The sequence below is a fragment of the Ovis aries genome, chromosome 6 (assembly GCF_016772045.2).
Source record: "Ovis aries strain OAR_USU_Benz2616 breed Rambouillet chromosome 6, ARS-UI_Ramb_v3.0, whole genome shotgun sequence".
Taxonomy (NCBI): domain Eukaryota; kingdom Metazoa; phylum Chordata; class Mammalia; order Artiodactyla; family Bovidae; genus Ovis; species Ovis aries.
The window spans coordinates 3,869,453-3,941,541 of NC_056059.1; the positions used below are offsets into that span (position 1 = coordinate 3,869,453).

The 72,089-nt window shown below is 42.1% G+C and overlaps 1 protein-coding gene across 1 annotated transcript; it reads left to right on the forward strand.

Annotated features, from left to right (window-relative positions):
- Positions 1–22,917: 22,917 nt before the first annotated feature.
- Positions 22,918–55,253, forward strand: ANXA5 (annexin A5). Its single transcript, XM_012179394.5, has 13 exons — positions 22,918–22,997; positions 23,168–23,215; positions 36,380–36,464; positions 37,808–37,902; positions 39,095–39,208; positions 41,090–41,180; positions 43,869–43,948; positions 44,359–44,415; positions 49,543–49,636; positions 50,468–50,563; positions 52,264–52,322; positions 52,520–52,642; positions 54,082–55,253. Exons 2-13 carry the CDS (start codon positions 23,207–23,209, stop codon positions 54,142–54,144), a joined length of 966 nt encoding a protein of 321 aa, XP_012034784.2. The 5' UTR covers positions 22,918–22,997; positions 23,168–23,206; the 3' UTR covers positions 54,145–55,253.
- The last annotated feature ends 16,836 nt before the right edge of the window (positions 55,254–72,089 follow it).

The window sequence follows — 72,089 nt, forward strand, 5'->3', positions numbered from 1 at the left end:
TTCTAGAGCTGTTTTTAGTTCACAGAAAAACTGAGAGGAAAGTACTAAGTTCCCATTTGCTTCTTGCCCTCACCATTGCATAGCCCCCTCCATTATCAACATCCCTCAACAGAATGGTACCTTTTAAAAATAATTTTTTTACTGAAGTACAGTTGACTTATATATTGTATTAATTTCTACTGTAGAGCAAAGTGATTTAGTTATATAGATATATATGCACGTATCAGTTCAGTTCAGCTCAGTTCAGTTGCTCAGTCGTGTCCGACTCTTTGCGACCCCATGAATCGCAGCACGCCAGGCCTCCCTGTCCATCACCAACTTCCGGAGTTCACTCAGACTTCGTGTCCATCGAGTCGGTGATGCCATCCAGCCATCTCATCCTCTGTTGTCCCCTTCTCCTCCTGCCCCTAATCCCTCCCAGCATCAGAGTCTTTTCCAGTGAGTCAACTCTTTACATGAGGTGGCCAAAGTACTGGAGTTTCAGCTTCAGCATCGTTCCCTCCAAAGAAATCCCAGCGTTGATCTCCTTCAGAATGGACTGGTTGGATCTCCTTACAGTCCAAGGGACTCTCAAGAGTCTTCTCCAACACCACAGTTCAAAAGCATCAATTCTTTGGCGCTCAGCTTTCTTCACAGTCCAACACTCACATCCATACATGACCACAGGAAAAACCATAGCCTTGACTAGACGGACTTTTGTTGGCAAAGTAATGTCTCTGCTTTTCAATATGTTATCTAGGTTGGTCATAAATTTCCTTCCAAGGAGTAAGTGTCTTTTAATTTCATGGCTGCAGTCACAATCTGCAGTGATGTGGCGCCCCCAAAAATAAAGACTGACACTGTTTCCACTGATTCCCCATCTATTTCCCATGAAGTCATGGGACCAGATGCCATGATCTTCGTCTTCTGAATGTTGAGCTTTAAGCCAACTTTTTCACTCTCCACTTTCACTTTCATCAAGAGGCTTTTGAGCTCCTCTTCACTTTCTGCCATTAGGGTGGTGTCATCTGCATATCTGAGGTTATTGATATTTCTCCCGGCAATCTTCATTCCAGCTTGAGCTTCATCCAGCCCAGCGTTTCTCATGATGTAATCTACATATAAGTTAAATAAGCAGGGTGAGAATATACAGCCTAGATGTACTCCTTTTTCTATTTGGAACCAGTCTGTTGTTTCATGTCCAGTTCTAACTGTTGCTTCCTGACCTGCATACAGATTTCTCAAGAGGCAGTCAGGAGATCTGGTATTCCCATCTCTTTCAGAATTTTCCACAGTTTGATTGTGATCCACACAGTCAAAGGCTTTGGCATAGTCAATAAAGTAGAAATAGATGTTTTTCTGAAACTCTCTTGCTTTTTCCATGATCCAGCGGATATTGGCAATTTGATCTCTGGTTCCCCTGCCTTTTCTAAAACCAGCTTGAACATCAGGAAGTTCACAGTTCACGTATTGCTGAAGTCTGGCTTGGAGAATTTTGAGCATTACTTTACTAGCGTGTGAGATGAGTGCAATTGTGTGGTAGTCTGAGCATTCTTTAGCATTGCCTTTCTTTGAAATTGAAATGAACTGACCTTTTCCAGTCCTGTGGCCACTGCTGAGTTTTCCAAATTTGTTGGCATATTGAGTGCAACACTTTCACAGCATCATCTTTCAGGATTTGAAATAGCTCAACTGGAATTCCATTACCTCCACTAGCTTTGTTTGTAGTGATGCTTTCTAAGGCCCACTTGACTTCACATTCCAGGATGTCCAGCTCTAGGTGAGTGATCACGCCATCGTGATTATCTTGGTGGTGAAGATCTTTTTTGCATAGTTCTCCTGTGTATTCTTGCCACCTCTTCTTAATATCTTCTGCTTCTGTCAGGTCCAGATCATTTCTGTCCTTTATCGAGCCCATCTTTGCATGAAATGTTCCCTTGGTATCTCTCATTTTCTTGAAGAGATCTCTAGTCTTTCCCATTCTGTTGTTTTCCTCTATTTCTTTGCATTGATCGCTGAATGTTTATGTATATATACATCCTTTTTCAAATTTTTTTCCATTATGATTTATCCCAGGATATTGAATATAGTTTCCTGTGCTATATAGTATGACCTTGTTGTTTATCCATTTGGTATATAATAGTTTGGATCTGCTAATCCCAGACTACCAATCCATCCCTCCCCTAGCTTGCCCCCTTGTCTGTAAGCCTGTTTCATAGATAAGTTCATTTTTGCCATATTTTAGATTTCGTATGGAAGTTGTATCATATGATATTTGCCTTTCTTTTTCATACTTCACTTACTATGATCATCTCTAGGTCCACTCACGTTGCTGCAAATGCCGTTATCTCATCTCTTTTCTTATGATTGAGTACATTCCATTGTATGTATGTACCACTTCTTTTTTATCCCAGAATGGGACTTTTTTAAACCAGGGATGACTCTCCATTGACACAGCTTTAATCGCAAACTCCACAGTTTACATTACGGTTCACTCTTGGTGTTGTACATTCTACAGACTTTAACAAATGTATAACAACATATATTCATCATTAGAGTGTCATACAGAGTAGTTTCACCGCCCTAAAAACATCCCTTTTGTTCCATCCATTCTTTCCTCCCTATCCCTAACCCATGGAAACTACTGATTTTTTTTTTTTTTTGTCTTTTTAGCTTTGCCTTTTCCAGAATGACATATAATGCATCATAGTTTTGTGAGGCTTTGTTCCATCTCTATAGTCCATGGGGGCGCAGAGAGTCAGAGGCAACTGAGCTGCTAAGCACAGTGATCACTTTGGAGCACCACGATTCCATCTCTGATCCATCTCTGTTCCCAGGCAGTAGCCCTCTGCGGCAGACTGGATGTTTACGTTCCCCTCAAAATCCATACATTCAGATATATTTTGTGTGTGTGTTAGTTGCTCATTCGTGTCCAGCTCTTTGCGACCCCATGGACTGTAGCCTGCCAGGCTCCTCTGTCCATGGGAGTCTCAGGCAAGAATACTTGAGCAGGTTGCCAAAGTCCCTTCTCCAGGGCATCTTCCCTACCCAAGGATTGAGCCCAGGCCTCCTGCCTGCAGGTGAATTCTTTACTGTCTGAGCCACCAGGGAAGCCCATTATGTTGAAATCCTAACCCCCAAATATGGTGGTATCAAGAGGTGCAGCCTTGAGAGGTGAGTGGGTCGTGACAGAGGAGCCCTCATGAATGTGATTAGTGCCCATATAAAATAGGCCCTGTGGAGCTCACCCCTCTAACATGTGAGGAAACAGCAAGAAGATGGTCGTCTGTGAACCAAGCAGTTGGCCCTGAACAGACACTGAATCTGCCAGATTCTTGATCTTGGACTTTCCACCCTCCAGAACTGTGAGAAATAAATGTTTAAATCACACAGCCATGGTGTTTTTGGTATACCCATCCTACCCAACTAAAACACCTCCTGGGGTTCCACCTGGGTACTTGGTTCTCACTGTGTCCCTGTCCCCCTGGAGGGAGTTTACCAATTCTCTGCTCTGCTTTACAGAGACCTTCTGCTTAGTTTAGCTTGATCCATGCAGCATTGGAACCTGGGAAAACAGGGTAAGTGTTATACTCGTTTTTCTACCTACCCTGCTCACTGGCATCCCCGCCTCAGAAAATCCCAATTTTTCTCTCTAGCTCCCCAGACTGCTAAGAATTCTGCTGCCTTCTCTGCCCTTGGTGACCTCCTGCCCAAATCTCTTGCCTGGATACCTGGCCTCTTGCCAGGTACTCAGAATTGGCAAGTGCCCCAAAGGAAAAATCAACTGAAGAATGTCAGCACTCCTCTCCAAGTCTTGTCCTTCTCCAGAATCTGATTGCTCAAGTCTGAGTTTCCCCTGCAGTTCTTCTTTGCCTTCAAACAGGCACTGTTTTGTGTGTTTTATCCAGCTTCTCTAGTCATTCTCAGTGGGAGCACTGGCCTTCATCTCAGCTGAAAGCAGCAGTCCTGACATACATTCCTGACGTATGTATCCATATTTTCTCATTTATTCTACTATTAGCAAATATATTATTTAAGAATTATATCTTGTTTTTAATAATATAAATTATTATGTAAATTATATAAATATATATAATTTGTTTATTCTACTATTTGCTATTATTAACAAATAATAGAAAGAGTTTAGCCAAGAAATCTACAATCTACCTACACACTTGATTTTATGGATGATTTGTCTTTCACAAGTATAAATCTGTACTTTAATTTAGAATGTCACTATATTAACATCTTTGATTATCTGTTATATAAGTACTTATGGATGTTTTCATGAATTTATATAAAAATGAATATTTAATGGTCATAATCACCATCTTTTATGTACTGTACATGAATTTTAACTTAGCAACACAATATACTGAGGAAATATAATTTTTTAAACTGAGTAGAGTACAATTCTGTGTTAGTTTCTGGTGTACAGATACTTTTTTTTTAATAACTCAAGTTAATTTCAATCTTGAGCTTCCATTTTACTTAGGTGGCATAAACTTAATCTCAGCCAATTTGAGGCTCTCCCTAGGGTTGTGTTTAAATAATGAGAGGCTTACATAGTGTCAAAGCCTCAGGGATGGGAGGGATCTCAGTGTCATCTGTCCATGAAGTATCTGCCCACATGGGCATCCCCTGTCCATGATGCCCTGATCCCAGAGTCCGTGATCTCTGACATGACACCATCCTGTCTCCCCATTCTTCCCCAGTGGGGAAGAAGTGATCCCCACTGCCTGGGCATACTATTTATTTTTTCTGTAGGGCTTTGGTGCCTCCCTAGAACTGGGCTCTGACTATCTTTTGGATCACTCTTTCAGTTTTAAAGGAGAGATAGAGGTATACTTCACAACTTTCTGCCCCAACATTTTGTTTATGCCATAAGCACTTTGAATTTTCCTAAAGACATAAATATTTGAAATTCAAAATCCAGGCAGAATTTTCTCTCTATTGTCCTATGCATTCCCTGAAGCTTAGATAACATATTGACCTAGCTGAAAAGGGGAAAATGAGATACTAGAGAGAAAAACAAAGCAAAACATTGGTTACTATTTCAAGAAAGTTACTGTGCTACATGAGTATTCACTCACTAGACCCTTACTTTCTTACTGGATTCCTACTTTACGTCAGGCAATAGGCCAGACTCCAGACTGTCATGATAAATGAGCTGCAGTCCTCAGCACACAAGAAGGAAGCAGTTTCAAGATTTCTGGTTAAAATATGGCAGAGTAAACACATGTTTTCTCCCTCCCCAAATTACATAAAAGTAACAGTAAAAAACTTTTTCTTAATTAATAAAAGCCATGAACTTATAAAGGCAAAAAATGAAATAGTTGTAAACAGAGGATATGACAGCAATGGAATGTTGCAAACTAAAGTAGGTAGACTAGTGGCAAAACTGACTTAACAACTGAACCAAAGCTGGCAGTAAGGAAAGCTAGGAAGAAGGCTGATCTGAACTACAGAATCTCAGAACTATTAGAATAAGGGTGCAGGAGGTGATGACAATCAGATGATTAGTTGCAGGCAGGTCTGTAAAAGAAATTAATTAGCAGTCAAACTTTTACTTTCTTGGTGAGAGTGTGGCTGAGTCCTCTGTGGGAAGCCAGATGAAAATAAAAGCAAAGAAACAATGAAAGGGTGGGATGTGGGAAAGAGGGTCAAGAGGGAAGGGACGCATATATACACCTATGATTGATTCATCTTGTTGTATGTCAGAAACCAACACAACATTGTAAAGAAATTGTCCTGCAATTAAAAATACATAATTTTTTAAAAATTAAAAAAGAAATAAATTAAAAGAAACAATGAAAAACCAAATCAGATTGATGTACATGTATGGATACTAGTCTATTCCAGGCAGTTTTAAAAAATTGCTTTATTTTTAAATATGAGCAGACAGCAGTGCTGCTCAAAATTCTCCAAGCCAGGCTTCAATAGTATGTGAACTATGAACTTCCAGCTGTTCAAGCTGGTTTTAGAAAAGGCAGAGGAACCAGTGATCAAATTGCTAACATCTGCTAGATTATTGAACAAGCGAGAGAGTTCCAGAAAAACTTCTACTTCTACTTTATTGACTATGCCAAAGCCTTTGACTGTGTGGATCACAACAAACTGGAAAATTCCTAAAGAGATGCGAATACCAGACCACCTGATCTACCTCTTGAGAAGTCTGTATGCAGGTCAGGAAGCAATAGTTAGAACTGGACATGGAACAAGAGACTGGTTCCAAATAGGAAAAGGAGTACATCAAGGCTGTATATTGTCACCCTACTTATTTAACTTATATGCAGAGTACATCATGAGAAACGCTGGGCTAGAGTACATCATGAAACGCTGATGAAGCACAAGCTGGAATGAAGATTGCTGGGAGAAATATCAATAACCTTAGATATGCAGATGATACCACCCTTATGGCAGAAAGTGAAGAATGCAAGAGCTTCTTGATGAAAGTGAAAGAGAGTGAAAAAGTTGGCTTAAAGCTCAACATTCAGAAAACTAAGATCGTGGCATCTGGTCCCATCATTTAATGGCAAATAGATGGGGAAACATTGGAAACAGCGGCTCATTTTATTTTGGGGGGGCTCCAAAATCAATGCAGATGGTGACTGCAGCCATGAAATTAAAAGACGATTGCTCCTTGGAAGAAAAGTTATGACCAACCTAGACAGCATATTGAAAAGCAGAGACATTACTTTGCCAACAAAGGTCTGTCTAGTCAAGCCTATGGTTTTCCCAGTAGTCATGTATGGATGTGAGAATTGGACTGTGAAGAAAGCTGAGAGCCGAAGGATTGATGCTTTGAATTGTGGTGTTGGAAAAGACTCTTGAGAGTCCCTTGGACTGCAAGGAGATCCAACCAATCCATCCTAAAGGAGATCAGTCCTGGGTGCTCGTTGGAAGGACTGATGCTGAAGCTTAAACTCCAATACTTTGGCCACCTGATGCAAAGAGCTGACTCATTGGAAAAGATCCTGATGCTGGGAAAGATTAAAGGTGGGAGGAGAAGGGGACAACAAAGCATAAGATAGTTGGATGGCATCACCAACTCGATGGGCATGTGTTTGAGTAAACTCTGGGAGTTGGTGATGGACAGGGAGGCCTGGTGTGCCTGCAGTCCATGGTGTCGCAAAGAGTTGGACACAACTGAGTGACTGAACTGAACTGAAGCAAGTTAGGGACATTTGTAGTACATGTGAAGGCTTCCCAGGTGGCGCTAATGGCAAAGAATCTGCCTACCAATGCAAGAGACATAAGAGACACCAGTTTAATCCATGGGTGGGGATGATCTCCTGGAGGAAGGCATGGGAATCCACTCCAGTCTTCTTGCCTGGAAAATCTCATGGACAGAGGAGCCTTGTGGATTACAGTTCTTGCGGTTGCAAAAGTCTAGAGAGACTTAGGGAGGAAACCACCACCACGACCACCACCAGATTCTTTACAAAGGGGTTTTCCCGTAATATGGTCCTTTTCTGCCTTGGCAAGCTTCCTGGTTTTGCCTTTTCCTGCCTTCCAGCACAGAGGGGACCAAGGTGCCCTTGTTCCTAATTGCTCCCTTGGAGGCCCAGCTCTCCCCAGTCTGGGCTCAGCATCCGGTGCTCAGTTCCTCTTCCATAGCCATCCCACCTGTCTCTCAGGCAGCCCCAGTCTGCAACTGTGAAGCCCTTGTCAATATATTTTCCTTCTTCATCTCTTTTCTGTGCTCGAAGCCCTCCTCCTCCATCCTTGTGGGATTCCTGCCTGCTGAGTCACACATGGCACCCTGCCCTCTACCCTAACTACTTTGCTCTGCCTCCAGTTTTTTTTCTTTTTCTGGGGTTTTCTGCTGCGTGGAACATCCCCATCTTGCAGAGTGCTATTAATATTTGGACACAGCCTGTCCAAAGTGAAGAGAGTTGAATGTTGATTTCCCTCCCAAACTCAGCTCAGAACCAGTGGGTATTTATTATGGCTCAGGGGCTGGGGTTTCCTTTCCTCAAATGTAGTATTTGGAAAATATTTGGAAATATTTACTTTGTTCCACTTGTGTGATGTGAAAGCTCTTCCTATTTGGTTTCTGAATTCCCAGTTTTCTTCTTCTGAAAGAGAGGTTATCCTTTCAAAAGAGAAACATGATTTTGTTTTGGTGTTATGCACTATTTTTTTTAATGTTGTCTTTTTAAGATTGAGCTTAAAATGACATAGAGTAAAATGAACATAAGTAACTTGTGATTTTTGATAAATATTTACACCCATGTAATTATAATCAAATCAAGATAGAGAAACTTTCAGTCCTTTCCAGAATTTTTTTTCCTCCTTCAGTTGTTAATAACTTCAATCCTACAAAAAACTACTCTTGATTTCTATCACCTTAGCTTAGTTTTCGGAGAAGGCAATGGCATCCCACTCCAGTACTCTTGCCTGGAAAATCCAATGGATGGAGGAGCCTGGTGGGCTGCAGTCCATGGGGTCGCACAGAGTCGGACACGACTGAGCGACTTCACTTTCACTTTTCACTTTCATGCACTGGAGAAGGAAATGGCAACCCACTCCAGTGTTCTTGCCTGGAGAATCCCGGGGACAGGGGAGCCTGGTGGGCTGCCATCTATGGGGTCACACAGAGTCAGACACGACTGAAGTGACTTAGCAGCAGCAGCAGCTTAGTTTTCATGTTCCCAAACTTCATATAAGTGGGATCAGATAGAATCTTTATTTTGTTCTGCCTCTTTTTCTTTTGTTCAACACATATTTGAGACTATTCCCTGTTGTGTTCTTTTTTTCACTGCTGAATACCATCCCATTAGATGACTATACCACAGTTTATTTATCTATTCTCATTTTGATGATCATTTCAGTTGTTCCTACACACTAATTTTTAAAATGCAAACTAATTGTATAGAAAGAGTGTTACAGCGGAGTGTGTTCTTCATGAAATCAAAGTTACATCCCTAACTAGGAACGGACTGGTGGTGACCAGTGATGAGAGGAAGTGGGGAGGAGCGAGCAGGGAGGGAATTAGAGGTGCAAGCTATTCTGTGGAAAATAAGCTATAAGGGTATATTATATAACATGCAGAATATAACTAATATGGTAATTATACATGGAATATAGCCTTTAAAAATTGCGAATCACTATATTGTACACCAATATTGTATGCCAGTATTATACTGTACAGCACTTACACATCAATTTTTAAAAATTACATCCCTAGCTGGTTATCTAAAATATGGGAACTAGATTCTATGTATCCTATAGAATCTGATTACTGAAAACAATAGATGCTTGAATGTCAAATAAGAATGTCCTGGGAATTCCCTGCTGGTCTACAGATTAGGACACTGCACTCCCACAGCCAATAGCCCGGGTTCAATCCCTCGTGGAAGAACTAAGATCCTGCAAGCCAAGTGGTGTGGCCAAAAAAGAAAAGAAAAATAAACTCTATTAATGTTCTCTCAATTTCCATCCTGAGTTTTTAGTTCAGTTCAGTTCAGTCGCTCAGTCGTGTCCGACTCTTTGCGACCCCATGAATCGCAGCACGCCAGGCCTCCCTGTCCATCACCATCTCCCAGAGTTCACTCAGACTCATGTCCATCGAGTCTGTGATGCCATCCAGCCATCTCATCCTCTGTCGTCCCCTTCTCCTCCTGCCCCTAATCCCTCCCAGCATCAGAATCTTTTCCAATGAGTCAATTCTTCGCATGAGGTGTCCGAAGTACTGGAGCTTCAGCTTTAGCATCATTCCTTCCAAAAGAAATCCCAGGGCTGATCTCCTTCAGAATGGACTGGTTGGATCTCCTTGCAGTCCAAGGGACTCTCAAGAGTCTTCTCCAACACCACAGTTCAAAAGCATCAATTCTTCAGCGCTCAGCCTTCTTCACAGTCCAACCCTCACATCCATACATGACCACAGGAAAACCATAGCCTTGACTAGACGGACTTTTGTTGGCAAAGTAATGTCTCTGCTTTTGAATACACTATCTAGGTTGGTCATAACTTTTCTTCCAAGGAGTAAGCGTCTTTTAATTTTATGGCTGCAGTCACCATCTGCAGTGATTTGGGAGCCCCCCAAAAATAAAGTCTGACACTGTTTCCACTGTTTCCCATCTATTTCCCATGAAGTCACGGGACCAGATGCCATGATCTTCATTTTCTGAATGTTGAGCTTTAAGCCAACTTTTTCACTCTCCTCTTTCACTTTCATCAAGAGGCTTTTTAGTTCCTCTTCACTTTCTGCCATTAGGGTGGTGTCATCTGCATATCTGAGGTTATTGATATTTCTCTCAGCAATCTTGATTCCAGCTTGTGTTTCTTCCAGTCCAGTGTTTCTCATGATGTACTCTGCATAGAAGTTAAATAAGCATGGTGACAATATACAGCCTTGATGTACTCCTTTTCCTATTTGGAACCAGTCTGTTGTTCCATGTCCATTTCTAACTGTTGCTTCCTGACCTGCATACAGATTTCTCAAGAGGCAGGTCAGGTGGTCTGGTATTCCCATCTCTTTCAGAATTTTCCGCAGTTTATTGTGATCCACACAGTCAAAGGCTTTGGCATAGTCAATAAAGCAGAAATTGATGTTTTTCTGGAACTCTCTTGCTTTTTCCATGATCCAGCGGATGTTGGCAATTTGATCACTGGTTCCTCTGCCTTTTCTAAAACCAGCTTGAACATCAGGGAGTTCACGGTTCACGTATTGCTGATGTCTGGCTTAGAGAATTTTGAGCATTACTTTACTAGCATGTGAGATGAGTGCAATTGTGCGGTAGTTTGAGCATTCTTTGGCATTGCCTTTCTTTGGCATTGCCTTTCTTTGGGATTGGAATGAAAACTGACCTTTTCCAGTCCTGTGGCCACTGCTGAGTTTCCCGAATTTGCTGGCATATTGAGTGCAGCACTTTCACAGCATCATCTTTCAGGATCTGAAATAGCTCAACTGGAATTCCATCACCTCCACTAGCTTTGTTTGTAGTGATGCTTTCTAAGGCCCACTTGACTTCCCATTCCAGAATGTCTGGCTCTAGATGAGTGATCACATCATCATGATTATCTGGGTTGTGAAGATCTTTTTTGTACAGTTCTTCCGTGTATTCTTGCCACCGCTTCTTAATATCTTCTGCTTCTGTTAGGTCCAGACCATTTCTGTCCTTTATCGAGCCCATCTTTGCATGAAATGTTCCCTTGGTATCTCTCATTTTCTTGAAGAGATCTCTAGTCTTTCCCATTCTGTTCTTTTCCTCTATTTCTTTGCACTGATCACTGAAGAAGGCTTTCTTATCTCTTCTTGCTATTCTTTGGAACTTTGCATTCAGATGCTTATATCTTTCCTTTTCTCCTTTGCTTTTTGCCTCTCTTCTTTTCACAGCTATTTGTAAGGCCTCCCCAGACAGCCATTTTTCTTTTTTTGCATTTCTTTTCCATGGGGATGGTCTTGATCCCTGTGTCCTGTACAATGTCACGAACCTCATTCCATTGTTCATCAGGCACTCTGTCTATCAGATCTAGACCCTTAAATCTATTTCTCACTTCCACTGTATAATCATAGGGGATTTGATTTGGGTCATACCTGAATGGTCTAGCGGTTTTCCCTACTTTCTTCAATTTAAGTCTTTAAGGCCATATTAAATAATAATAAGAGAATTTTGAACTCTTACTTTGCATATTACTGTATGAGCATTAAGTAGTTAATCCACTACTAACCCATAATTAGTTTTACTATGTTTCAAAAAGAAATTGGAGAAATAAAAGGCAGTTGGTTGGTACTGTTTAAAGACCCCTGAGGATTGAGTTAGGAAGACCGAGCCCTTGCACTTGAAACCTGGGTCTAGAATTTCATTCATGTTGACCTCTGCAAGTGAACTGTTTCAGTTGGTTTTCTATTGCTCTGTCGGAAAGTATCCAGAAACAACCTTGCTGGCTTACAGCAGTAAATACTTTTTATTTCCTCGTTTCTGTCAGTCGCGAATTCAGGAGCAGCTTAGCCAGGTGAGGCTACAAGTCTGTTGTGAGGTTGCCATCAAGGTGTTGGGACACAGGGCCAAAGAAGCCTTTTATTTGTTTGTGGCTATACTGGGTCTTCGTCGCTGTGCTCGGGCTTTCTCCAGCTGTGGCCCGTTGAGTTGCGCTCTAGTCGTGGTGCGCGGGCTTCTCACCGCGGTGGCTGCTCTTGCTGCCGAGCACAGACTCCAGGTGCATGGGTTTCAGTAGCTGCAGCGCGTGGGCTCAGCAGCTCCAGTTCCCAGCTCTGGAGCACAGGCTCAGTAGTTGTGGTCTAGAGGCTTAGTTGGGCTTCCCTGATAGCTCAGTTGGTAAAGAATCCACCTGCAATGCAAGAGATGCTGGTTCGATTCCTGGGTCGGGAAGATCTGCTTGAGAAGGGATAGGCTACCCATTCCAGTATTCTTGGGCTTCCCTTGTGGCTCAGCTGGTAAAGAATCCATCCACAATGCGGGAGATCTGGGTTCGATCCCTGGATTGGGAAGATCCCCTGGAGAAGAGAAAGGCTACCCATTCCAGTATTCTGGCCTGGAGAATTCCATGGACTGTATAGTCCATGGGGTCTCAAAGAGTCAGACTCGACTTTCACTTTCACAGGCTTAGTTGCTCCATGACGTGTGGCATCTTTCCCGATCAGAGATCGAACCCTTGTCTCCTGAATTGACAGGTGAATTCTTTACCACGGAATCACCAGGGAAGCCCCTAAGAAGAGTCTTAGGAGAAAAATTTGAGAAGATGCTTAACAGTGGGCCCTGAGGAGGAATAGGCACTCACCAGGAGAGCTAAGAGAATGCAAGGGAGTGTGTTTGAAGCAGACAGAGGAGGTAAACGCAAAAGATGGAGTTTTAAGTAGTTCATTAGCAAAAAAAATAGTGTCAGCAAAGTTGGAGAAAAATTTCTGGAAGGCCTTTGTACTTCTTGCTAGAGAATTCGGAATATTTCCCACAAGGAATTTGGATTTGCAAAGAATCTATTGATTTTAGGCATGGAGTAACACAATCAGATTTGCATTTAGAAGACAAATTAGAGAGAAGAGAAACTAAGAGGTCAGTAGAAAATGACTGCTGTAGCAAATGAGTAGAAGTGAGCCAGGATGAGACAGGAAGGGCATTATTAGAATCTACCACCTTATATGTGGTGGTGGCAGGGCTGGTAAGGGAAAGTGAAGAACCCAGAAGCATTGCCTGGATTCATCTCCAGTGACTGGTTAACAGGGATTCTTTAACCAGAACGGGGAATATGAAAAAATCTGGTCTTGAAGGAAAAATGATGAATTTGGTTTGGATGTGTTGGTTTTATCTATGGCCCATCCTGGCTGAAACAAGAGAAGCAAGCAGGTAGCTATGTGAGCCTAGAGCACAAGAGAGGTCTGAGCTGGAGATGAAGACGTGAAAGTGTACTTTGCTATGGCTAGTATTCCTGACAGAAGAGCCTGGCGGGCTACAATCCATGGGATCGCAGAGTGGCATGTAACTGTGCGACTGAGCAGGCTCTCTCTCTCTCTCACACACACACACACACACACACACACACATACACACACACACACACACGGAGCAAGTAAAGAGAACACCAGGGATCTCTCCCAACGCAGCGAAGCAGTGTTTCCTTGAACAGCAAGAGTGGGGAAATTTTAAGCTAGGGTTACATACATAGTCATGAAGGGGCTTGAGCAGAGGAGAATTCAGCATGGAATTGGGGCATAGGTCAACAGAGGCCAAGCTTTAGTAGATTGAAGTCAGCAAAGGTCAGGAGCCTTCTTCTATCCTCCTCTTGTGTGGGGCTTTATTTCCTGCAGATCTCAAAGATATGTAGTAAATTGTTGTGTGTTCCTTGAGGAGGATCTAGGGCTCTGTTTCATGCTGAACTAATTTCTTGTAGCCATATTTTGCCACAAGAACAAAGCTGGTCTCTGAGACAGGAAAAGGAAACCGAGAGAGAGCTAAGAATGTGTGATCAGTCATACTTTCCTTTTATTGACGTTTCTTCTTCATCTTTCTTTTTTTTTTTCCTGTTTTAAATTCTATGAAATTGATGTGGGAAGGAAGGAAGGATATTGCTTCCATAAAGTTGAAACTAGCACTCACTTCCCAAAACCTTGAAGTATGACTGATGACAAATTCTTAGCTCTCTGCCTTTTTACCTAAATAGCTTGAGTTGGATTTTTGTCAATTGCAACTAAGAGAGTCCTGATTTAAACAGCTTTGTTAATTTAGCCTGAGAAGAAGCTAGTGAAAGGAAAAGATTTAAATATAGGTGGGAATAAGACCACAATCCTGGAGAATGAACTTTAAATCTTAGAACAAATAGGAAGAGGGTCCTTTCACCCTCTGGGTGAGGAGGTAAGAATGGGTATGGGCCAAGATGCGTTTGTAGGTGTAGGGTGAGAATTCAGGGCAACTAGACTTGCTGAGTAGGAATTAAGATCATCTGCTGGGAGAAAGGGTGAGGGCTAGGGTGTAAAGGAGAGCAGTGAAGATCAAATATGAGGCGGGATGGTAAGAGGCCTGAATAGGGACATGTTAAAGCATCACTATGGGATGCTGAGGGCCCGGTTGAGGCTGATGACTCCAAACTGTGTTTTTCACTGATCTATCGTGTGATTTTGTTGTGTCTAACTGCTCAGCAGCATGCATATAGTGATACCCTGTGGGGCTCCTGGGCGGGGCCTTCATGTCTCCCACTACTTTGATTATAGGAAACAGCCTTTGTGCAGTCTTCAGGACCTTACTTGAGTTCTAATGGGCAGATTCAAGCAGTTGTTCATTAGGGAAGGGAGAGAATGGGAGGACATGGAGAAACAGTCAAGAGCAATGGGGGCAAGGTCCTGTTTCCCCATCAGTGGAGACACACAGTATCTCTGAGCTATTTTGCAGATATTGAAACCCCCTCCAGGTAGGAGAAGTTAATGATTCATGATGCTATGCTTCCACAAGCATGTGAAACCCCAGACTAGTTGGACCTGAAGATTGATGACATGGACTCCTACTTACCACCTCATTCTTCTGAAGAATGTTCACATGGGCTTCCCTTGTGCTCTAGTGGTTAAGAATCCACCTGCCAACTCAAGGGACATGGGTTCCATCCCTGATCCTGGAAGATCCCACATGCCACAGAGCGGCTAAGCCCCCGCTCCACAGCTAGTGAGCCCACGTGCCTAGAGCCTATGCCCTGCAATGGGAGAGGCAGCCGTAATGGGAAGATTGCCCTCTGCAACTAGATGGTAGTCCCTGCTCACTGCAACTAGAGAAGGCCCACAGGGAGCACTGAAGACCGAGCATAGCCGGATACCAATACAGTTAAGAAAATGCCCACGAGCTGATCACACCCTCTTTGAACAATTACCATAAAACCTGGCACTATTTTCCCCAAACATATGGTTTTGAGGGCATGAGCCTGCTGTGTCCCCCTTTGCCTCGGGAGGCAATAGATCTATCCTTTTCTACTTCACCCAAAGGTCCATCGCAGCACTGTTTAGAATAGCCAGGACATGGAAGCAACCTAGATGTCCATCAGCAGATGAATGGATAAGAAAGCTGTGGTACATATACACAATGGAGTATTACTCAGCCGTTAAAAAGAATACATTTGAGTCAGTTCTAATGAGGTGGATGAATCTGGAGCCTGTTATACAGAGTGAAGTAAGCCAGAAAGAAAAAACACCAATACAGTATACTAATGCATATATATGGAATTTAGAAAGATGGTAATGATAACCCTGTATGCGAGATAGCAAAAGAGACACAGATGTATAGAACAGTCTTTTGGACTCTGTGGGAAAGGGAGAGGGTGGGATGATTTGGGAGAATGGCATTGAAACATGTATAATATCATATATGAAATGGATTGCCAGTTCAGGCTTGATGCATGATACTGGATGCTTGGGGATGGTGCACTGGGATGACCTAGAGGGATGGTACGGGGAGGGAGGGGGGAGGGGGTTTCAGGATGGGGAACACGTGTATACCTATGGTGGATTCATGTTGATGTATGACAAAACCAATACAATATTGTAAAGTAATTAACCTCCAATTAAAATAAATAAATTTATATTTTAAAAAAGCTATGGTTTTACCAGTAGTCATGTATGGATGTGAGAGTTGGACCATAAAGAAGGCTGAGCACCAAAGAATTGATGCTTTTGAACTGTGGTGTTGGAGAAGACTCTTGACAGTCCCTTGGAAGAAGATCCAACCAGTTCATCCTAAAGGAAATCAGTCCTGAATAGTCATTGGAAAGACTGATCCTGAAGCTGAAACTCCAATACTTTGGCCACCTGATGCAAAGAACTGACTCATTGGAAAAGACCCTGATGCTGGGAAAGATTAAAGGTGGGAGGAGAAGGGGACAACAAAGGATGAGATGGTTGGATGGCATTACCAACTTGATGGACTTGGGTTTGGGTGGATTCTGGGAGTTGGTGATGGACAGCCTGGCGTGCTACAGTATTTGGGGTCGCAAAGAGTTGGACACGACTGAGCGGCTGAACTGAACTGAACTTCACCCAAAACTCTGTCTCTGAGATTTGATTTGGCACTGGTGTACAGAGAAGCTGAGCTTTCAGAGTTGATAAGGGCATATGATGGTGGGATAGTGGTCAGCGGGACGTGTGAAGAGAGTAGGCAGACTGAAGGAAAGTGACAAGATGGGGGGGGGGGTAGTCTACAGGCCATAGGTAGGATGGAGAAGGAACAAAGCAGGAGAAAGGATGGACGGCAGCCTGGGTGGAAAGAGGCTAGAGGTGGGAGAAGTCTGAGAACACTAGCAGATTTACGATTGGAAAGGTAAGAAAACGTGGAGGACAGGAGGGAGCCGCTGGGGGTGAGAAATAGTAAGTAAGGTATTAGAGGAGGAACTGTGGAGAGGATAGCAGTGTTCGGGGTGTGACGCAGTGAGCCCTCATGCCCATCGCATCCAAATAGTCAGACTGCATGAAGGGGAAAGAAGGGGCTCTGCTTCCATCCGTCACGTGCCTGGATATCTCTGTTAGGCTGACTTCTGGGAGGGACAACGCCCCCCACCCAGTCCCCCAATCACACAAACATACCCACCTTGCAAAGCTTTCCTTGTTTCAAGACTACTTCCTGCTCTTGCCTCCTACTCTAAAGTTAACAAGATTCTGCTGACATATCTCATTTAATGTTAAACCGAGCACTATAATTAGATTCTTTTTTTTTAAATTACTGTTTCCTTAGTGCCAATGACAAGATGTAACACACAATAAAGTCACTGAATGAATGAAGATAAAGTTCAGATAAAGAAACCAGTGCTGAGAGGACTTAACCCTGGCCCTGGAAGTGGGGGTGGGCTGGGTATGGGGGGCCAGTGCTGAGAAGCTGTCTGTTGATGGGTGAAGCCTGCCTCAGTGGAGCACTGGATTCATAGGGATTTAATTTGGGATTCTGAGGGAGACTGGTAGGGACTGACTCATCAGCATGGAATAGATGAGGGTGGGGTTTAGTGGTAAGAGGTTTTGGAAGGAAGAAGAGTAATGAGAAGTTGAAACCAGCCCTCTTGTTTATTTTTAAACTTTAAACAAGTTAGCGCATGCAATCCTAACCACCACTCCAAATTAGGAAAAATCAAATCATTGTCTGAAGCCACACATGAATAAAATCATGAAACAAAACTTCACCCACCCGGAGATGAGTCCTCTCCAGTATTCAGAATCCCAGTCTGACAATACATTTATTCCACTGGCAAAATTCTCACTTACAAGGTTTCCTTCTAACTTTTTCCCATGTCTTCCTCATCTTTCTGAATATCACCAGCTTGCAGTTAATAACCAACACCACAGTGGATTCATTCAGCCATTCACTCATTTATTTGAAACATCCACCAAACTGTTGCTCAGTAGGTACTAAGGGCTACTAAGGGCTCTGTGCTAGGTGCTGGGGATTTAGCAATGAGCAAGAGGGACAGGATGCTTGTCCATTTATAAATATGCTGAGTACTTCTGTGAGTCTTTCTACTAATTTCTATGAAGATTTAACCAGGCTTAATTAAACATTCTGCCTGAAAGATTCCTTTAAGAATCTTTTTTACATAGTTATTTACCTAAGACCTACATTCCAGTCTCCTGCTAGGGAAATTGACTTAGCTTTTACTGGATAAACAGAAATATTGTTTTGAATAAAAGCAGTGGAAGGACTTCTAAAGCTAAATATCTCCCAAGGGGTCTCTGCTTTTAGTGTCTGGTGAGCATGTGAATCTCAATAAGGGGGAAATGAAGTCTCCTAATAATTTCACACTGTTGGCTCAGGACGAGTTTGTCTGGACCTGTTTCCCCAGGGGACGTTACAACCACTTCAAATATAAAGGGCAAGGTTGGGGAGACACTAGAATGCTGGTTATGTTCAGTATCACGTCTGGGAGAGAGATGATCGTGAAAATGGATGGGGCAGAATCTGCAGAACAATGCGGCCTCCCCTCCGTCTCACCCAGAGGGTTCAGGGATGGACAAGACGAGGCCAGGCAGGGGGCTTGAGTTCAGGTTGAGATGTTTCTTCTGATGCCTTTGGCCCCAGCACATGGGGACCGTGGGGGCGTGCATATTGAAAGGAGAGTAGAGCGTGGGAGTCTCCTTTAGCTGTATGTGATGGAGGCCACTGATGGGTAACTCCAGTGTGGAAGCGTAGGAGGGAACCGGGAAGCATCAGCTTAGCCCTGGAGAGTTGGGGCTTGCCTGTCAGGTCTGAGGGATTGTCTGCCGATAGAATGGGTCATGCTGCAGGGGAGCAGTGGGAACATCAGAGATTCATTTGTTATAAATGTGAAGTGGGGGGGGGGGCGGCTGAATCATCTGAGAATTACCCGGTTTTTCATAAGAGGAACACCAATTCTTTTATCATTGCTAGGCATTTTTACAGATTCAGTTCAGTTCAGTTCAGTTCAGCCACTCAGTTGTGTCCAACTCTTTGCGACCCCATGACTCGCAGCATGCCAGGCCTCCCTGTCCATTACCAACTCCCAGAGCCTACTCAAACCCATGTCCATTGTGTCGGTGATGCCATCCAACCATCTCATCCTCTGTCGTCCCCTTCTTCTCCTGCCCTCAATTTTACCGAGCATCAGGGTCTTTTCAAATGAGTTGGCTCTTCCCATCAGGTGGCCAAAGTATTGGAGTTTCAGCTTCAACATCAGTCCTTCCAAACAACACCCAGGACTGATTTCCTTTAGAATGGACTGGTTGTATCTCCTTGCAGTCCAAGGGACTTTCAAGAGTCTTCTCTGACACCACAGTTCAAAAGCATCAATTCTTCAGCGCTCAACTTTATAGTCCAACTCTCACATCCATACATGACTACTGGAAAAACATAGGCTTGACTAGACGGACATTTGTTGGCAAAGTAATGTCTTTGCTTTTTAATGTGCTGTCTAGGTTGGTCATAACTTTTCTTCCAAGGAGTAAGCGTCTTTTAATTTCATGGCTGCAGTCACCATCTGCAGTGATTTTGGAGCCCCCCAAAAGAAAGTCAACCACTGTTTCCACCATTTCCCCATCTATTTGCCATTAAATGATGGGACCAGATGCCACTATCTTAGTTTGAATGTTGAGCTTTAAGCCAACTTTTTCACTCCTCTCTTTCACTTTCATCAAGAGGCTTTTAGTTCCTCCTCACTTTCTGCCATAAGGGTGGTGTCATCTGCATATTTGAGGTTATTGATATTTCTCCCAGAAATCTTGATTCCAGCTTGTACTTCTTCCAGCCCAGAGTTTCTCATGATGTACTCTGTATAGAAGTTAAATAAGCAGGGTGACAATATACAGCCTTGATGTACTCCTTTGCCTGTTTGGAACTAGTCTGTTGTTCTATGTCCAGTTCTAACTGTTGCTTCCTGACCTGCATATAGGTTTCTCAAGAGGCAGGTCAGGTGGTCTGATGTGGTATTCCCATCTCTTTCAGAATTTTCCATAGTTTGTAGTGATTCACACAGTCAAAGTCTTTGGCATAGTCAATAAAGCAGAAATAGATGTCCTTCTGGAAGTCTCTTGCTTTTTTGATAATAGAGCGGACGTTGGCAATTTGATCTCTGGTTCTTCTGCCTTTTCTAAAACCAGCTTGAACAGCTGGAAGTTCACGGTTCATATACTGTTTAAGCCTGGTTTGGAGAATTTTTAGCATTACTTTGCTAGCGTGTGAGATGAGTGCAAATGTGCAGTAGTTTGGGCATTACCGCACAAACAGTTGGACACGACTGAGCGATTGAACTGAACTTCTGACACCAACTGGATTTTGATTGTGTTTTATATATCTCTTAAAATTTAGGTTTTTGTCCCATTGTAGTATCTGTATTCATGCTCTGTCTATAATACTAAGGGCTAGACTCTTGTGTAGACCTTTTCCACAGGTACCTAGTAAATTGTTGTCAAATGTAATTAAATGATATCAATTCAAGTTTCTTGTCAAGTCTCTCAGAAACTCCTCAGACCACCTTTGCAAAACAACGCTCCCTTCAGCCTAATTCCCCAGCCCCACTTTATTTTCCTTATAGAAAACTTCATACTGGACGTAAGTATTATTATATTGTCTGTCTCCTGCACAGAATGTATGACCTGTGAGTGCAGGCACTTTGCTTCATTTATTGCATCATCCTACCCCCAGTGCCTAGGACTATGCCTGATCCAGAGTAGGAGTTGAATAGATCCAAGTGACTGAAAGTGAAAGAAATACCAACTGACTATGTATATCAAAATGCTGTTTAATAATTCATTAACTCTATCATTATTTAGCCGCAGGACACAGAGCAAATTGTTAACCTATAATAGGCATCATTCGCCTATAAAATCAACAACATTGTTAAGAACAGAATCGCTGAGATCTGGTGGCATTCCATCACTCTCAGAGTAGAAAGTGAGAAAGACCATAAAGAAAAGGACTTTAAATAAGTGGATGTGTAAGGAGAAGAGAATGCTGCAGACCTTGCTGAAGGAGCTCCTCTTGGTGAAGTTCCGTAAAATGAAAAGCATTACTGAGGAGAACTAGATGCAGCGCGCAGGGTTGCCTTCACACTCCTGCGCCTGTCTACAGCGCTCCGGGAGAGGTTCAAATTAGGCAGCGTGAGGCCACTGTAGAGACGCTGGGCCACCTGAGAAGAGGCTTTCAGGGAAGGCAAGCTGAAAAGGAGAGAGAGAGAGTGTGTGTGTTTGTGTGCCTTCCTGTGCGGCAAGCTCCACATACTTAGAAATTTTGCCTCCATTTCCAGCAAATAATCACTCTGTTGTGACTGTGTCAGGGCCTGATGAAGCATGTGGCTCATATGTGAATGAAAGAACTTTTATCCATACAAAGTACCACACTAGTTCTACATTTATTAATAATTTATGCGAAAAACCTCTTTATTCCCCAAAGCAGACTAGCTTATCTATCTTGTATCGCCACAGGACTTTGCTCTTCTGATCCTAGAATACATTACTGTGTCTAGAGTTGCAAGCTCTGTGCTCTTGCCTCCTGGAGCCCGCTCCAGTATCTCCCCTCCCCAGGCCTGCGAGTCTGAGAAGGGCACTGTCTTTCTGTCTGCCTTCTCTGTATCAGCCTACTACAGTATCCTTTTGTGTCTGTATCTCTGTCTCTGTCCAAACCCCCCTCCCCCGCCACAGATATTCATATATTTTACGTTTAATTACTAATAGGAAATGAGCCAAATTTAAGTTATTTGAAGGTTCTAGGCTGGTTCTTGGAGAAGGCAATGGCACCCTACTCCAGTACTCTTGCCTGGAGAATCCCAGGGATGATGGAGCCTGGTGGGCTGCCGTCTATGGGGTCGCAGAGTCGCGACTGAAGCAGCTTGGCAGCAGCAGACTGGTTCTAAGTATAGAAACTGACCCCAGGCGGAGGTTTTAGGTAGGTAGAATAGGGAAAAGGAGTCCAAGATGGCAGTGGCTAAAAGACAAGGAAGGGAAAAGCCCGTGAAAATAGAACAAAAGAAGGTCTGAGGACCGGAGTGAGGACCTCAGGTGAAACAAACAACACTCCTGGGTTGCCCAATTTACACAGGACAGGCCCAGGGAAAAATAAACATATAAATAGAGGAGCCAAAGCTAGCTCTCTCTCTCTCCCCCACGCGCTGGGGCGCTCTTCTCCTCGTCCCTTTGGATCGACGTGCTCTCATGCCTCAAAGATGGATTTTCCTGCTATCTTCTAAATAAAATAGAGCTGTAACACTGATTTGTCTAAGAGCTATAACATGGCCCATTCGAGACCTGAGAGCTGTGACACGCCGAGGGGGCTTTAATGTCTGTCATCCAAATCTTTGTTGTGAGGAGACAAAGAACCAAGGAACATACACTCACGTGACAGAGGTTTTGAAATTTTCCAAGTAAGAAACCAAAGAAAAGACATGGCTATCTAACAAGCAAGAAGTGACACTTTCTCTTTTTTTAAAACAAAAATAAACTTGGGAATTTGAGAGCGTGGTCAAAGACGCGCTCTCCTGGACGACAGTGACAGTCCCGGATTCCAAAAAGACGCGCATGCCCCGTGCCGCCCGAGCACTGGGGGAGGCCACGCTCCTGAGGCCACAGAGCGGAGGAACATCCCTCACGCCCACCTCGGAGTCCTGCGCCGGCCCGACGGCCTCCGCGCAGCACGAAGGCCAGACTCTGCCCGGTGCCCTGCGGAGCCGACCCCCTCTGGGTTCCTAAGCAGCAGCGGCCGGGCTCCACCCAGGCTGTGAGGACTGGGAGCAGCCGCGCCCAGCGCAGGCGCGCTGAGGCCTGAGGTGGTCGGGGGCGCGCAGGGGCGGTGCGGGGGGCGCGCAGGGGCGGTGCGGGGGGCGCGCAGGGGCGGCGCCGGGGGCGCGCAGGGGCGGTGCGGGGGGCGCGCAGGGGCGGTGCCGGGGGCGCGCAGGGGCGGTGCCGGGGGCGCGCAGGGGCGGTGCGGTGCGGGGAGCGCCGGGCAGGGCAGGGCCAGGCGGGCGGGGCCGGGCCGAGCCGCTGTGTTTCCGTTGCCTGGAGCAGCCAGTAAGCAGCTGCCGCGGCGTCCTCCGCGCACCCTTGCCGGGTCTGCCGCCCCGCCGCGTTCCCCGCAGTTTGGGTCTGGGTGAGTGAGCGCTCGCCGCGCCCGCAGAGGGAGCGGGGGCGCCGGGCGGGCGCGGCCGCTGGGCGGACAGCGGTCTCCGGTTGCGGGGAGGACGGGCGCCGGGGGTTTGTCTGGGCGCCTCGTGGAGGGGTCAGGTCCGCTGAAGCCGCGGTCTTTTTCTTCTGTTGCAGTCCCGTGTGGCTCACCTTCTCCTGACCTGGGCAGGCGCCATGGCACAGGTAAGGCGGTGCGCCCCCGCGCAGCACTCTTTACCAGCTTTGTAAACTGCTCAGGAGTTTCAGAATTTGTTGGAAAGTCAGAAAAGTTTAAGAGTAAACTGAATCTGCCTACGGGAAATATCCTATTCCTGTTTCGTTCCCCCTTTGCTCCCCTGCCTGGGGAAAGTCCACTGGAACCTGCACCCACCCGGCGCTGCAGCCCGCGGGCGCAGCCGCCGGTGACGTGGCCGGATTTTGTGCGCTTTTTTTTTCGTGAGTAAATGTGTGAAAGGGAGCCTTTCAGAAAGCCTAGAGTTGCTGAAGTTAGAACCAAAGCAAATGCAGCTCACTGGTCATCTGATGCGAACGCATTTCTTTTTTCTTTTGACTTTTTAATTTTCTGTAACTGTTTTGTACTTTAATACTAGGGGTGGGCGTTGGCTTTTTCTAGTAGAGTTGTAGTGGAGCTTTTTCCTATTGCTCAACCTAGCCTCACCCAAAGGAACTGATTCCACCCGGCCCCATGCCAAAAGATTAAACCAAAGAGCTGCTTTTCCTAAGTAACTCGTGCAACGAGTTCTGAATTGAATCTGCCTTGGGAATGTTTCAGAATTTGATTACCTAATAATATTGCTTTCTTTGCTGTGCATATATTTATCAAAAGTGTAGGGAAGAGAAAGTCGTCTAAATTCTGTCGAACTCTGTTAACAGTTGACTGTGTCATACAGTCTTCAACAGTGAATAAAAAAATCGGTACTTAAGACAGCTCCACCCCGAAACTAATTTCACAGAGCCCATCGATCTAACTGGCTTGTTAGAGTCCAGAAACTTTTATTTAAACAAGTGTTTAAACTGCTCAAACAATGCCCTCTTTCATGTATAGTTCACTTAAAAAAAAATCAGATCGACTTACCAAAGTTGAAAAAGGTTTTATAGTCTTCTCCAAGAGAAAATGGGAGGATTAAGAGAAGTTGGTAATTTTATTAAATTTATACAGTACTTCCATTCTTACTTCCTCTTTTGCAGTTACGAATTACAGCAAACCAATTCTCATATTACTTCAAGTGGAAACTTTGGTTTAGATTCTACCTTCATATGGGATTAACTTCGCTGAGAATTATTTTTCCTATCTTGATATGCTGGTGTTGATGTAAATGATGATTTCGAAAGCATCAGAGAATAATTCTCTTTATTCTAGCTCATTCGGCTGTTTCTCTTATCTCTTTTGTAAGTTTACCTCATGATTCCTGAAGTTTTCCAATCAATTCCTTTAATTATGTAGACTCCTTACCCAAAATAGCATAAATGAACACATTTTTTCCAAATGTGGATATTAATAATTTCAAAGAAAATTAATGTAATTACATTAATTAAAAATAATGTAAAAGCCTTTGTATATGCAAAACCTGGGAGATTGGTGACTTGTATTATAGAGTTTTGTATGTGATCTCTATTACGTATAACCAGGACTGTTTTCTAGCCAAGTCAGTTTTTAGTTATCATAAAAGTTACAAGTAATATTAAGAAATACAGTGTTGAATTTTACAGTGACTTTGTTATTATCCTTGGAAACCATGGAAGTGCAATGGTTTGTTAAAATATTTAATATTAAGATGGGAGTTTTGTTGGCTTTGTACTTAACATTTGATGGTGTGCAGAATGCGCACATTATGGAATTGCACTTTCTCCTTTGGGCCCTGAGGTAATTGTAGGAAAGCTGAAGCACTTCAGTGTTAGGTTTCAGACAGTTTCCATGGTAGTTCCATCTGTTGATGTGTGGTGTGGGAACCAAAGGCCTCCACACTGTGGCCATCTGTAGAGTAATAGAATCATGCCTGGCTTGAAGAGGTGCGCATTCTGGCAATTTAAAACGTATTGTTAAATGTGAGTGTCTCTTACTTACTGAAAAATGAAAACATGAACTAAATCTTCCATACCAATGGTTTTCTCTTTTCACTTAATATTGAGACCACCCTGCAGATAACAGCAGATACCCAGGAATCAGTTATCACATACCTAGATGAATGTCATGACTGTTTTATTAAGCAAAGCAGTATTGATAGATCTTTGACAGATAGTATTGCTGAATCTTTGACAGATACCCTGGAGTTTCTTTTTTTATGTAAACAATTACTAGGGATATTTTATACTCTTGTGCATATTTATGTTGATAACATTAATATAATTCATATCAATGCCCCCTTTTTAGTTAAATTTTACCCTAATGATGTCAGTGTAGGGGGACAGAGCTATAGCAAATGTTGGAAACTACTTAAAAGTGACATGATGTATACACAGTGGAATACTACTCAGCCATGAAAAGGAACACATTTGAGTCAGTTCTAATGAGGTGGATGAACCTAGAGCTTATTATACAGAGTGAAGTCAGTCAGAAAGAGAAAGATAAATATTGCATGCTAATGCATATATATGGAGTCTGGAAAGATGGCTGATGAGTTTATTTGCAGAGCAGCCGTGGAGACGCAGACATAGAGAACAGAGCTGTGGACACAGGGAGAGGGGAGGGGAGGGTGAGATTTGTGGAGAGGGTCATGGAAGCGTACATTACCGTGTGTACAATAGGCAGCCAATGGGAATTGCTGTATGGCTCTGTATCAACCTAGGGGGTGGGCTGATACAGAGCATATGTATACCTATGGCTGATTCATGTTGAGGTTTGACAGAAAACAACAAAAAGCAATTATCCTTCAATTAAAAAATAAATAAAATTTTTAAACAGTGACATGATGTTAAATGAATGCGTGTGGAGTTTAGAGGCATTTGTGGGGCAGCTACTACTGGAGCTCTGACCTCTTTCTGGTCCTAATCCTTGTCCGTTAAGTATTGAAATGTGTGAGATTCAGCCATTTAACTGTTATGGGAGAGAAGTGTTCTAACCTGAAGCTTCCCAGTTTTTCTTAAAGAGAGCACACTGGTTAACTGTAAACTACTCATGACATACAAGAAGAATATAAATTACAAATGTGCCTGTGTGTAAACAATACCTGGGTAATATTTACTTTTTCTTTTTTAGATTTGAAACTATTCATTTGGATGGTTTTATTTTTATATGGTTTGAAACCACAGCATTCATGTTATTTTCACGTAAAGTGCCAAATGAATAATAAATTATTATGATTATTGGATCAGTCACATAATCTACTATGTTAACTTTGGATATAAGCTGGTTGAAGATATTTACTAAGGAATAACCAAAGAGCTGTTAAAATTGCCTGAATTACTATATATAGTAAATATTTTTGAATCTTTTCTCACCTTTTTTCCTCTCAACAGTCAACTTCTGATTATAAAAGTGCATTTTTCATTATGTTTTAGGGTCATCTCTTTAATCTGATATGCAGTATTTTGGGTTGGATTTCTTAAATAGAGTCCTGACCTGTTTCTCTCCTCTGGCTTTACTTGCTTACACAGGTTTCTTAAAATCTCAGTATTTAGCTAGAACCAAATTACTTCATAGATAGTCTAATTTATTTAAGTGCTTAAAAATACATTGTGTACTTCTGTGTTCTTTGGTTTGGAAAATCAAGAGTTGGCTCTGTTTCATAGACACATGATCCATATAATACATCTTAATTCAACTTAAGGTTTTTATGTCATTTAGCTATCTTTTAAGATAATGAAACTTTAAAAAGTTAGATTTTTGACTGTCTAAACTTAGTTTTATTTATAGTGTTGTTTACAAGGAGTTAATATCTTCAGGGCATTAGGAATGTCATGAAGCAAAAGGAGGCTACATAATTTTTGGCTAGAAGCTTCATGAACATCATAGTTATCAGCCTGATTCATGTTTGAACTCTCCAAGATTTGAATAAGAAACTGTTTTGATTTGCTTGACATCTTTGCTCAATGACAGTTGACAAAGTCCTGTGCAGAGCAAGCAGTATCAATGGAAATGGAGAAATTTGAAATGACCTTCCTTCCAGAGGAGTTGGCTGGATTTTGAGTGCCTTTTTTCTTGCCATTCACTTTAAGGTCAAATCTCTCTGTAGTTTTTCCCTTCGTGGTTCTTAGGTTAGCTTACCTTTTACCCATAGCCTCTGCTGCTTTGGGTTAGTCTCTCTCAGTTCCTAATTCCTTCATTTTGGATGCTGAGAAAGAACTCGATCCCAAGCTGTTTGACAGCTTTGCAAGCCACTAAGCAATTCATTTTTGTTGTTCAGTTGCTAAGTTATGTCCAACTCTTTGTGACCCTATGGACTGCAGCATGCCAGGCCTCCTTGTCCTTCACTATTTACTGGAGTTTGGTCAAACTCATGTCCGTTGAGTTGGTGATGCCATCCAACCATCTCATTCTCTGTTGTCCCCTTCTCCTCCTGCCCTCAGCCTTTCCCAGCATCAAGGTCTTTTCCAATTGAGTCAGCTCTTCACATCAGGGGGCCCAAGTATTGGAGCTTCAGCTTCAACATCAGTCCTTCCAATGAGTATTCAGAGTTGATCTCCTTTAGGATGGACTGGTTTGATCTCCTTGCAGTCCAAGGGACTCTCAAGAGTCTTCTGCAGCACCTCAGTTCAAAAGCAGCACTTCTTCAGCGCTCAGCCTTCTTTATGGTCCAACTCTCACATCCATACATGACCACTGGAAAAATCATAGCTTGACTATATTGACCTTTGTTGGCAAAGCAATTTGTTGTTCAGTAAACCTAATTCTCTTATCTTGAACTAGTGTCCGTTTGACACAGGTAGCAAGTTAGAGGTCTAGTTCTGAAATAACATTTATTCATATAACCTATATACTATTCTAAAACTTCATAAATATATCAGTTGATTTTTTTTAAACAAAAATTAGTGCTCCTAACACCTTTGCTTTGTGTTTCATGGACACGTCTATTGGTTTGTAGAATATGTAAATCTGTAAGCAGTTGATTATTTGAAAGGAGTGCAGATTCCAGTCGGTGTCGTTTTCTTTGGACTCCAGTTCCTAACTGTTCTCTTTACTTTGCCATTCATGCATATATTTGTGAACGTTTGAAGCTTTTGAATTCCTCCTCTGTGCCAGGATTCTTAGAGGCGGGATATGAAGAGGAGAATGGAACTGAGATTTATTGATACAAAGTTGCCATTGTCCTCTGTGTTTGGTGCTTACTGTACAGTTTTGGAAATAAGTATTACTGTTTCTGTTTCACAGAAGAGGAAATGGAGGTTCCTTAGCTGGTGTTAGTCATAGGGGACAAAAGAGGAAAGGCATGATACCTTGAGGCAGTGAGAGCAAAAGCTCATGCTCAGGGCTGTAGAGGAGTTTGGGAGGCAGGGCCCAGCGCTTCAGGCAGTCTGGTTCTGCTGGATTGAAGGGGCAGGCAGGTGGGGTGATGGAGCCTGCCTTGGGAAAGGGTGCTGGAGAGGCTGTCCAGGAGCCAGAGTTAACACGGGCCATTCTGTAGGGAATGGGGGGCTACCGTATAGTCAGAGGCTGGGCTGTGCCACGGTCAGGTTGGCATTAACGAATATGGCCCCAGGGTCATGCCCGGATGGTGGTGTGGGAGTTGAGGAGGGAAGGGGAGGCTGGACGGCTACTTGGGAGTCTGTTGCTGTAACCACTGTGAAATTTTAAGATCTTAACCTAGGCAGTAGCTGGGACTTTGGGTAGGAGGGGACTGTAGGAGAGAGTGGGCAGATTGGATGCATGAATGAATGGGGGCTAGTGAAGGGCCACCACCCTTCAAGATGAGTGGCTTGCTTGATGAGTGGTAGATTGTGTTTTCCTTTTGAGAAAGGAATGCAGGTTTGAGGTGAGAGAAAAACAGTTCGTAGATTTGTTGACCTTGAGTTCTTTATAAAACATTTAGGTTGTGTAGCGGGTGTATATGGTTTTGCCCTCTTTCATCTCTATAGGTCATCCGTTTGTTTACGTATAAGGGCTTCCCTGATAGCTCAGCTGGTAAAGAATCTGCCTGCAGTGCAGGAGACCCTGGTTCGATTTCCTGAGTGAGGAAGATCCACTGGAGAACGGATAGGCTACCCACTCTACTATTTTTGGGCTTCCCTTGTGGCTCAGCTGGTAGAGAATCCCTCCTGCAATGTGGGAGACCTGGGTTGCGTCCCTGGGTTGGGAAGATCCCCTGGAGAAGAGAAAAACTACCCACTCAGTATTCTGGCCTGGAGAATTCCATGGACTATAATGTTTCATCTCTGTAGGTCATCCTTTTGTTATGTATTATTTATCTCTTCTTGAAACTAAAGATTTGAAGCTTATTTTCTACCTCTGTGTAGGACCAGCCATGTTCATTCTGTCTCATTTCAATGCAAAAGGAAGTTGTGAATCCATGTACACTCTTCTCTAATATGAGAAATCTATAAACTTATTTTCTGAGGCTTTGGTGAGAATGAATTGGTTAGTAAAATAGGTATTCATGTGCTGTGTGCAAAATGGCCCATTGAACAACTAGATACAATAGCCCCTTCATCAGAGGATAATGAATTTGCCCACTTAACTGATTCAAAACTATCACCATTATTCATAGACAGTTAAACTTTCCATTTTATTAGTATTTGCCAAGGGAAGGCATTCTTATAATTAGCAAGGTGGTAGCCATAGGTGCATTAAAGGAATACAACAGAAGTCTAACTTATATTGACAAAAATCTTTATTAAGTTACTAAACCTTTTCTTCTACTGTGTGTGCATGCGGGCCCAGTTGCTTCAGTCGTGCCTGACTCTTGGCAGTCCCATGGACTGTAGCCCGCCAGCTCTTCTGTCCATGGGCTTATCCAGGCAAGAATACTGGGGTGGGTTGTCATGCCCACCTCAGGGATCTTCCCAACCCAGGTATCAAACCTGCATCTCCTCAATTGCAGGAGTCTTTACCGCTGAGTGTAAACTGCTCTATAGAGATGCTTTTTTTACTTACACCTAACATTTAAAGGTCAAAGGTAGTTGAATAACTAGACAAAATAGAAGGAACCAGAAAGGAGCATGAAAGGGAAAGGAAGCTACGTGAAACTTAACAATAGCGATAGTTTGAATTTGAGACTTTGAATTGTAGTTTTTACCTGTTTTGATGGCATTGCGCAATGGGGAAGGTAAGTTACCTAGTTTCTGAGCCCTTGTGATAGATATTTGTCCTGTGTCTCTCACTACTCTTGGAGATTCTGCTTTTTTCTGATATTAATTTACTTTGTGTCTCAAATCATGATCATGCTGCCGTGGCTTTTCCCTTTTCTTGCTTATCTCATTTCCTTCCCAGTACAGTAGTTTTCAATTTTTTTTTCCTCTGCTGATCTCTGAGTCCCATTATCACAGGAAATATTAATGGGCCTGTACTTTGTCTGTTAGATGAGACCTAAGCTGCTCTGACTCGAGAAGAAGGCAGGACTGCCCTTGGCCTTCCCCCCTTGCCCCTTTCTTGGTGACCTCCAGAAGGCTTTCTGCAAAACCTGAGCCTCAGAAGAACCGTACTTAAAACCCACTGTACAGCTGCTCAGCTGCATGGCTTTGCTTAATGATTTCTGGCTCAATTAATACTATCTGGAATGACTGGTAGGTGTTTAGGTATTGATTTCATAGAACTAGATGACAGACCTGAGGAGAGTTTAGTTCTCTGTGCCTTCAGTTTAAAATGTTCCAGACCCAGCTGAATGTTTTCTCATCTTTAAATTTGAAGGGGTATTTCTGTATTATTTTCTTGTGTCTTAAATTCTAGAAAAGCAGCCCTCCACTTGTGTTTTGGTTTAATTTTATTCATTTTATTTTGCATACCTACTCTTGGAAGGTAAAGAACTTTTTCACTTAGAGCAAACAAACAAACAAACAAAGCCCACAAAATTATAGACCTAGAAGAATGGGTAATTTTGACGTTGAGAGTTAGCAGAGTGAATTACATGTTTTGGCCACCTATTGTCTAAGCATATATGATAATTCCCTTGGTTATGGCACTGGTGGCAGGGAATCAGGGTAAATGAGGTGAACTGAGGACAGGTACAGGGAACAGTGGCTGCTTACCCTGGAATTCATCTGGGGAAGGTGTGCGTGTGGAGCTTGAGGCTAGCAGTGATGCTAGGAAGCAGGGTAAGCCCTCTGTGAGTCACTCAGAGTCCCGTTGGCCCAACATAGACGGTTTGGTGTGGGCGAGGGCGGGGATGGAGCCGGAAACGGCTGTCCAAGCAAGGGTTCTGTCTGTGTGACTCATGTCCTGTGATTCACAGCTGGCCCCTTAATGCTGCTGCGTGGCTTTGCAAGCTTTCACGATGACTGATCACGTGGAATGTAGTAAGAGTGTTCCCCAGTTTCTAGAAAACTCTCAGCTGTTATTTCTTCTTCACAGTGCTAAGACGTGAGGAGACAGCCCTGTCTCTTTTTTCCATTCTTCACCTCATTTTCTTCAGGATCAGGGGTCAAATGTCTCTCTTTTCTAAGGCAAACCCCTCCTGTCTCCTGTTCTTAATCTCTTCCCTATTTTTAACTTCTGTTATTACTGGCAGCTTCTTCAGAGCCTGTAAACTGGATAAAGTGTTAAAAAAAAAAAATATATATATATATGTATAAAACCCCACCTGTTTGTAGGATGGGAGTTCACAGAGATGCTCTGCCTCTCAATTCAGTCGTCAGTGTCCTTCAGCCAGACTTTCACCACCACCAGAGACCTCCTGGTTGCCAGGCCCAGTGGCCCCTTTCCCACCTTTTCTCTCACGTGGCTCACGCCCTGTTTGCACACTGCCTTTTCTTCCTTTCCTTGCTTTGGCTTCTGTTCCATCACCTTCTTTGGATTTTATCTTTTTGCCTTTGGGAGGCTGAATAGCATCCTAGTCAAGAGCCCACAGTCCCGTGGCCTGTGTTCCGTCCCAGCTCTGCTGCTTGTTTGCTTGCCGGTCACTTGAGTGACCTGCCAAACCCTTCTAAGCCAGCGTGTTTCTTCATATGTGAAATGGGGTTTCACTGAGGACCCCGTGAAGCTCTGAGCTCATTGCTGCTCTCGCTGATATTATCTGCTCTTCTCATTGTCGATGACTTCCCCTTCTCTGGCTCTTCTTTCCATTCCATTAGTATTGTCTTTGGTGACAGACGCCACGCACAGCTCCGGTTACCACTGATGTGCCCCAGCAACTGACAAGCCTGCTGTTGGTTCAGTTTGTGGAGAAAGACAGAACCAGCCATCCTCTTCCCTTTCCAAAAAGCAAGTCATCCTGAATGGCTTCTTTCTGCCTTGGCCCCGGCCCTTTCCATTTCTCCTGCTCCTGACTTTGATCAGGTCTGTTTTAAGCTTCTTCTGTTTAGTCGTTTTTAAGCCAGTCCTTCTGTCTCCACTCATGCACAGTTCTGTCCTGTTCTCCCCGCTGCTGCCCTGCGGAGTCAGCTTTGTTCTTCCCTGTTGCTGAAATGCCCTCCAGGGGCTTCCCTTGCCATCCGGGGAAGTCTGGCTTTGTGGCTTCCAGCCTTCCTTTTCCCTCTGTGGTGACGACCTTTCCCTTCTTTGTGTTTCTCTCCAGTCTTCCTGCTTGTTCCAGGCTGTTGAAACGCTTAACCCCTTGTCCAAAATGCCACGTGGGTTCCTTCTCTCACATCTGTATGCCCCTTGAAATACCTGCCTGCCCTTCGCTGTTTTCCTGAGCTTGCCTGGCAAAATCACAGGCATCTCTTCAGACACTGGGGGGAAGTTTCTCTTTCTTTATTTTTGACACATTTCGAACTTTTTATTTTATATTGGTATATAGCCAATTAAGAATGTTGTGATAATTTCAGGTGAACAGTGAAGGGGCTCAGCCATACATATACATGTATCTATTCTCCCCCCAAAGTCGCCTCCCATCCAGGCTGCCACATAAAATTGAGCAGTTTGCTGTGCTATATAGTAGGTTGATCCGTTTTAAATATAGCAATGTGCACACGTCTATCCCAAACTCCTTAACTGTCCCTTGCTATGGGGAAGGTTTTCTGATTTCTTTTCTTCCCGCTTTTCCCATCTTAGTCCCTCCTTCGTGTGCTCACATCACCCTAATGGAACTTCCGTGTGAATATACTCTATTGCACTTGATTATTTACATGTCTGTCATTTTCTCTTAGGGGATCATGACTTTTCCTAGTGATGAGTGGCATGAGGAAGCCATTCAGAAAATGGTTTTGAATGAATAAATAAGCAGACAGGTGAACTGAGTCATTCAAGTTCTCACACTGAGAAATCCCATGGCATTTATTCGTTTTTGTGATGATGTTGATGGTATCTTTCTCACCGATTTGAAGTGGTCTTACTAAACAGAAATTGCAGTTGGACTTGAGAGAAATAAGTTTCCTAACCCATGCTAATTTTGAAGGGCCCGTTGCCTCAGATCTTAGTGGTTTTTCTCCCAACCTAATGTTCTTGTTTTAATCACGTTGAACCGTTTGAAGCCTCTGGTATCCAGCCATTTCAGATGCTAGTTGCAAGTCCCGATTGTCACCTGTGCTTCCGACTGACTGATTGGAGTTTCCAGTGGCTGCATCATTGGCTTATAGAACTCAAAAAAACACTTTACTTACTAGATCACTGGTTGATTATAAAAGGATACAACTCAGGAACAGCCAGATGGAGAGATACGTAGGGCAAGGTATTCGGGAAAGAAAGCATCCTGTGTCATTTATGGGGTCTGAAGAGCTCGGGTACCATAGTCCTTTATGTCTCAGTGCAGAAGAGAATTCAGTAAGAGGTAAAGTGATAGATAAGTGATTTCTTAGAATAGGACGCTTGTGAGGCTTACAAGTGGATGGGGGAGAAATGCCATGCCGAGAGTTTACTGGGCTGCAGTTTTATAATCAAAGGAAAAGTGGGGAGAGGGAGAAGACTTCTTTGTCTTCCTTGAGTAGACATCATGTTTCCGTCATCAGCTCCTCCTCCAGGGTGGGCAGGGGAGTTTTCTCATCCCTACGTGGTCAAGCCAGGTCCACAAATTATTGTTTTCCACGTGTGAGGAGAAGGTAGGGGTGGGGATGAAAGTTGCTGCCAGTCAGTAGTCTGGGTTGGGAGATCAAACTGAGAAACATCTCTTCCCTGGGATTTTGTACTTTTGGCCACATCTTTATAGCCCTAAGGTCTTCCTGTAGGTTCTCTCAAGGCTAACTGTTTAGAGGAAAGAAGAATCTTTCTTCTTTCTTTGAATGAGAGGAAACTACTGTTAAAAATTTATTCTCACAGTTGTTAAAATGTAAGGAAGAATTTCAAGACTATTGCAGTAAGGGTCATGACTATTTCAGTAGAAGAGATTGGGTTCAAGTGCAAATGGAGCAAAGGCAGCTGGGGATGTATAACCATTGAGCAGACTGAGGGTGCCCATAGGTGGGGAGTTACTGAGAGGAGACATCAAGGGCAGAGAGGTTCTTTTTGAACTGGCCTAATAGGATTAAATTAAAAGACGCTTACTCCTTGGAAGAGAAGTTATGACCAACCTAGATAGCATAGTCAAAAGCAGAGACATTACTTTGCCGACTAAGGTCCATCTAGTCAAGGCTATGGTTTTTCCAGTGGTCATGTATGGATGTGGGAGTTGGACTGTGAAGAAAGCTGAGCACTGAAGAATTGATGCTTTTGAACTGTGGTGTTGGAGAAGACTCTTGAGAGTCCCTTGGACTGCAAGGAGATGCAACCAGTCCATTCTAAAGGAGATCAGTCCTGAGTGTTCTTTGGAAGGAATGATGCTAAAGCTGAAACTCCAGTACGTTGGCCACCTCATGAGAAGAGTTGACTCATTGGAAAAGACTCTGATGCTGGGAGGGATTGGGGGCAGGAGGAGAAGGGGACGACCGAGGATGAGATGGCTGGATGGCATCACTGACTCGATGGACGTGACTTTGGGTGGACTCCGGGAGTTGGTGATGGACAGGGAGGCCTGGCGTGCTGCAATTCATGGGGTGGCATAGAGTTGGACATGACTGAGTGACTGAACTGAACTGAATAGGATTCGTGCTAAAGGCAGTCCACAGATTCATTTGTCAAAGATGGAAGAGGAGGAACTTGAATAGTTACTAAGTATTGGGGGGATTCTCTGTAAACTGACTCAGCAAGATTCTTGTGCAGCTGGGCTTGGCAGGCTGGACTTGTGCAGCTGGACTTGTCAAAAAGAAGGCTCTGAGGTTTCTGTCTAAAGTTTGGTCAAGGAGAAAATCTGTCTCCTGAATCTCAAGTGCTACTTCCGGAGGGGTAATTCAGTCCACTGAAGAGAGGTCACTGAGCTGACCTCTGGTGCTGTGTCCCATGGAAGTTCTTCCCCAAGGATAGTGCTCTTTTTTTTGTCATCTTTTTTTTGTTTGTTTCATTGGTTGGTGTTATGATATTGTTGGCAAATGCAGCAATTGGATGTTAAGGTAGAAGAGAATTTTTTTCCTTGTAGGAGATTGCGCTTCCATGCCTTCATCATAAAACACAAGTGATTATAAACCAGACAAGCATTCTCAACCTCCATTCCTTGTAACTGTTTATTTCTCAGTTTTACATGGAACCTTGCCAGGAGTTGTGAGGTACTTCAGGAACATTTATTAGTAAAAATAAATCCTGGGAGCCTCCTTTTATCACAAGATAAAAATTTATGGCTCGGGATTAGTAAAGCCTTTGGATTCTAAAGATCTATTGATATTATAAACATTTTTTAAAATATTAAAATACTTGGATGATTAAAGGTACTATATATGATAAAATAGGAAATCTTATAAGTAGAATATTCTGATAATTCTAATATATCTTTATACAACTCTAAATTCAGAAATTTGTATTCTTCGGGCACATGAGCAACTGAGTATCTTTTCAGGTTTTGCCGAACCTTCAAATCCCTGAGAGATAGGACTAGATGTATTAAAAGCATCGCTTAGAGTTGAGCGCTTAGGGTAAGGCATCAAATTCTAATACAGGCTGAGCATGCATGCAAATCAGAGTGATGAGAGACTGAATGGGAAACAAGCCTGTAAGGAGGCGCCCTCCATGAACCAGGACATGCTGGTGGGGCTTGCTCACTGGGGCGGTGCCTGCAGGCAGGACAGCAGCCTTCCCACTCCTGGGAGTGCAGGTGGGCCCAGAGAGCGCGTGTGCTGAATCCATGCACTGACTGAATCCATGCACTGCTGATCCACGTTGTAATGGTGTATTTCCCATTTCAAATGAAGCTATGTATCTTACTAAATTAATGTAAAGTCTGAACATGATATAGAGGAAACTTATGCTGTTTGTGGTCTTAGTCATGCTGTTAATAATAAAAAATGTTCCCGAGCCAGGTTCTCAGAGGCACCGTGACTGACTTCCCTGGATTCAATGAGCGGGCCGATGCAGAAACTCTCCGGAAGGCCATGAAAGGCCTGGGTAAATTCAGCTTTCTTTTTGTTCTAAAAAAAATGTGACACTTGTTTTTCTGAACAAAAAGTCTTGTTTTACAGTAAGACTAATTTTAGAATGTTTTGAGCTGAATGTACATAGAAGGAATAGGTAATTAAGATAACAAAAATAATGACTAACCATCAATATTCAGTCTGTAGAACTGGACAGGAGTTAAATTCAGCCTCTTTATGTTTTTAGCTTTTCAGCTTTACCTGCACAGTAGCTGATTGAGTAGACAAGCAGACATATCTGAGGGTGATGAGATGTGTAGCCTTTTGCTCTCAGTGTCTGATCAGATATCTGGTTCTGTAAGTGTCTTACATCTCACTGTCTTCTCTTTTGCTGTTTTTTTTTTTTTTTTCCTTTTTTTTTTTTTTTGCCCTTTTGGAAACCTCTCACCGTGGGAATTCCCGCAGATAACTGCTCCCCTCATCCTCAGGCTCCTCCTACACTAATGTCCATGTGACATCTTTCTCAGTCTTGATGCTCTGACCCCAGCGCTCCGCTTTCTGAACGTCTCATGAGGTCTCCTGCTGTAGCAGGGCCAAGTGCAGGCCTTCTGGCCTTGCACGGCCTTCCCTGGCGTTCCAGCCCACTTTCTCGCCAGCTCACATCACCGCCTGGTGTGTCCCCTGACCCAGCTGCTCTCTGGTGATGAGGAAAGACCTGCATCTTCCTACTGCTGAGCTTTTCCTGAATTCTAAAAGCCAGTTTCCCTTCTTTATATCACTGCCCAAAGCCTGTCAAAATCTTTTCATCCTGTAAGACTCTTTTGGGTGGGATTTACCTTTTCCAAGAAGCTTTTCCCAAAACTGTCTTCCACTACTTATCAGCTTAGAGAACCTCCTCTGAACCTCCGTGTAACTCCTGGACCTCTCCTAAGGTCCTTGTCACATTCTACCTTAGCTTGCGATCATTTGTATTTTTGTATTTTTTTTTTTTCCCTACATTGTTTGTAACTTGAAACCAGGGTCTTTATCTTTTCTCCTTTCTCAATATCCTGTAACTCCCAACACGTTATGCCTTGTGAAGAAGTGTTATTTGAATAACTTTTGTTTCAAGAAAAAATAGGTGCATTAGTTTTTAAAAAGTGAGAAGAATTTTTGCATCTACTTTATCATGTTTAGGGGAAATAGTTGGAATACTTCCAAAAATAGCATTGTTGGAAATAGTAACATTTTCATATTGTAAATTTCACATTTTAATAAATGGTTTAATAAAATATTTTTTGTGAGGCAAGGAATTGAAGTGACTGGGGATCTGGTTACAAAGGTTTTTGAGAGAGGGGGCATGGGAGCCATGGTGTAATGGTTCAAACGTAATTGCAGGCACGGATGAGGAGAGCATCCTGACTCTGTTGACATCCCGCAGTAATGCTCAGCGCCAGGAAATTGCTGTGGCTTTTAAAACTCTGTTTGGCAGGGTAAGACCGTACTTCATCCCAAGGTAGAACTGTGAGAGCAGCTTTATCTTTTAAGACTGGTTTGAAAATCTACTGATATTCGTTTGTAAATATCATTTATTTTATGATCCTGACATCCTGTTCCCCCTTTTCTCTTTTCTAGTTTCTTAGTTATGAGCTGTTGGTTAAGGTGCTCACCCAGCTTCCTTTGATGTGGTTGATTTTCCTTGCTTGACACCATGAATCGCTGAAAGATCTCATGGTGCTAACAGCCCTCTTCCCTTCTGTGTTCCATAGTCAGGATTGCTGTATTATCTCCCAGGTGTAAGCCTGTATTGCAGCGTGTTTTGTTACGGCGCAGTCATAGTCTGGTCCCATTGGAGGGATGTTTTAATAAATGAATTTTAATTCATTGGTTTAAATGTTCTTACTTGATTAACAACTCAAAACTAAATTTGTTACTAAGTGAATTAGTACAGACATGAAAAGCTGAATGTACTTTTGTCATTCTGACAATTTTTGTTCATTATTTCGAGAAACAAATAAAAAGGGGAAGAAAAGAATTTTAAACACAAGTTCTGTTTACCTGTGTCCTGAAACTGAAATGGGTGCGAAGTACTGCTTGTATCTTTGAAATTACACAGATAAGTTCTCCATAGTAGCAACTGTCCTGCAGTAGTCAGGGACATAGTAATGAACATAATCTGTTATGTTCTGAAATACATAATCCATTATGTTTTAGAACATATTCTGTATTAGAACATAGCATGTTGTATATTATAATATTATTAGATATAGAGAGAAGAGAAAACATTGTTTTGTTTAGATTCAATAGGCCAAATTGTATTCCTTGTAAAAATGCATTTATGATTTTTGGTGGGGGGGGGGGTATTTTTTTTGCAATAGACATGGTTCTCAGAACAGTATTTTAAAAATATTTTTAGCTTACTTTAAAAATAGTTTTTAAAATCTCTGAAAGTAAGAAAAACATCTTAAAAACAAATACCTTGACACATGAGTGTCTTTGCTCACATGGTAGGTCAGATATCAAAAGTACATCATGCAAGGCTGTAGGGTATTGTTTATCTCATTCATCTTACTTGGAGATAGCAATGTAAAGAATTCATTAGTGCAGAGGGCTGTTGTTCATGTATAAGAAGAGTCTCCTTAAAATTTCTGCCTGGTTCACAACTTTATATTTTCTGTGTCCTAGGACCTTCTGGATGACCTGAAATCAGAACTGACTGGAAAATTTGAAAAATTAATCGTGGCTCTGATGAAACCCTCTCGGCTTTATGATGCCTATGAACTGAAGCATGCTCTTAAGGTAAAAAGATGAGTGCAAGGAACATTCTTGTCATGAACAATATTATTTTGTGTTGGTAATTACTTGATGGTGTTTTTTATATTAAAACAAACTGATTTCACTGAGGGTTTCTTGAATGACAGAATTGTAGGAGGCAATAAGAAAAGGAGGGAAAAAATGACATGTATATTATTTGACCCTTTTGTATAGTTAACTCAATAATAGTGTTTTTTTTTTAATTTTTAATATATTTTACAGACCTCTATGTTTTATTTCATGCTTGTTTCCTAATTTTGAGATATGTTTTCAAAATGTTACAGATTAGTTATTCAGTCCTTTAGTTTGGAAAGTGAAAGTGAAGTCTCTCAGTCGTGTCTGACTCTTTGTGACCCCATGGGCTGTAGCTCACCAGGCTTCTCCATCCATGGGATTCTCCAGGCAAGAATACTGGAGTGGGTAGTTTGGAAAGTTACCTGATTAGGAAACAATATTGTGAATAGTTTTAGCTTAAAAGATGAAGTTTTTAAGTGAAGAGGACTTTGGGACTTTGAGATAAAGATTTTCTAGTACCCTTTTGTACTTTTCTGTACTTCTGAATACTAAAATAAAGCAGCTGGTAAGCTTGATATAATTTCATTGTAGCAAGTAACCTAAATGTGTATTTCCTTGCTTCCTGTTTGGAATGTTGTATAAAATATGGCTACATTGAATCATTTGTTTATGTTTACCGGAGTGGAAGTAGCTCAGCCCTTAGTATCTAGGTTTTGCATGAGCAAACAAATTAACAACTAGATCCTCATGTAGCTCAGGTGGAGGGAAGAGAGGGCTTGTCAAGTTAGAGCCTTTCTATGCTGCTTCATTTTCTTACAGTGATTCTCTGGAATAAAGAAAATCTTTCTTCAGCCTTCTGGAATGTTAGTGAAAGTGAAAGTGAAGTCGCTCAGTCTGACTCTTTGGGACCCTGTGGACTATAGCCCACCAGGCTCCTCAGTCCATGAGATTCTCCAGGCAAGAATACTGGAGTGGCTTGCCATTTCCTTCTCCAGGGGATCTTTCCAACCCAGGGGTCGAACCCAGGTCTCCTGCCTTGCAGGCAGACGCTTTAACCTCTGAGCTACCAGTAGCTAAAATTTTGCCAGAGCATAAACCTAGTTTTTTTCAGTGTTTCATTTTTGGTAAAGAAACAGAAATATAAGAAATCAAGTCTTCAGTATGTTATTGTTTAAAATTAAGTTCAGCTGCGTCATTGCTTGTATCTTCTAGTTTAGCAATGTAGTTAAGACTTTTACCAGGAAGGAGAACAAACTACAGTTACTCTTCAGAACTACAGATAGCAAGTGCCGGTTCCTTTATACTGATCCAATAACTGGTTGCTAATAGCTAAGCCATGGTACATTTATTGTTACCTTCATTATAGAATTTCCCTCTGATCCATAGAGCACTTAATTTGAGGGCAGAACTGCTTATGCTTTGAGGTATATGACTTAAGTGTCAGTGTTCATCTGTGTAAATTTATGTAAATTTTTCATTTTAATATTTTACTATTTTTATCATTTCCTGTTTCATAAAATGTTTCATTTTTAAACTATTTAGAATTAAACCGATAAAATTACAAATTTATGTGATCTGTTATATATTATATATACACATAACATACAATAAACATTTTTTATTAGACAAAAAATGATAAAATTGTCTTCAGAAAGAAAATTAATATGAAATTTTGTATTTCTATAACTAATAGAACCCATATACAAGAAGTGAATGTTATGTTGGATAATATTTCTGTATTTTTGCAATTTGAATAACAGCTATTCTGGGAAAATCACTTTCTTTTTAATCTTATTAGCATGGTTTTTTTTTTTTTTTTTTTAATTCTGTAAAAAATAAATCTCCAAACAGGGAGCTGGGACAGATGAAAAAGTCCTGACAGAAATCATTGCGTCAAGGACACCTGAAGAACTGAGAGCCATAAAACAAGTTTATGAAGAAGGTAAATGTTTTGAATCATATTTCCCTTTGTTTCTGTGGTCACTGTTTCATTTCTCCAAAGTAAGTGCAGTTCTTCAGAGTTCCAGGAGGTAGGCCGTACACAAGGCGATGAGTGAATGAATGAGTAAACAGATAAGCAACAATTCAAAGTAGTTTCTTTTTCAGGAGGAAAAGACTGCCTTTTTTCTGTACCTGTAACTATTTTAATATTTGTAGAAACCTTCTGATGAGGATGGAGCTTATTTTCACACAGGATTTACAGTCAGTGTAGGAATATACAGGTTGTCTCTTTTACACTAAATTTAAGATGTAAGTGTTCTTTCTTCCTTAAAAACATTGCTTTATGTTAGTAGAAGTTAAAAGTTACTGAAAAGGAAACCTCACCCAAATCAGAGGTGATAATGTCTGAGTACTTGTATGTTGTTTTAGCTAAGCACAGTACTTGACTGCTCTGCATTTTGACTTTTCTTTTTTTTAATAAATTTGTGTGTGTGTGTGTGTGTGTGTGTGTGTAAAAAAATCTTTGATTTGATCTGAAGCATATCCTGTTAATGGAACCAAAAGAATGTAATGAAAAGTAGAAGTAGAGTTCTTTTCTCATCATATTTTCCCTAGAGGACTCTGCCCTCTGCCTGGCTGAGGAGGATCAGACCATCCAGGTTGTCAACTCAGTCAGCAGGCCTCCAGGCCTAGCACCTGCAGCTTGGAAAACAGGTTCCTGTCTCGCCATTAGTTTGTTCATCTTAGAAATGACACTGGAACCCAGCTACTTAGAACTGTGAACTCGGTGGCAGCTAAATAATGACCTTTTGAATTGCTGGATTTTCCTTTCCTGCTCCTGTTTTTATTGTTGGATAGGGCCAAGCCACTAAAGCAAAGGGGATATATGTGTCTCAGGGGATATATGTATCACTGTTGATTCTTACCTGGTATAATATTCAGCTGTCTCTTTCCCGGGATGTTGACACTGATGAGTGAGCCTTTGTACCGCTGGATGGCAGATGTGGTGCCTAAGAGGATAGTACCTGTGTGTGGTCCGTCCATCCCTGTGTTCGTGTGTACCTGCTCTGTGTCCAGCAGTGGACTGGCTGTCATGAAGGATGCAAAAGGTGCTCCTGTCCTCAAGGAGTTTGCAGTCTGTTTCTGACGTGACTTAGAAAAACTTCAAGAGTTAAAGGCTAGTAAAGGTCAAAACGTGTTTAATGCAAGAATTCACTCAGAGAAGAGAAGTCATTGTGGCTTTGGGTGTTAAAGGGAGGCTTCACAGTGCAGTCGGACACTGAGCCAGGGTTTCCAGGCGGGATGGGCTTTGCGTGGGTGAAGTGGGCATTTTCAGCCCCATGTACCCGCTGAGTGCCGTGGTATGGAGACAGGGTTGAGGGACAGAGAGGACCTGACTGGTGGGGGGGATATGCACGTCCACAGTGGAGATAGGCTAAACGGAACAGCTGCAGTCAGCCTCTGTTACAGGTGGTCTCGTACGGCTAGAATAGAAGCTTGGGCATGCTTCAAAGGCACTGTAAGCTCCTGAATGGATGGTGGGGAGACAAAAGGGACAATTGAGGGAGGGGGAAGACTTGAGACTGATTAGGTAGCTGTATTGGGGGAGGTAAGCTGGCCAATTGTGGCTCAGCCTAGGTTGATGGGAGGTATGAGGCAAATACATCAGAAAGAGATGAAATATTTAAAAGCATTTGATGGTTGATTATATATGTATAGGTGTTGGAGTAAAGGAAGGAACAAAAAATTCCATCAAAGTTTTTGTATTTGAGCCACTGATTGAAATAGATATATATCTCTTTTGTACTTCTAGAAGGAGAAGTTTCAAGCTTTTCAAGTTTGTCTCCTTTCAAATAACGAAGTTTTTAAATGCCTTGGAGTAACACCTTCAGTGGGCTCAGTGGTAAAGCATCTGCCTGCCAGTGCAGGAGATGCAGGTGTGATCCCTGGGTTGGGAAGATCCCCCGGAGAAGGAAATGGCAACCTACTCCAGTATTCCTGCCTGGAGAATTCCGTGGACAGAGGAGCCTGGTGCAGTATCATCCATGAGATTGTGGAAGACGCCGTTAGCGACAGACTTTCACTTGCAGTACCTTCTGTAGCTGTTCCTTGAATAGTAGCTGGTAGAGAGACAGTGAAAGGTGCCTCTGGACTTGTGCAAATCCTCGTTCTCCCCTTTGCTGTGGTTTTATGTTGAACAGCTGGAAATAGAGGGGGGAAAGACATATTTAAAAATATCCCTGCTGTCTCAGAAATAACTCTGTTGCAGAGGAGAAATATCTTGTTAGGGAAAGGCTATTCCCAAAGGAAAAAAGTTCAGAATATTAGAGAATGGGAGACTTTAGGAAATGAATCATGTGAAATACTTGAAAGGAAAGCAAAGCAAAAATTTGAGGTTAAGATTGATTATATTTTAGAAGCTTTCCGGCATCATCCAGTATCTACATAACTGCATTTCTAAAAGACTAAGTCATGATTTAGGTTTGAACCAAATGCTTTTGGGAGACTGTTTTCATCCAGCCTCTCACTCAAAGCATTTACCCTTCAGTCTGTAGAGCACTCAGAGAAGGATAAACTATTATGCTAATCAAATATTTCTTCTTTCATGTCTCTTCCATTTGATTCATGCAGCAAGATACCCTTTTCTAGTTGACAGAAGCTGTAAATAAGTGACATTATTCTGTTGCAGAGTATGGCTCGAGCCTGGAAGATGATGTGGTGGGGGATACTTCAGGGTACTACCAGAGGATGTTGGTGGTCCTCCTTCAGGTATTGGCTAGAGACTATTTGTGGTTTGACTAAAAATCTAAAGCTGGACTAGTCTGAAATTGGTTAAGTAAGGTCACTTAAAATTCTTGCAATTATTTCTGGTACTTGCTTGATTCTGGCTCTGTGGTGCCAGTGTTTGTATTTCAGCATATCTGACCTGAATTCTTAATAGCTAACTCATAGTTGCTTCCTTTTTTTTTAATACCACTATCTTCTTTTATTCATAGATTTTAAAACCAAAAGGGTTAGGTTGGTTTTGAAGAGTGCTTGTTTGATAATCTAAAATAGTAAAAGCATATTATTCCTAAGAGAAAAAGCTCTATGTGCATAACCATCTGGTGGAGCTGTTGTTTTTTTTTTTTTGAATGAAAATGCTCATGTCATCCAATAATATGACATATCTCTTCTAGGCTAATAGAGACCCTGACGCTAGAATTGATGAAGCACAGGTTGAACAAGATGCTCAGGTAAGTGAGACTTAGGTGATGACTTTATTATGACATAAAAGAAAACCATGCTAATGGAAAACCATAACGTCTTATGCTACCTGCTAAGTCACTTCAGTCATGTCCGACTCTGTGTGACTCCATAGACGGCAGCCCCCGTCCCTGGGATTCTGCAGGCATGAACACTGGAGTGGGTTGCCATTACCTTCTCCAGTGCATGAAAGTGAAAAGTGAAAGGGAAGTGGCTCAGTGGAGTCTGACTCTTGCAATCCCGTGGACTGTAGCCTACCAGGCTCCTGTGTCCATGGGATTTCCCAGGCAAGAGTACTGGAGTGGGGTGCCATTGCCTTCTCCATAACGTCTTATAATAGCATCTAAAAGTAACCTAATTAGTTATTTACAAATCACAAGACACATGTAAGTTAGTGTCGCTCATTTTGATCTGGCCAACAAGATATTTTATCCCAAAGCTGAAACAGAAAAAATTAAATTGCATATAAATATTGAATTCCTCCTGGATGTATTACTTTTCTTTAGATTATGGAACACTCCCAAAATAGATAATTTTACAGGAAAACCAGGTGTTATGAATGCTACTGGCAATGTGGCAGTCAGTTTCTTGGCAGGAAAGGGCAAACAAGAAAAAATAAAGTATTTTAGTGATACATGGTGTTTTATTACATAAGAGATGACACGTTATTGTAGTATTTGAAGGTTCCATCTCCTTTTCCTTGATAGAATTGTAAATGGAATTGTCCTTTCATCAGTTGCTCTTTAGCTACTCCCTAATGAAATTTTTATACCTAAGTTGCTTTTAAATCCCATTGTAGTCTGAATGTGGTTTGTAAAGTAGTCAAATGTAGGAAATAAGTGTTGGGAAATTTGAAACACGAGACCTGAAAACTGGAAAATGTTAATAAAGGAATTACTTGGGTTCCTAGAAGCACATACCAGAGTCCTGTCTCTCCGGTCACGTTTCCCATGTAGGCTTACCTCGGAGATAGTGTGGGTTTGGTTCTGGACCACCACCCTAAAGTGACTATCAGAATAAAGCAAGTCACAGAAATTGTCCTGGTTTCTCAGTGCAAATAAAAGTTATGTTTACACAATGCTTCAGTAAGTGTGCAGTAGCATTTTATCTAAAAACTGTATCTCCCTTAAATGAACAGTGCTCGAGCTCAGCTGCAAAGTTGTGTTCAACTCATTTCGAACCAATGGACTGTAGCCTGCCAGGCTCCTCTGTCCATGGGATTCTCCAGACAAGGATACTGGAGTGGGTTGCCATTCCCTTCTCCAGGGGATCTTCTCAACCCAGGGATTGAACCTGTGTTTCCTGCGTTGGTAGGCAGATTCTGTACTACTGTGCCACCTGGAAAGCCCTAAATAAAAATACTTCATTGTTAAAAAAATGCCAAAACAACTACATAGTAACATCAAAGATCACTGATCACACATCACCATGACAAACATAATAATAATGAAACAGTTTTAAAATGTCGTGAGAATTACCAAAATGTGGCCCAGAGAGACAAAAGTGGGCAAATATTGTTGGAGAAATGGTTCTGGTAAACTTGCCCTGACTCAGGGTTGCTTACAAACCTTCAATTTGTGAAAAATGAAATATCTGTAAAGCATGCAATAAAGAGGTATGCCTGTAATAAAATATAAAATTTTGATTGTTAGATATTCACCATTGAAAGAGAAAAAGCTATATTCACTCCTCCAGTTGACTGTTCACTGTGAAGCAGCCTTTGGATGTGTGATCTGACTTTGTTAATAGAAAAGAGGAGAACGTTACTCTAAATTGGGTTGATATCGTTATGGTGTTAGGATGCTGTCATCTCTGTGTGTGGCTGGAGAAGGAAAAGGAGAGGAAGTGAATGTGTGCGGGGGGATGTCTGTGAAGTATTTGACGTTTTCCTCATTATCCCTTATAAAACGCAAACCTGTTGTGTCCCATCTTTGTTTAAAACCTTAAAAACCTTCAGTGGAGCTGAGTGTCTGCAGGATAAAGTTCAGGCCCCTAAATGTGGTTTTGTCATCTGTCTCTCGCTTTCTTACGCCTCCAGCTTTCTCCTCCCGCCCTGCCTCCGCTCCATCACCTCTTTCCTCCTCAGGGCTCAGCCCTCCTATTGGCTCCTTGCAGGTCGCCCTGCGACTCCCAGATGTGCCGGCACCCAGACGTGCTGGGTGCTCCTTGCAGGGGAGATGGGAGCATCTCAAGCTTCCTGTCAAGGCCGTGCCACCTGACCTGGAAGCTGCCTGTTGACCTGAGTGTCCACCCAGGGCATAGGGTTAGCACTCAGTAAAGAACTAATGGGTGAGCCAGTGCATAACTCTAACATAGGGGCATCATTTCTCTTCTATAAACGAGGAAGCTGAAGCTCAGGGGTTTGAGAAACAAGCCCGTGGCCCCCCACTGAGTCGCAGTGGAGCTGGAATTTCCACCTGAGCTTATCTGCCTCTGAAGCCCCTCCTCTCTCACTAGACCACACTCTTGCTGTTCTTACCTGTTAGTTTCTCTCTCTTACTTCTCCCTCCCCAAAATCGATTGAAGGGAAAGATCAGGCTTCGCCTTGGCCTTGAGGGACCAAAGCTGACGCAGCCCGCACACTTGTACTCCCCGACGTTAGGGCTTTGAGTGGTTGAGATGAGCCCTGTGGCGTTGTGTGCGCTTCTGTAGGAGCCGTGCTGGTCACACTCTGAGTCTCAGGAGTGGAATCCTGGCTGCTTCTTAGGGCCCGTGGGCACCGTGAGAGGAGCAGCTTCAGCCGTCTCTGGGGCCTGCAGCGAGGCCTGCGTTAGCGGGTGGGGGGGCCGCTGGTGTGATGGGAGCCCTGCTGCAGGGTGAGGCCACGGAGTGCGAACTGGACATGCTCACCTCCGTTTCTCTGCTTCCTCTGCTTGGAGCACGCACTGTAAAGAGGTGCAGTGTGCCTGTAAATCCCTTGAAAGTGAAAGTGTTAGTCACTCAGTCAGTATCTGACTCTGTGCGACCCCCCCATGGACAGTAGCCTGCCAGACTCCTCTGTCCATGGGATTCTCCAGGCAGGAACACTGGAGTGGGTTGCCGTTTCCTTCTCCAGAGGATCTTGCCAACCCAGGGATTGAACCCCGGTCACCTGCATTGCAGGCAGATTCTTAACTGTCTGAGCCACAGGGAAGCCCTAATGAGAACTTCAGATTTCATAATTCAGAGTAATCCAAGACATCTAAAGGGCCCTTTCATAAGCTTTTGAATTTTTTTCTCTGCTGATAGCTGGCATCAAGAAGATTCTTATTATGTCAGGAATTTGGTAAGCCTCAATGAGTCATTCACCTGGCAATTGAACATTCTGTAGATAATTCACTTGTTTAAAAAACATTTTTAGTATGTTGATCTGATTTTACTTCTTCCCGCACCAAATCTTTATTTTATACTTTCTGTGGAGAGAAAGTTGAGCTCTTAAAGGAAGGAGGGACAAGGGAATCAATATTTATTGAATTCCTTCTATTGATTGCCTAACACTGTTCCATGAATTCATCATGTAAGCTATAGAATCCCCATCAGTAACTATAGAAACAGTATTCCTGTGTAGATGAAGACACTGAGGCTTAAGAAGTGATTAAGGATTCATCTAAGATAAATAAATACAAACACAGATAAATACAAGGCCCAGGTCTTTTTCTGATTCCTAAACCTCTGTTTCTCATGGGATTCGGAGGTTATCACACTGCTTGGGGGAACTGAAAAGCCCCTTAGAGAAGCGGGAGAGTGAGGAGGTAGAGGATCCCTCAGCTAAAACAGCTCCATGGATATTGGGCCATTTTAAACAGATGACACCACTCTTTTAGCAGAAAGTGAAGAGGAACTAAAAAGCCTGTTGATGAAAGTGAAAGAAGAGAGTGAAAAAGTTTGCTTAAAGCTCAACATTCAGAAAACGAAGATCATGGCATCTGGTCCCATCACTTCATGGGAAATAGATGGGGAAACAGTGGAAACAGTATCAGACTTTATTTTTGGGGGCTCCAAAATCACTGCAGATGGTGATTGCAGCCATGAAATTAAAAGACGCTTACTCCTTGGAAGAAAAGTTATGAGCAACCTAGACAGCATATTCAAAAGCAGAGACACTACTTTGCCGACTAAGGTCCGTCTAGTCAAGGTTATGGTTTTTCCAGTAGTCATGTATGGATGCGAGAGTTGGACTGTGAAGAAAGCTGAGTGCCGAAGAATTGATGCTTTTGTACTGTGATGTTGGAGAAGACTCTTGAGAGTCCCTTGGACTGCAAGGAGATCCAAACAGTCCATTCTAACAGAGATCAGCTCTGGGTGTTCTTTGGAAGGAATGATGCTAAAGCTGAAACTCCAGTACTTTGGCCACCTCATGAGAAGAGTTGACTCATTGTAAAAGACTCTGATGCTGGGAGGGATTGGGAGCAGGAGGAGAAGGGGACGACAGAGGATGAGATGGCTGGATGGCATCACTGACTCGATGGATGAGAGTTTGGGTGAACTCCAGGAGTTGGTGATGGACAGGGAGGCCTGGCGTGCTGCAATTCATGGGGTCGCAAATAGTCGGACATGACTGAGCGACTGAACTGAACTGAACTGAAAGAGACTGTGGAGTTTATTATATATTGTTGAGCAACCCATTCCAGTATTCTTGCCTGGAGAATCTCAGGGGTGGGGGAGCCTGATGGGCTGCAGTCTATGGGGTCGCAGAGAGTTGGACATGACTGAAGCGACTTAGCAGACTTAGCAGCAGCATCAAGCAACTACTGAGCAAGCATAACACACATCACAGACCTCTTTCTGGTCTATAAGTGGGTGGTGTCTGAGCAGTGAGGCAGTCAGAGCTCTCTGCCACACATGTCTTTGCTCTTGTTGATTGCTGGTTATGGTAGACACTGTGGGTACATTTATCCTAGCACTGTTGTCTGGCTTCGTTGTTTTGTGCCATTAATTTGCTGCAGCAGAGTTCAGTGGTGAGCTTTGAGGCGGCTCCAAACTTAGTGAACTGAGTTTCAGAGTAGGAAATATTAGAATTGAAATATAAATAGGAGTCAGGCAAATTAATATTCAGGGAATACAGCACATGTGTGATTAAGAACCTGGAAATGAGATGGGAGAACAATTTATTAATTGAAGTTGATTTTTTTAAATAGGCTTTGTTTCAGGCTGGAGAACTTAAATGGGGAACGGATGAAGAAAAGTTTATCACCATCTTTGGAACACGAAGTGTATCTCACTTGAGAAGAGGTGAGTGATAAAAATGTGTATGATACAGGTACTTTGATTAATTTTGAAAGTAAAGAGCCAGTATGCCAAAATACCTGATGCATAACAGGCTTTTACTGAATGAATCTGGTTTGTTTTTTTCTTCCTTTGGTGACCTTGGGAAATCTCATAATTCTCTTTGCTGCCATTGTAGGTTTTACAAAACCTGAGACCCTTGTTCTGCTCTTTGCTGTCAGGGTAACGAGCAAGATAGGCCACTAGACTGTTACTCGTAATCACACATCACCGAGCTGTAGATGGTAGGATTTTCTTTGGTCCTTCTAGTGGGTGGTAAGAGTTCAGTTGCTAGTAGCAGGGAACCCTGCTGAGAGTGGCTTTAGGGTGCGGCTCTCTGTTGGGCGTTGCTTGGCTGGTTTGGCAGGATCCAGGCTCTTTCTGCTTGCTGTTCGGCTGTTCTCTGCTCTGGTTCTCTTTCTCATCTCCGTACCTCATTGTCACAAGACGGCTGATGTTGCTCCAAACGTTTTCACAGCAAGAAGACAAGGGTAAACTAATCCTATTCATTCATTACTTTTAGTTAATAAGGAAAGAGAAAGATTTTTCAGAATCCTCTCCAGCAAATTTACCTTTGGGTCTTATTGTGTATAACTAGTGGGAAATGAGTGAACAAAGAACATTTATAATCTGTTGTTTTGAGCTTGGCACATTGAGACTCTGAGCAAAATCAAGGTTTGTCAGCAAGGATAAAGGGGAAATTTGTGTTTGGTCGGACAGTACCTGGTTAGAGTAAATGTCTTCTTTCTGGAAAGAGTGGTTCCTATGTGATTAAGAAATTGTCTTCATGTTTTCTAGTGTTTGACAAATACATGACTATATCTGGGTTTCAAATAGAAGAAACCATTGACCGGGAGACTTCTGGCAATTTGGAACAGCTTCTCCTTGCTGTTGGTAAGTAATTTTTTAATGTGTATAGTATTCATGGTGTTAAGAGCTAAAGTATTTTATTCAGTTGAAGCTATATGTAAAAAATAACCATCAACTTCTTTATATAAAAGGAGAGCTTAGTCATGACATATGGGTGAAGCAAACTCCTAGATTTCCAATACAGAATCTGCTTTGATGTTGCAAAAAAGTGAAATATCTGGTTATTTCATTTTATCTTATGGAAACACTAAGAGAATTTTTTTTTAGAAATCACTTTGAAGTGCCATTAAAAATACTACTATTTCATTGTGAACTTGAAGTATGGGTAGTATTATCTCAAGAGGTAAACATTTTTCTTGTAAATGTTATTTCTGATACCTGTCGAGTTTTTTCTTTAGAATACCATTGTCACAGTTTTGAAGCACACTGAGAAGTTGGGGTCTGATTTAGAAAAAGTATCTTTGCTATAATGGAAAATGTGGTAGTGGTTATTAACCTGAGTAAATAGTTTAGAATTTTATTTTAGCTGAGTATTCACAATAGCGTGGAAAATCGGAGGCCGAGTTTGTGCATTTTACTGTAGCATTATTACATACTCTCCAGATCCAGGGAATATCTAGTTTGTGAGTTTGCTGTAAGTCCCAGTTTTCATACGGGTTTGGAGTGAACCCCTGTCTGCTGTTTGTTCCAAGTATATGGTGTTGAGCTGAAGTTTTGGGGCTGTCTTCTGGAAAATAAGCTCAATGTGTGCATGAGCCAGCAGTAACAGTAGCCTTTCATTTCAATCTGTAGTTAATGAATTTTAATAGAAATCTTTGAGATGGTCTGTTCAAAATAGAGTGCACAGAAAAGTTATGACAGGTTTAGTTACCAGTGGCTGTTTTTCTTCAGCATTGGAAAAGAGAAAATACAGCCTCCAATCAGTGATTTGTTATTTTTGTGTACTAAGTGTTCCTGTTCTTTTTTTTGGCCATACCATGCAGCTTGTGGGATCTTAGTTCCCCAACCAGGGACTGAGCCCAAGCCTTTGGCAGTGAGAGCATGGGGTCTTAACCACTGGGCCGCCGGGGAATCCCCTGTTTTTGAATATTAAGGAACTTTTGTGTGATAGTTTCTGAAACTAGTGGACTTGGTTCTGAGGAGTCCTAACATACAGTAGATGTGTACATGTTCAGCAAAGGTGCTCTTCTCTGGGTGTTTCTACCAAAACGGGCAAGTCTCATACTGCTCTGTGTGAATCCTGGATGTTACAGAGTACAGAGGGGATACCTAGATTAAGATTCTAGGCAGCTGGTCTGAGGTTTGCCAGAGTACATAGGGTAATGGTGTGCATTGTTTGCTTGAATATATTGAAGTGAAAACTTCTAGGAGATTTGTTTAATTCACGGGGATGAAGAAGGTTATGGCTTAACAGCGCAGGCTGCCAAGACTTCGGCAGAAAGGTGGTCATAGCAGAAAGGGGGTGAAAACCGTGCAGCAGCCCCCGTGCCGCACGCCTTTCTGTGTAGACTTTAGAACTCCGAGGAGAACTCAAGCCACTGTCTGTGGAGATGCTCTGTAGCAAGGAAATCAGAGCAGCTTGTGAAGGAGCAGCTCTTTCACCTGTGTTACTTTCATACTTGTGTTTAAGAAGAGCCATAGGCATGAGGCACCTTTGATTTTAATTACTTAGTCCTTTTCACATTAAAATAGCATGTGACCATTATATTTATTTATTTTCTTAGTGAAATCCATTCGCAGTATACCTGCCTACCTTGCAGAAACCCTCTACTATGCTATGAAGGTAAGTGCATGCCTTGAATCTTCTAAATTATCTCTCTAATATGTTTTATAGAATAGACCTTGAGGTTCCCCCCCCCTTAAAACAGGTGGTTAAATTCTACTAATTGTTTTACTTTATTGACTCTCCCAACTCAGGAGAGTTTGATGCTATAATTGACATTTTTAAACAATGTGTGTTTCTCTCTTTCTTTTTCAAAGGGAGCTGGAACAGATGATCATACCCTCATCAGAGTTGTGGTTTCCAGAAGTGAGATTGATCTGTATAACATTAGGAAGGAGTTTAGGAAGAATTTTGGCACCTCTCTTTATTCCATGATTAAGGTAGTAAAACCTTTCTTGAAATTATGTTTGGAAATCCTCAGCAAGACAATAAATAGCGTGGAAGACATGCATGGGAGAACCCGGTTCTTCTGTCAACTTTAAATTCTAGTTGTGTGAATAGAGCTCTGAGGTACAGAATTTGGCGTAGTGTCTCCTGAAGTGCAGGTGCTGGCTCCCGGGTGCAGGGTTGGCTCTTGGTGAGGCTGAGGCTCCAGGTAAGCTTAGGAGCATTATTTAGTAGTGATGACAGATGACTCACTAAATCCAGTCTTGTCCACAGTGATGTTTGTTCTTTCTGCCTTTTATCAGTTCCAGCTGTCTTTATCAGTTTCTCCTTTGTTTTATTAATGTATCAGTCTTTTCTTTCTTGCCTGTTATCACCTGATTTCTAGTACTAGTTCATAGTTCAGCAAAGAACCAAACAGGTCATATTAGGTATAAGTAAATTTCATGCATTGAAGAAGGAAATGGCAACCCACTCCAGTGTTCTTGCCTGGAGAATCCCAGGGATGGGGGAGCCTGATGGGCTGCCGTCTATGGGGTTGCACAGAGTTGGATACGACTGAAGCGACTTAGCAGTAGCAGTAAAGAGCTTAAGTATTGCTATCATTTTTGTTCTTTTAAAAGCAAGGGACACTGGTTTGTGATTAAATTTGGCTTAAGCCTTCTGAGTTTTTCTTTCTTTTCCCTTCCTCCTTCCCCCTCTTTATTCCTTCCCTCCTTCCTTCCTGTCTCTATCTTTCTATTTGATAAAGGGGAATCTGCTGCTGCTGCTAAGTCACTTCAGTCGTGTCCAACTCTATGCGACCCCATAGATGGCAGCCCATTAGGCTCCTCTGTCCCTGGGATTCTCCAGGCGAGGGTACTGGAGTGGGGTGCCATTGCCTGAGTTGTGTGCAAAGCAGCGTTTCAGTTGAGCAAGCTTTTTCCTTGTGTGTGTGTGTGAGATGTGGCTCGGCTGATGGGCATTACAGAGTCCTCCCAGTGACTCAGAGCTTGAAACATAACTGATCACACATATCTGTGCATGGGACAAGCAGAGGCAAAATGTACCTTGCTTTCCTGTCTGAGGCAAAGCCATATAGCCAGGCAGTCCAGTGTGGCCCACAACCCCTCATGGCCAGACATATACTGTGTGACAGAGACTTAAGTTTGTTCAGAAAGCTTGAGTTGAACATGGTTATAAAAGCTTCCCTGTTCTCTGTGTTACTGGAGGGGAGAACACACTTCACTGTCTTAGACAGGACTGAGCTTTTAAGGGGTAAAATTAAAAGGTAAACATCAGTCTCATCAGTAGGATACTCTCTAAAACATCCCTGATGTGAAATCACTCGGAGAAAAGTCCTATGAATAATACATGTTACCAGATCTGTCTTAATGTTTTCTTTTCTGTGGCTTCTGTGAGTCATGAAGGTTAACGGAGTGCATTTGGGTTTCAGGGGGACACGTCTGGGGACTACAAGAAAACCCTCCTGCTGCTCTGTGGAGGCGAAGATGACTGACGGGAGCCTGGGGAGCTGCCCCACGCCGTGTCCGCCCGGCACCACTGCCTTCCTGCAGCGCAGCTCACCACACTCTACACGCCAGTGCTGAGCACACTGCCTTACTCACGCTAGCATGCTGTGGCCAAAACATAAATGTAAAAGAATGTAGCGGTGCTCCTTTCTGATCTTTAGTTAAGATCTTTCTCTTTAACTGTTGTAGCACTAAAGTGTACTTATGTTACTAGGACTAAAGTCTGGATCATTTATATTTTCCTGTAAGAGGCAGACTGCTTTCACCCTTTTTTAAAAGCTTCATTTATATTAAATTGATAACCATATTACCTTAGTCAGAGCCTTAGCCTTGAAATTGTGAACTCCTGGAAGTGTTATTAATCAAGTTTGCTACCAAGTTAAACCAAAAAAATTGTAGTGGTTGCAATCAAAAGATTAGTGAATAATAAACATTTCCAAAAAAAAATAATAATAATAATAAACATTTCCATCTTCCTGAATTTCTCGTGGGTGTATGTCTAGAAAACTTATTTGATTTACGTATTGAACAAGGATGTATTTGTTTCAGGCTAATCAGTTGACAGTGTTATCAGTTGACCACTGAATTGTCGAAAGTTATTAAAAGTTGACTTTTGGTTGAAAAGCATGAAATACAACACTGCAGAAAGAATTTCCTGGGCAGTAGGGGATGAGGGAGGAGTTAAAGTGGGGGACTTCCCTGGTAACTCAGATGGTAAAGCACCCGCCTGCTAATTTGGGAGATGTAAGAGATGCTGGAGTGGGGAAGATCCCCTGGGAAATGCAGTGGCTACCCACTCCAGTATTCTTGCCTGGAGAATCCCCTGGACTCTCAGAGGAGCCTGGTGGGCTACAGTCCATGGGGTTGCAGAGTCAGACACAAGTTACCCACTAAGCACATACATAGCATCTAATAAGCCGGTAAGCATTCTCATTTATTGGTAGCACGTTTATGTGGGCATCAGTTAAAGCAGTGCTAACACTAGTTGCTTATTGGAAAAGTTGATTTAAAAACTTAAACTAAAAAACAAAACCCAAACATTCCTGATGTGAAAGTCACTTGGAGAAAAGTCATATGAATAAAACATGTTACCAGATCTGTCTTAATGTTTTCTTTTCTCTGGCTTCTATGAGTCATGAAGGTTAACGGAGTGCATTTGGGTTTCAGGGGGACACGTCTGGGGACAGCCCTCCTGCTGCTCTGTGGAGGCGAAGATGACTCATGTGAGCCGGCGGAGACGCCCCACACTATGTATATCTTGTCCATCTGTACATCTTAAGTAGAAAAATGTTTATTCAGATCCTCTGTCCATTTTTAAATCAGATTGTTTTTTGTTGTTACTATTATTTGAGCTCTTCATATATTTTGGATATTACCTTCCAATATTTTGGATATTAGCCCCTTATCAGGCATAGGATTTGCAAATATTTTCTCCCATTTGTAGGTTGCCTCTTAATTTTGTTGATGGTTTCCTTTGCTGTGCAGAAGCTTTTCAACTGATGTAACCCCACATGTTTATATTTGCTTTTGTTGTCCAGAAAATCACCACGAAGACTGATGTCAAGGAGGTGGCCATCCATGTTTTTCTTCTGAGAATTGTGGTTTCAGGTCTTGCATTCACGACTTTAATCCGTCCTGAGTTAAGTCCTATGTATGGTGCAGGCCCAGTTCTACTCTTTCACATGTGGCATCCAGTTTTCCCAACACTGTATCCTGGAGAATATTCTTTTCCTATTATATATCCTTGGCTTCTTTGTCGAACGTTAATTGACCATATATCCCTGGGTTTATCTCCGGGCTTTCTAGTCTGCTGTGTTGATCTGTATAAACTATATGTCTATTTTTATGCCAATAGTTGGTGTTAGTCACTCAGTCGTGTCCAACTCTTTGTGACCCCATGGACTATACATCAGGCTCCTCTGTCTGTGGAATTCTCCAGGCCAGAATACTGGAATGGGCTGCCATTCCCTTCTCCAGGGGATCTTCCTAACCCAGGGATTGAACTCAGGTCTCCTGCGTTGCAGGTAGATTCTTTACCGTCTGAGCTACTAGGGAAGCCCTTTTAAGCCAATGCCTTACTGTTTTGGTACCATAGCTATATAATATAGTTGAAAATAAGGAAGCATGTTGTCTCCAACTTTGTGCTGCTTTCTCAAGATTGCTCTGGCCATTTGGAGGCTATGATTACATAAAAATTTTAGGATGGTTTGTTCTATTTCTGTGAAAAATGCTATTTGCTCTGGCCATTTGGAGGCTGTGATTACATAAAAATTTTAGGATGGTTTGTTCTATTTCTGTGAAAAATGCTATTTGCTCTGGCCATTTGGAGGCTGTGATTACATAAAAATTTTAGGATTGTTTGTTCTATTTCCGTGAAAAATGCTATTGAGATTTTGATAGGGATTGCATTGAATCTGTAGATTGCTTTGGGTCACATGGACTTTTAATTATTCAAGCCGTAAGTATGGAATATATATCTTTCCATTTTAACAGTATTAATTATTCAATATATAAGTATGGAATATATATCTTTCCGTTTTAACAGTATTATTCAATCTATAAGTATGGAGTATATATCTTTCCATTTTAACTATTAATTATTCAATCCATAAGGATGGAATATATATCTTTCCATTTATTTATGTCTTGAACTTCTTTCATCAGTTTCTTAGAATTTTCACCTCCTTGGTTAAGTTTATCCCTAAATATTTTATTTTATTTTTTTGATGCTGTAGTAAATGGGATTGTTTTCTTAATTTCTGATAGTTTGTTATATTGTACAGAAAGCAGGGGGGTTTTGTATATATTTTCTTTATCTTGTAGCTTTACTGAATTCGTTTATTCTAGTAGTTTTTGGTAGTGTCTTTAGGGTTTTCTTTTTAGTATGTCATCTGTAAATAATGACAGTTTTACTTCTTTCAAGCTGCTGTCTTTGAGCAGGGGGAACAGGTCAAGGATGACTGATTGTAACATTCCTGTGGGACAGTTGCGTGCAAGCCCCAGTGGCCACCAGAGCCAGGCAACCAGGAGGTGTCTCGTGAGCAGCAGCTTCTGTGACTGCTGAGCCAGACCAAGTGTGCAAGCAGTCCTGGGAGATCCTGGCAGTCTGGGGCAAGGGGGAGCGAGTGTGCTCGGGTGAGGTTTATGGTGAGACTGTCTCAGTCTCACCTCCCAGCTTCATTGTAGGTTTTTCCTCATTTGTCTGATGCATAGGAGTCACTTAGCTAGGAGGTTTTCATCTTTTTCATCGCCCACAGAGGAAAATTTTGCCTTCTTAGCTGTAGATTTAGTGTCCATTAGAGAAGATTAAATTCAAGATCCTTCTATGTCACCATTTTGAATCAGACTCTTGGTTTTTCTTCTTTTTCTGTTGATAAGGTGAATTACATCAACTGATTTTGTTGACTTAAAAAAGATACACAGCATGAGAGATGTGAGTTAAGTTTTATTTGGAGCAAAATGAAGACTGCCACCCTGGAGACAGCACCTCGATGGTTCTGAGAGACTGCTCCAAAGAGGTGGGGTGTGGGGGAAGGTCAGTTTATGTGATTCCGGTGAAGGGAGAGTTCATGCAGTCAAGCATTTATCGTACAAAAGGTTTTCTGCTAGTGATGAAGAGCTGATGTCACCATGAAGGGATTTAGTACTTTTATTGAATATTAGGAGATGCAAGCATTGGGCTCGTAAAATCAGTTCCTGAAAATAACTGTTTCACCAGTTCTCCCGGAGCACAGAGTGCCTCATTCCTGCTGCCCACCCTGAACTCTTTGCAGGCGTGTCAAAGGTTGACAGCTGCACGCAGAGGACTTAGTCCCCACAGAGGTAGATGGCAAACGCCACTGGCGAGTGCCAGCTTTTTGTCAACAGTTTTCAATTCTTGAACGATCTTGCATTCCCAGGATGGAACTGCACTTTGTCAACAATGCTTTATCATTTTTATGTACTGCTGGATTTTTTTTCTAACACTTATTTGAAGATTTTTCTGTGTTCATGTGGGATACAGGCTTGTAGTTTTCTTGAAATACATTTTTGTCTAGTTTTGATATCACAGTAAGCCTGCCCTCATAAAATGAATTGAGAAGTATTTCTAATCTATCTTGTGTGGGTTTATGTAGAGCTGGTATGAAAAATTTCCTGTTTCCTTTTATGCTTGGTGTTTGGTGGGTTTGCCATTGAAGCCTGTCATGAGCTTTCTATTTTGGGGAGAAGGGTAGTTTTAAACTACAAATTAAAATGTCTATTGTCAACTTGAAAAAATACGTACAACCTGAAAGTTGAGAGTTACGTTTTCTTTGGCAGGAATTTTTAGGACCTCAAGCCTGGTCGATAGCATCTCAGGGAACCCTGAGAGAACTGTTCCAGGAGGCAGCTGGCGGGGAGCCAGCTTATATAGAAGTCTAGCAACAACAGGCAGGTAGTCTAAATGTCAAAGGATCATTGTTAAAGGAAACCAAATACCTCAAAGAATTTAGCTCTTTTCTCTGTACAGGAAGTTGCAGGAGTCTGGGCTCACTGAGATCACCCCTTGGATATGCACCCCGGCTCTCTGGGGCCAACGCCCCGTGTTCTCACACCCTGATATAGACATCAGATAGCATGAACTTGTTCACTCAGTCGTGTCCGACTGTTTGTGACCCCATGAACCATAGCACGCCAGGCCTCCCTGTCCATCGCCAACTCCCAGAGTTTACCCAAACTCATGTCCATTGAGTTGGTGATGCCACCCAGCCATCTCATCCTTTGTCGTCCCTTCTGTTCCCGCCTTCAATCTTTCCCAGGATCAGGGTCTTTTCCAATGAATCAGTTCTTCACATCAGGTGGCCAAGGTATTGGAGTTTCAGCTTCAACATCAGTCCTTCCAATGAATATTCAAGACTGATTTCCTTTAGGATGGACTGGTTGGATCTCCTTGCAGTCCAAGGGACTCTCAAGAGTCTTCAACACCACAGTTCAAAAGCATCAATTCTTTGGCACTCAGCTTTCTTTATAATCATGAAGTTAGTGGCTTAAAATAACACAAATTACTATCTTAAGAGTTTGAGAGGTTAGAGTTCAAAATCATTCTCACTGGGCTAAAATCAAGGTGTTGGCAGGACTGTGTCCTGGAGGCTCTGGGGAGAATCCATCCAGTCTGTTCAGCTTCTAGAGGATACCTGGATTCCTCCACGTTGGGGCCTTCCTCTGTCTTCAAAACAGCAATCAGTTCATTCCAGTTTCTGCTTCCTGACCTCTCATCTCCTTCTCTGTCTCTGACTCTCTCCCAAGCCCCTTTTTAAGGACCTCTGTTGTTTTTATACTGGGCTCGGCTGGGTAGTCTAGGCTCTCTTTTCCATTCCAAAGTCACATCTGCAAAGATGTTTTTGCCACATGAGATCATGTATTCACAGATTCCAGGAATTAAGACATTGACTTTTTTTTTTTTTTTTGCTGGGAGTGGGGACATTTTTCTGCCTGCCACAGATGGTTTCCGAAAAATACATTGTGGTACACAAAGTATTTTCTCTTTGTTAGGGTAGGAATGATATTCTATATCCCAAGTATAAGTGAAACTTCCAAATCACATAGATACCCTTAGCTAATTTAGCTAACATAGACGGGAGAAACATATTTTATTACTGGATTTTGAATGTATACTTAAGATCAAAACCTCTGGATATTTTCCCCCCTCGAATGTGTGTGTGTGTGTTTGTATGTACACATGCACACTTTGAGGAATGTCAGACCAGGTCTGTGACAGTCTATCTTGTGTCCAGTAGGTGGTGCTGTTGGCATACATTTACAAACTGCACTTCCATGTAAACTGAGCTTGTTCATTTTTCAGCAACAGAAGACACTCCTACACATCTTCCTCACCTCAACCCTCGGACAAAAAGTGAATTTAAAATTTAATTCCCTTCTAGGTTACTCATCTGTAGCTTGGTGGCTTAGAATCATCTTGTTTCCCCTGGTTTAGGCAAGTCAGTGTTGTTTTCCGAAGCACTGATTTGTTTTTCTCCCAGGATGTTTGGTAGTTAATTTAGTCTCACCTCCTCTCCTGCTCCCAACCCTGCAATAGAGCATGGAGGACTGTCACCTTTTCCTACAGTCTTTGAATATTTTCTATGGATCATATATATTTCTCTTCATTTTTCAACCTGACAACGTTTGAAGATACAGCCGGAGGTGCACACAGAAAAGGTGCACCTTCTACAGAATGAATTTGTCTTCTGGGTTTTGATATTTGAAATGGAGAAATATTTTAAAAATTTAAATTCACCTTTTTAAAACGTTGGCTTTTATAGACAAATATCTGAATCTATATTCATCACACATCCCACAGACAAGTTTGCCCTCCCAAATTCCCTATTTGTGACAGTGGCTCTAAAATTCTCCTGATTATTCAGTCTCGAAATTTTAGAAATATTTTTATATCCTCTCTTTCTTTGTGTTTCATGTTAAACTAATTATCAAGTCCAAATAATACTTCCTTCAATATGTTTATCACATCTGCCCCCTCCTTTCCATTCCTGCTACTTCCTTATTTCTGGAACTAACTAGCTTATTAACTTATTAAAGAAAAATTTCTTTGTTTTTTAACAAAACAATGAATGGAACAATTAAAAAAGTCAAAAAGGGTGGAACTAACTATAAGGAAGAAGCGCTTATCCTTTCACTTCCCAGCCTATTCCATGCCCCAGTGGGGTGGGTATCAAAAGCCTTAAACATTTTAATCATTTTTCATTTAAAATTTTCTAGGAAACTTTATCCATATTTCTGATACACACACATATATATACATATATATATATATACACACACACACACATTTATATATACATACACACATATAGGAAATGGCAGCCCACTCCGGTACTCTTGCCTGGAAAATCGCATGGGCAGAGGAGCCTGGTAGGCTATAGTCCATAGGGTCGCAAAGAGTCGGACATGACTGAGTGACTTGTCAAATACACATATGTGGATATATATCTATATATATCTGAGACATGGATTAGTTCAGTCGCTCAGTCGTGTCTGACTCTTTGCAACCCTATGGACGGAAGCACGCCAGGCCTTCCTGTCTATCACCAATTCCTGGAGTTTACCCAAACTCATGTCCATTGAGTCAGTGATGCCATCCAACCAACTCATCCTCTGTCGTCCCCTTCTCCTCCTGCCCTCAATCTTTCTCAGCATCAGGGTCTTTTCAAATGAGCCAGCTCTTTGCATCAGGTGGCCAAAGTATTGGAGTTCCAGCTTCAACATCAGTCCCTCCAATGAACACCCAGGACTGATCTCCTTTAGGATGGACTGGTTGGATCTCCTTGCAGTCCAAGGGACTCTCAAGAGTCTTCTCCAACACCACAGTTCAAAAGCATCAATTCTTCAGCGCTCAGCTTTCTTTATAGTCCAACTCTCACATCGATACATGACTATTGGAAAAACCATAGCCTTGACTGGATGGACCTTTGTTGGGTCATAACTTTCCTTCCAAAGAGTAACCATCTTTTAATTTCATGGCTGCAGTCACCATCTGCAGAGATTTTGGAGCCCCCGAAACTAAAGTCAGCCACTGTTTCCCCTATTTCCTCTATTTGCAACGAAGTGATGGGACCAGATGCCTTGATCTTCGTTTACTGAATGTTGAGCTTTAAACCAACTTTTTCACTCTCCTCTTTCACTTTTATCAAGAGGCTCTTTAGTTCTTCTTCACTTTCTGCCATAAGCATGGTGTCATTTGCATACCTGAGGTTATTGATATTTCTCCCATCAGTCTTGATTCTAGCATGTGCTTCATCCAGCCTGATATTTCTCATGATGTACTCTGCATAGAAGTTAAATAAGCATGGTGACAATATACAGCTTTGACGTACTCCTTTCCCGATTTGGAACCAGTTTGTTGTTCCATGTCCAGTTCTAACTGTTGCTTCCTGATCTACATACAGGTTTCTCAAGAGGCAGATCTGGTGGTCTAGTATTCCCATCTCTTGAAGAATTTTCCACAGTTGTTGTGATCCACACAGTCAAAGGCTTTGGCATAGTCAATAAAGCAGAAATAGATGTTCTTCTGGAACTCTCTTGCTTTTTTGATAATCCAGTAGATATTGACAATTTAATCTGGTTCCTCTGCCTTTTCTAAAACCAGCTTGAACATCTGGAAAAGATATGTATATGCATTCTACTTATGCTTCATTGACTATGCTAAAGCCTTTGACTGTGTGGATCACAACAAATAGAAATGCTTAAAGAGATGATGTTGGGGTCCTTTAATGGACCAATGGACCGGAACCTGGTGGTCTGGAGTCGAAGATAAGAAAGTGAAAGAGAGAGCCGCAGGGATGGAGAGAGAGAGAGGAAGAAAGAAAGACAGACACGGGGACCCATGCTCTGATGGAGCAAAGGTGCTTTAGTGATCTTTCTGTGAGTATATATAGGCTGTTGTGCAAGAAATTTCTTTTGACAGTGATAAAGATCAGAAAACCAAACGTACAACAACAATTACCAAGGAGACAAGAGATTAATAATGGTCACAAGTTCAGGAGACAATCCATATCTCAAGAAAGAGGATCTAGACTAAGCAGTTTTGTTGTAAGGAGAATGTTTACTGAAGGAGATTCAAGCCTGTCTCATCCTATTGAAAGGTTGTTGTTGAATCACGACGCTGGGATTCTTGGCCCCCAGAGGAGAAGAATTCAATCTGGGGCCAGAGACGAGGCTTGATCACTCAGAGCTTTTGTGTAATAAAGTTTTATTACAGTATAAAGGAGATAGAGAAAGCTTCTGACATAGGCATCAGAACGAGGCAGACCAGCAGTCTGTTAATGAAAGAAAGGAATGTCTCAAAACTTAGAACGGCACCAGGCCCCTCACCCATAAGATGTATTTTGGGATAATCTTGGCTCCAAATGGTTTATCTTGGGCCATAAAAGGATTAACTTGAATCTTGAAGAAGGGCAGAACACCATACAAATAGTGTCCTTTACATAGATTAGAGGGACAATATCGGAGTATAACATACTGGTTTATCAAGTAGGTTCTGAGCCCAAAAGGCAGAACCAACTTGAAGACAGAGTTTGGGGTAAATGCATAGCACATTAGCATAGCTTAAGATAAATATTTCCATAAAAAAAAGACATTGGTTAACTTCAGGTGAAACGTGTCATGGCAACACAGAATTTTAAGAGAAACCTGCTTTTAAATTTGTATAGAGAAGGAAAAAAATATCGCTAGTTTGTTTCCTCCTGCCACTTAAGGGAGATAAAAATGTCTGACACGTTTAAGGGAGATAAAAATGTCTGACACGTGCAGGCTATTTCCTCCATTTGGAGACCCCTGGCCTTCCTGCCTGTTACCCTCTCACTATGACCTCAGTCCTGGGAGCAGCGTGCTGCTCCACTGGTTTCTGATAACAGAAACTAATAAGGAACAGAGGATTTATGAGAAACAGCACATAGGAATCCTCCTGTTAAACATTCCCTGACAATTCCCCCTTATTTATTTATAATATTTGTGAAAAGGGTTTTGACCATTTGAGTTTGTTTAGTTTTAACAATTTTTGCATGAAGGCAATGGTAAATGACAAATATAATTGTCAAGATAATCACCAAATTTACAGTTTTAGACCCGATGCCGTGAGTCATGCTTTGAAACCATCTGCGTGGGTCTAGCCCAGATAATTGATCAGCTAGTTGTTCAGCTAAAGTTTTCAAATTAGTGGAAGAGGACAGATTTTTAGAAAACATTTCAAAGATTTCTTTTTATAATAATTGTACATTCAGAGAGGCATTATCATGTGTGTTTTATAAATGAAATTTGATTTGTTCCCAGTTGTAGGCACTATTATTGAATTGAACAGGAGTGAGGCCTGGCATGCTGCAATTCATGGGGTTGCAAAGAGTCAGATACGACTGAGCAACTGAACTGAACACAAAATTGAGTAGAATTCCAATCACATTTTAGCATCACCTCTTTTTGTACATCTATTAATTGATCTCCAACCCATTTGATGGCTGTCTTTAATTCCTGTATTTCATCTTCAGTATCCTCATCTATCTGAGCCTGAGTGGCCCACATAGTATGAGCATCTTTAGTCCAATTTTGGATAAAATTATGTGTTTGAATTGAGGTTTGTAAAGCAACGTCAGTGACGGCAGCAGTGGTGCAAATAGCTATCAATCCCCAAATGCCCCAAATCAGCCATCCAATGAATCGTTTAGATCACCAGAGCAATTTAGTAAGTGACCGGGAAGCAAGTCCTGCCATGGGACCGTCTTCCCAGGGCCACTGGAGATTTATTGGTAACCACTGACTATGTTGAGATCGAAGAATCAAAAGGGATTCATTTCTTAAGGAAACAGAAGAGTTAAGTATATAATTTGCAATTTATGCAAGTTATTGGACTTCCCTGGTGGCTCAGACGGTAAAGCATCTGTCTACAATGCGGGAGACGCGGGTTCGATCCCTGGGTTGGGAAGATCCCCTGGAGAAGGAAATGGCAATCCACTCCAGGACTATTGCCTGGAAAATCCCATGGACAGAGGAACCTGGTAGGCTACAGTCCATGGGGTTGCAAAGAGTTGGACACGACTGAGCGAATTGAAAAAAAAAAAAAAAGAATGTAAAGTCTTATTGAATTGTAAACTTCCTATAGTTAGAACAAAAGGAAGGGGAACACAAGCTTGTATGAAATATGATTGATTATAATGAAAGAAATAGTTTCTATGACTATTATTGGTCCCTGTGAAATGTCCAGTCCAAGTCCCAAGTTCTTCCACGCTCACAGCAAGTTTCCAGATGTTCCATTGTTCCGGCCCAGTCTGTTTATTGAGGATGATTCGAGGACGAGGAGGGGGGCATTCCACCATCAACCCGCCCCCCGCTCCGAGAAGTCCTTTGTCATGGTAATACTCCATTGTAGTGTTAGTGACCTGTGCTACTTGAGTAGCAGAGTCACACATAGTGCTGTTAGTATCATCTGAGCAGTTGGATACCCACATACCATGGGGTTCCCAATCAACAATGGTGTAAATGGCCATAAACATTAATTTCCCTAATTTAGCTTGACATTTATCTTAATAAACAGGAGTATATTTAAAGTCTTTATAAGTAAACTCCTTATATTTTAACTTTTGTCTTTTTCCTAGAGTTTTGGTAGTATTGACATGGTTTTTACAAAAGGACAGGGCAGTAAACTAACCAATGTGTGGAAGTTCCTTTTTCGGAGCCAAGATGGAAGCCCATGTTTGTCGACTAACATTAATACATAATTTTGTTTGGCCCATGCATAAAGGAAGGATTTCATAGCCTAGGGGAATGTTAATTAGTCTTCCTTCTTCCTCAGGATGAGAGGGCCCCTCCAAGCTCCAAGGAGGGGGCATCTGTGTTGAGTCATTAGTGGATACGATTGGTCCTATATCTGTCCATTCTATAACCTACAATAAAAGGGGAGGTTAGGTATATAAGCCCAATAAGTGTAATCAATCAAGTCAGCCTCAGCAGGGAGAAGCAAAAGCAAGCAAAGCAAACATAGTGACAAAAATCTTTTTAGGATTCTGAGGCATTCCCTGTTGAGAAATCAGATTTTCAGCTTGATTAGTAAGGGTTTTTATCTGTCTCCAAGTAGGAAAATCATGAGGTCGATGACATCAAGTGAGGCATTTTTTGGAAAATTTTAAAGCTGCCATGGCTTGTATTGGAATTTCTTTCTCTTGGGGTTTTTGGTGTTTTGTCTCTAGTTTGAATGTTGGGGGCCCCCCTTAGGTCAAATCTTCTGAAGAGGAAGCCATGTGAGTTTGTTGGATCCGTCTGGAGAAATAGAAGCATACCCCTTTCCCTGTAAAATTAGTTTTCTAGATTTTCATTGATCGTTAACCCATCTAGATACCAAATGGGCAGAGGAAGGGAGGTGTCTTTCAATGTCTCGAAATGTTTTTTTGCTTTTGTCAAAATATCTCTTTGCGGTAAGTTTAAAAAATTTAAAACAAATAAAGCTATATTAACAATAGTTATAGAAAGAAAGGAAAGTGATAATGATGAAAACATTTCTAGGAAATATTTCAGTCCAAAAACAATCATCTAGAGATCTCTATGGGGACTGGTAGATAATGTCCCGAAAGAGGACACTGAGAAGCTTTTATTTTAAACTAACCTTGACTCTTGACTACCTAAACCTTTTTTCCTGAATGTAGTTTCCATGAATTTGTTTACTTCTGTGTCAAATGTATGAGCCACCATCTTGCTCAGCCAATGTTATTGTTTTTCTTTTTCACATATGTAAATTAAACAGACCCAATTTTGGTTTTAAATTAACCTCTTGGTCTTTCGGTATCTTGGAACTGACAATACTGAAGTTGTTAGAGGCAGGTTTTTCTGGTTGATACAGTTTATGCCTCACATTTAACAGATGGGACAGTCACTGGCCTAAAACAAGCCTTTGTAGACACACGCACCCATTTAAAAAATATTTTTTTCATTAGGCTCAGGTGTCGGCGGCACAGTCTGTCTAATATAGAGTTCATCGGCTTCAACCAAGCAACGTGTCAGTAAGCAAGCCTGTCCTAACTCCCATGAGGCACCACAGTCTTGCTGTTGTCATTGACTAACCATGAAAATTTGGCTGTGGTTTTGAAATAATAGGTTGATTTTCTCTTCATTAGTACATACATATATATATATATATATATATATATATATATATATATATATATATACATATATATATATATATATATAAAGAAATGGGATCTGACTGTGTTTTAAATGATTTGTGTTATTTGGGGCAAAGGATTAGGAGAAACACTCAAACTCTTTTTTTTTTTTTTAAGTGAAATTACTGAAAAGCTGATGTAGAACAACTTGACAAATGAAACGTCGCTCACATCCAAATACCTGACCTTGTCTCTGGAAAAGAAATGCCCCCTGGTAGCTGTTGAATCTCTCTGTTCAGTGTGTCAAGGAAGATAATTATACCTTCAAGACAGACCTGAAAAGAAGGTGAATATTTTGTACTTTTGATACTCCTAGGAACAAATAACTTATTTGGCAAATGGTGTCTTTTTTTAAAAATATAAATTTATTTATTTTAATTGGAGGTTAATTACTTTATAATATTGTATTGGTTTTGCCATACATTAACATGAATCTGCCAAAGGTATATACATGTTCTTCATCCTGAACCCCCCTTCCTCCTCCCTCCCTGTACCATCCCGCTGGGTCGCTCCAGTGCATCAGCCCCAAGCATCCAGTATCATGCATCGAATGGTGTTTTTTTAATCTTGTTTTTGTTTTGTATTGTGAAATAGGCACTGAAGCTGATGTTATTTTGTTTTAAGGATCTTACAGACTGGAAACAGAAATAAAGCTATATTAACAATAGTTATAGGCTTAAAGAATATATGGTACAGGGAGGGAGGAAGGAGGGGAGTTCATAATGGGGAACATGTGTATATCTGTGGCGGATTCATGTTGATGTATGTCAAAACCAATACAATATTGTAAAGTAATTAACCTCCAATTAAAATAAATAAATTTATATTAAAAAAAAGAATATATTGCATTGGAATCTAGTAAAGTCTGTTCCGGATAAGGAAGATAAAGTGTTTCTGTGTATTCTGCCTTATTTAATTTTTTATTTGTAGTTTCAATGTGTAATGTGTTTGTTTAATTATGTCTTATGTTTGTGGATTATAAGGAAGGTCTGTAACCTGTTTAATAGAGAATGAATGTAAAAATTGTTTGAACTGTTTAGAAATATAGGCAGGGCCATTGTCTGCTTTTATAGAATTAGGTGTTTTCATTATATACACCCTGGTCAATGATCCCAATTAAGTCTTTTGTCAGTTTATTGATTCTACAGTTTGAAATAGAAAAGGGAAAAGTATTGACGAATCTTTAACCTGGCTGTGTTCTGTGATTTTATTTCCGTCCTGGTGTACTTTTATCTCCCATCCTCATGCTGTTTGCCTTTATTGTTTCTTAAGTGTTGGTAATATTGTTGCAAGTCTATGGCACCTTGCCCACCGTTTTCCTCCTGGGATTTCTGTCCTGAAGCTGATTTCTCTCTAGACGTGCTACACAGTGGGCACCTCTAAATACCAGCACGTGTGTGGCTTAACCCCGAGGGTGGCCGTACTCACTCACTGACCTGGTTCTCCTTAGACGTGCCCTGCAATCTTCAGGACTCTCCTCTCTGCTCCATTGTGCTCCGCTCCTTTCCCCTCTCTTCCTGTTCCTCACTTCCCAATCCTCCTTCCCTCCTTCCCTCATTCCTTCCTTTCTTTTTCTGTGGCTAGGGGTAGGGATGGGGTAGGCAGTTGGTGAGAGGTTTCTTGAGCTCCAGTGTTTTGTGTGTGTATGAGCTTTGTTTCAAAGACAGATTTTCAATTAATTCTTCTGTTTTAGGTCCTACTTGCCATTCTCATGTCCATGCTCCTTGATACCTGTGAGTCAAAAGCTTTTTTGGGGTACCATGGGGAATCAAGATTGCCAGGAGAAATATCAATAACCTCAGATATGCAGATGACACCACCCTTATGGCAGAAAGTGAAGAGGAACTCAAAAGCCTCTTGATGAAAGTGAAAGAGGAGAGTGAAAAGTTGGCTTAAAGCTCAACATTCAGAAAACAAAGGTCATGGCATCCTGTCCCATCACTTCATGGGAGCTAGATGGGAAACAGTGGAAACAGTGTCAGACTTTACTTTATGGGGCTCCAAAATCACTGCAGATGGTGATTGCAGCCATAAAATTAAAAGACACTTACTCCTTGGAAGAAAAGTTATGACCAACCTAGATAGCATATTCAAAAACAGAGACATTACTTTGCCGACTAAGGTCCCTCTAGTCAAGGCTATGGTTTTTCCAGTGGTCATGTATGGATGTGAGAGTTGGACTGTGAAGAAGGCTGAGCACCGAAGAATTGATGCTTTTGAAGTGTGGTGTTGGAGAAGACTCTTGAGAGTCCCTTGGACTGCAGGGAGATCCAACCAGTCCATTCTGAAGGAGATCAACCCTGGGATTTCTTTGGAAGGAATGATGCTAAAGCTGAAACTCCAGTACTTTGGCCACCTCATGTGAAGAGTTGACTCATTGGAAAAGACTTTGATGCTGTGAGGGATTGGGGGCAGGAGGAGAAGGGGACGACAGAGGATGAGAAGGCTGGATGGCATCACGGACTCAATGGACATGAGTCTGAGTGAACTCCAGGAGTTGGTGATGGACAGGGAGGCCTGGCGTGCTGTGATTCATGGGGTCGCAAAGAGTCGGACACGACTGAGCAACTGAACTGAACTGAACTGACTGATGGGGAAGACTGTCTCTCATCATCTGCAGCCTCTTTTCTGTGTATTTTTGATTCGTGAGACACCACTTCTCCTTCCCATCTTCCAGTTCCCAGACATTTGATGACTTTTCCCTCGTACTGATGACTTCCCTCCCAGTCTCATTTTTGTGAGATTTTTAGCACCTCAATTTTGTTTTTAGAGTCCAGGTTTCATAACTGCTCAGACTTTCACCTAATGAATCTAATGAAATGTAGCAAAAAAAAAAAAAAAAAAGGCTCTACTTCCTGGGGAAATTAGATGTGAAGAATATATAGTCAGTTTTAAGTTGTTGAAAATCCATGCTATGTTCTAAATAATAGCAAACATTATTTGAGGTAATTTTCATGGTTTGGTTATTCAGCTTAGATTTGAACTGTGGCTTATTTTACACATGTGTTGATGGAAACTATTTCTAGTTTTCTATGGTTTAAAAATGCTGTCTTTAAAAGAAATTCAGAAAATTCACCTGATATATATACGTTGATTTCCTAAGGAATTTATATTTGTATCAGTATTGAATTTTAGCCAGTGCTCCAATATAAAGGAGTCACTGTTTTGAAATAAAGCAAATTATTTCCCTTGGGGGAGAAAACTGTCCTGAAATGCCGTTTAAGCGCCCCTGCTGTTGAGAGCCTCTTGGCCCGTGCTGCTGAGTCCCCATGCCCTTGCTATTTCTACTTCCCTAGGCACCAACAGCGTTGCTCCTTCCCTTGACTCCATTTCTGTTACCAGGTCGATCAGTGTGACATACAGGAGGCAATACTAAACTGTCTCCCTGCCTGCCTCACGGAGAGTGGTCACAGGGTGCCCTGCTGGGCTCTGGGCGGGAGTCCTGCTGCTGACCTCTGGGCTCCAGATCTGTCCTCCAGACATGGCTTCTGCCCCATGCCCCCAGCACGTCACTGCCGCCTCCTTGCTCCTCCCAGCACCTTTGTCTTGCATCAGTTTCTTTCCTGCTGGTGGTCTGGTGAGTCGGCTGCCTGAGCAGCATACGTGCAGGGCCGTCACGGCTGGTGGGCCCCGTCGCCCTCTCGGATGCCCTGGTACCATGCTCCTCTGCCTCCCCTGCTCCTGCCTCCCTCCTCTCCAGCTGCAAGCCACTGCCGCATCGCCCCTGAAGTGGCCACCTTCTGAGAGCCGTGTCCTCCTGGCTCCGCATCCTGCCGTAGGCTCCATCTGCTGCCAAACTGTGCTTGGACCCAACCCGTGTTCTGCCGTTAGGCCCCAGCCTCTCCCCCCTCCTCGCTTGCTTGGGTTGCTGCAAGGAATACAGAAATCCTTTGTATTCCCAGCTGTTGATAAATCACCCTCCAGTTCTATGCATCTTACAATCTGTTTATTTTCAATGGGGCAATATCACCCCTAAGAGGGTGAAAGTTGATTCTTGGGGGCTGAAAAGAATTTACTCTTTTTGTGTATAAAGCATAGATACATATGCATAGGTACATAAGCAAATAAGCAGAATACCTGTGGTATTAAAAATTCATATGGAGTGGTAATTAGCAGAAAAAAAAGTGTATGAAAGCTGCTTGTGTGTGTGTATTAGGGACATTGATGAAAAAAAAAGAAAACACTGGTTTACTTTTGAGGTCTCATATTCATCCTGTTTCTACTTGCCCAGAAGCCTTCAGTAGCTTCCTGCAGGCAACTCTGTAAAACCCAAATCATATTCTGTACTTCAAATCTCTTCTTCTTTACCTGCAACCATCTTTGCAGTCCTGGCCCCCACTGTCAGCCTGCATGGATAGACTGCTGCCCACAGCCCCATAACTGCAGCCTCTGCTCTCCTGCTTTGCTCTAAACCAGCGTGTCTGGTTGGCCTTCAGCTGGCATCTGGGAACTTAGGTTTTGAGAGGATTCCCATCATGGCCCCAACTGTTAAGAGAGGTGCCAGGAGCTAGCACGGAGATCCCACCCATGACAAGGTCATGCGGAGAGACCTGACAGGCAAGGCGGATCAGGACTCGAGGGATCCCCGAGAACTGCTCAAGCATCTACCCCAAAACCAGAGTCTGTCTGTCTTACTATTTTATGACTTTCACCAACTCCTCTGACATTAACAGATGGCTATCCCCGACCACCTTCTCTGAAGAAAATCAACTTAGAGCTTTGGTTAATAAGTCTCCTGGGCATAATAAGAGTGTTTCAATCCAAAACCCCTCTCATGGCTTTCTAGCCTGCCTGACAAGTTTATCCAGACTTTTACAACTACGCATATGATTGTTTACAGCCTCCCAACCACGAGAGGCACAGGAAGCTTAAAACATTCTAGGAATGTAGAGCCTTTGGAGGAGTTAAAAATCATTAGAATAGAACTGGTTAAGGGTTTCATTGTTGAGCCAATACTTGCTGCCAAGTTTTCATATCTTTTATTTGTTGATATAGTTGGTATATAGAAAAAACAGGTAGTAGCCCTGGCATTAGCAACATTAGATCTTTGAGTTAAGTACTTTCTTTGTTATAACCCACTGTACCTTTGTTCTATAGGAATGTAATTTTATTTAGTACTTTGAGGGTGATACAGATTAAAGAAAAAACACTTCAAGGGAAAATGAGTTTTCTGATTGATTAACATTTATCAAGGAAAAGAGTTTTCTGGTTGATTAACATTTATCAAGGAAAAGAGCCATAAAATGTTA

What these genes read in the sequence shown, in the direction of transcription:
- ANXA5 (XM_012179394.5), top strand. An exon ending in AAAACAAGTTTATGAAGAAG is followed by an intron (nt 41,181 to 43,868) that starts GTAAATGTTTTG and finishes ATTCTGTTGCAG; the next exon opens with AGTATGGCTCGAGCCTGGAA. An exon ending in AGGTTGAACAAGATGCTCAG is followed by an intron (nt 44,416 to 49,542) that starts GTAAGTGAGACT and finishes TTTTTTAAATAG; the next exon opens with GCTTTGTTTCAGGCTGGAGA.